The sequence below is a fragment of the Homalodisca vitripennis genome, unplaced genomic scaffold (assembly GCF_021130785.1).
Source record: "Homalodisca vitripennis isolate AUS2020 unplaced genomic scaffold, UT_GWSS_2.1 ScUCBcl_5656;HRSCAF=12485, whole genome shotgun sequence".
Lineage (NCBI taxonomy): Eukaryota > Metazoa > Arthropoda > Insecta > Hemiptera > Cicadellidae > Homalodisca > Homalodisca vitripennis.
The window spans coordinates 1-52,382 of NW_025781769.1; the positions used below are offsets into that span (position 1 = coordinate 1).

Sequence of the window (52,382 nt, forward strand, 5' to 3'; positions counted from 1 at the left end):
TGAAATTCTCACGCTAATAGGATAATACTTTTACCAGCACTACGCCCATCTAAACCGTGATTTCCAGTACTAAAGTCTTATTCATATAACAAACGTACGACTGTCCACTGACCTACAACTTTCCCAAATCGGATAGACATTATTGCATGTGTGATTATTATCAAAAAATTTCACTAATCGAATAAAATTTATCCTGCTCCTGTGGCCAAGAATATGCGCATTGTTTATTGATAGCAACATTCCTACGGGAAACAATGTGTCTCGCATGGTATACAATAATTTGTATTATTTAAAGTAGCAAGATGGCCACCGGCGTACCCTACGCGAGCAATGTGTCTCACATGTGTACAATAAATTTTGTATTATTTCAAGTAGGAAGATGGCCAACTACGTACCCTACGCGACCAATGTGTCTCTCATATGTGCAATAAGAGAAGTTATTTCAAGTGGGAAGATGGCCAACTGCGTACCCTACGCGAGCAATGTGTCTCGCATGTGTACAAAATTTGTATTATTTAAAGTAGCAAGATGGCCAACTGCGTACCCTACGCGAGCAATATGTCTAGTATGTGTACAATAATTTGTATTATTTAAAGTAGCAAGATGGCCACCGGCCGTACCCTACGCGAGCAATGTGTCTCGTCATGTGTACAATAATTTGCATTATTTAAAGTAGCAAGATGGCCACCGGTGTACCCTACGCGAGCAATGAGTCTCTCATATGTACAATAAGAGAAGTTATTTCAAGTAGCAAGATGGTAAAATATACACCTAATAAATAATTATTATTTTACTTTCCTTTTTGTATGCGATCACAATATCCTAAACTCTCAACTCTGAAATTATGTTTACTATTTAATAAACTAAATATACTTGAAATATATGTAGGCAAACAGCTGATTTACGTGTTTAACACTAGTCAACGTAATAACAAAGAAACAATAAATAACTATTTTAATTTATTCCATAAGCGTAATTTCATAAGGAAAATTCTGTGCATCGTTTGATGGCTTGTAATTTAATTATTTTTTAACTCTTCCATCTGACTAAATGTATAAAATTGATTAAATCGTCGAAATCAAATGAAACGTTGTTTTCTTAATTACCTTAGCTTTGAATCAGATTATAAATGTGTAACTGACAATTTACGTTTAGTTGTTGTAATCAATCTTTTTGTGGGTTTATCTTTTTGTTTCGCAGTCACAGCTCTTTAACCTGACTTCTCTGAATACAGGAAAAATGTAAATAATGCTTTTTGATTTTTCCGCAGGGAACTGTGGGTGTTTAATACATTGATTACGGCCGACATTAGGTATAGGGATTTTAGAAAGGACAACACCTTTCGGCTTCAAAAATCATCCTTCGTGGAATTTTAAACAAAGAAGCACGAGGTTCGATGGACATTTTAAAGATCACTCAGATAGACTCGTAGTGAAAATTCTCATATTACTACTTTTGGCCCCTTACAGTATAAATTAGTCTTACAGGAAAACCGGTATAGATAAAGTAATTAGGAGAAAGCAAATATAGATAAGAAAATATACTTTGTGCGTCAAGTTGGAGGGCTTACGCGTTCTTTGAAATGAAGCAAAAGATAAAAAAGTTATATTTTTTATAAATTTGAGATTTTTTATTTTGTGTGCGTGTTGTGTATGTGTGTATGTGTGATTTGTATTAGTTACTCCAAAAGAGTAGTTCTGATTTTATCCTGCAGGCCGCGTTGTAAATTTTCTTGTTCTTTCATTCCATAACATGAGGTTTTTTAATGACTATATCACTTAAATACAGAAGTACAATAGATTTTTACTTAGTACAGTATCTATTTATTTTATGTCTTTTTATTTACTCCCAAGGCAAGTTTTGTTCGGGTAAAGTGAAGTTTCCTTCTCTCCGAGAAAAAGGTAGAAGCATGTTGCTATCTATGGCGTAATCGCTAGTTTAAACTTACTGCGGTTATCTCATACTTCTGAGAACTGATAAAGTGTTGGACGTTTACATCAAGATAGGTTTGGATTAATAGAAACTGGAAAATCAAGTTCCATATAAATGTCGATCAGAGACAGCAAAAATCGAGAGAACTGCTGAACGTTTCCATCAGTAGGTCAACATCAACATCAACATCAATATCGCTCCGGCGACATTTGTCAGCACAATCGGTGCTGATTACTTCCAACTCGAGTCTATTAGGTTTCAGCACCTTTTCAGATCACTAATCGGATTAATTTCATTTCATTAACAGTTGGTAAAATGACAGTAATTTGTTACTTATCTAAAAATCAATCAAAACTTATAATTTTCTATGAAAACTTTTCTGCTGCTTTTTTTCGAAGTAAAAACAAAAACATTGGAAACAAGTTTGATTCGTTCCAAACTTACATTTACTCTAATCATTAAGCTTAAAAAAGTGGATTAAATATCATTACGAAGTTGATAAATATTTGAAAAATAAAGGTATGAAAGAATATCCCAGATTTTTAATATATTTTTGGATTTGGTGTGCAATATGGCATAAGAATCATCAACCGTATTTTAAACTACACATGTCACTCGAATAATAAGCGGTTATAGTATTATAGTAAAAGACGAAGATTAAACTGACACTTCTCTACTCGTAAGAGTGAATCTATTAGTAGTTAGTTACTAGACTACTATACATGGTGGTAGTCACGGTGAAAATTAGTGAGTAATTTTTTCAGATAAAACAAAAGAGTTTGACACAAATTTTAGTGGAACGGTGTTTTCAGTTCAAGTTTCTTTAGCAATTTTTAGTGAGCACCTAGCAGCTGGAGTCGTAAAATAAAACTCAGCTAGTACCAAAACTATGTCAAATCCGTTTTGAAAGTATGATCAAATATGATTTTGAAGAAATATTAAGCAATAAAACTTATCTAAGTACCCGATAGAACGTATAGTTTGAATTAAAAGTAAAACAAACCTGGTAACCGGGAAGGTGAAAAGCGGTGTTGTCAGGGTCCCGACTTGCCGCAGCCAATCAGCTCCTTCAAAATAGTTATTTTGCTATTTAATATACGTAACTGTCTCGTAATTGCAGTTTATAGTGTGTAGTCCACTTTATAAACATAAAACTATTTATAATACTTTTAATGTAAAAACACAGTTCTTTGTTTTTATTTTTTATTTATTACGACTTTTAAGACCATGTATTATTTTTAAACTAAGCCTCTTTTATTCATTTTTTCGGAGAAAATCCATTTTGCACTATCGTATTTATATAATACCGCATGTAAATATTACAACACTATTTGCAATTCCCTGGAAAAACTAACAGTCCGCGGTGGGGAACAAATATTTGACTGTATCAGACTACAAACTATCGAGTATACAGTAGGATATACGACCAGCGAGTGAAACATGTGTGTACGGCTCCAGGTGTTTGTAATAGGAGGACTGCAACAATTAATAATCCGGATTGGCCCGTACGATTAATCGATACTGTAATCAAGTACTTGGCACCAAACTGTATATTTAGGTATTATGTTAGTTAATATTCTTAATATTAAGTAAGCATTGATGGTTGAGGATACTCGGAGGATTATTTTTCGATTAGTCAACATAACCACTTGCCACCAAACTATGTAGTAGATTTTGTCTTAGTTGATATTCTTAAATATTAAGTAAGCATTGATGGTTGAGGATACTCGGAGGATTATTTTTCGATTAGTCAACATAACCACTTGCCACCAACTATGTAGTTAGATTTTTGTCTTAGTTGATATTCTTAATATTAAATTAAGCATTGATGGTTGAGGAAACTCGGAGGATTATTTTTTCGATTAGTCAACATAACCACTTGCCACCAACTATGTAGTAGATTTTGTCTTAGTTGATATTCTTAATATTAAGTAACCATTGATGGTTGAGGATACTCGGAGGATTATTTTTCGATTAGTCAACATAACCACTTGCCACCAACTATGTAGTAGATTTTGTCTTAGTTGATATTCTTAATATTAAGTAACCATTGATGGTTGAGGATACTCGGAGAATTATTTTTCGATTAGTCAACATAACCACTTGCCACCAACTATGTAGTAGATTTTGTCTTAGTTGATATTCTTAATATTAAGTAAGCATTGATGGTTGAGGATACTCGGAGGATTATTTTCGATTAGTCAACATAACCACTTGCCACCAACTATGTAGTAGATTTTGTCTTAGTTGATATTCTTAATATTAAGTAAGCATTGATAGTTGAGGATACTCGGAGGATTATTTTTCGATTAGTCAACATAACCACTTGCCACCAACTATGTAGTAGATTTTGTCTTAGTTGATATTCTTAATATTAAGTAACCATTGATGGTTGAGGATACTCGGAGGATTATTTTTCGATTAGTCAACATAACCAACTTGCCACCAACTATGTAGTAGATTTTGTCTTAGTTGATATTCTTAATATTAAGTAACCATTGATGGTTGAGGATACTCGGAGGATTATTTTTTCGATTAGTCAACATAACCACTTGCCACCAACTATGTAGTAGATTTTGTCTTAGTTGATATTCTTAATATTAAGTAACCATTGATGGTTGAGGATACTCGGAGGATTATTTTTTCGATCAGTCAACATAACCACTTGCCACCAACTATGTAGTAGATTTTGTCTTAGTTGATATTCTTAATATTAAGTAAGCATTGATGGTTGAGGATACTCGGAGGATTATTTTTCGATTAGTCAACATAACCACTTGCCACCAACTATGTAGTAGATTTTGTCTTAGTTGATATTCTTAATAATAAAGTAACCATTGATGGTTGAGGATACTCGGAGGATTATTTTTCGATTAGTCAACATAACCACTTGCCACCAACTATGTAGTAGATTTTGTCTTAGTTGATATTCTTAATATTAAGTAAGCATTGATGGTTGAGGATACTCGGAGGATTATTTTTCGATTAGTCAATATAACCACTTGCCACCAACTATGTAGTAGATTTTGTCTTAGTTGATATTCTTAATAATAAGTAACCATTGATGGTTGAGGATACTCGGAGGATTATTTTTCGATTAGTCAACATAACCACTTGCCACCAACTATGTAGTAGATTTTGTCTTAGTTGATATTCTTAATATTAAGTAAGCATTGATGGTTGAGGATACTCGGAGGATTATTTTTCGATTAGTCAACATAACCACTTGCCACCAACTATGTAGTAGATTTTGTCTTAGTTGATATTCTTAATATTAAGTAAGCATTGATGGTTGAGGATACTCGGAGGATTATTTTTCGATTAGTCAACATAACCACTTGCCACCAACTATGTAGTAGATTTTGTCTTAGTTGATATTCTTAATATTAAATAAGCATTGATGGTTGAGGAAACTCGGAGGATTATTTTTTCGATTAGTCCAACATAAACCACTTGCCACCAACTATGTAGTAGATTTTGTCTTAGTTGATATTCTTAATATTAAGTAACCATTGATGGTTGAGGATACTCGGAGGATTATTTTTCGATTAGTCAACATAACCACTTGCCACCAACTATGTAGTAGATTTTGTCTTAGTTGATATTCTTAATATTAAGTAACCATTGATGGTTGAGGATACTCGGAGGATTATTTTTCGATTAGTCAACATAACCACTTGCCACCCAACTATGTAGTAGATTTTGTCTTAGTTGATATTCTTAATATTAAGTAAGCATTGATGGTTGAGGATACTCGGAGGATTATTTTCGATTAGTCAACATAACCACTTGCCACCAACTATGTAGTAGATTTTGTCTTAGTTGATATTCTTAATATTAAGTAAGCATTGATAGTTGAGGATACTCGGAGGATTATTTTTCGATTAGTCAACATAACCACTTGCCACCAACTATGTAGTAGATTTTGTCTTAGTTGATATTCTTAATATTAAGTAACCATTGATGGTTGAGGATACTCGGAGGATTATTTTTTCGATTAGTCAACATAACCACTTGCCACCAACTATGTAGTAGATTTTGTCTTAGTTGATATTCTTAATATTAAGTAACCATTGATGGTTGAGGGATACTCGGAGGATTATTTTTCGATTAGTCAACATAACCACTTGCCACCAACTATGTAGTAGATTTTGTCTTAGTTGATATTCTTAATATTAAGTAACCATTGATGGTTGAGGATACTCGGAGGATTATTTTTCGATCAGTCAACATAACCACTTGCCACCAACTATGTAGTAGATTTTGTCTTAGTTGATATTCTTAATATTAAGTAAGCATTGATGGTTGAGGATACTCGGAGGATTATTTTTCGATTAGTCAACATAACCACTTGCCACCAACTATGTAGTAGATTTTGTCTTAGTTGATATTCTTAATATTAAGTAAGCATTGATGGTTGAGGATACTCGGAGGATTATTTTTCGATTAGTCAACATAACCACTTGCCACCAACTATGTAGTAGATTTTGTCTTAGTTGATATTCTTAATAATAAGTAACCATTGATGGTTGAGGATACTCGGAGGATTATTTTTCGATTAGTCAACATAACCACTTGCCACCAACTATGTAGTAGATTTTGTCTTAGTTGATATTCATAATATTAAGTAAGCATTGATGGTTGAGGATACTCGGAGGATTATTTTTCGATTAGTCAACATAACCACTTGCCACCAACTATGTAGTAGATTTTGTCTTAGTTGATATTCTTAATATTAAGTAACCATTGATGGTTGAGGATACTCGGAGGATTATTTTTCGATTAGTCAACATAACCACTTGCCACCAACTATGTAGTAGATTTTGTCTTAGTTGATATTCTTAATATTAAGTAACCATTGATGGTTGAGGATACTCGGAGGATTATTTTTCGATTAGTCAACATAACCACTTGCCACCAACTATGTAGTAGATTTTGTCTTAGTTGATATTCTTAATATTAAGTAACCATTGATGGTTGAGGATACTCGGAGGATTATTTTTCGATTAGTCAACATAACCACTTGCCACCAACTATGTAGTAGATTTTGTCTTAGTTGATATTCTTAATATTAAGTAACCATTGATGGATGAGGATACTCGGAGGATTATTTTTCGATTAGTCAACATAACCACTTGCCACCAACTATGTAGTAGATTTTGTCTTAGTTGATATTCTTAATATTAAGTAACCATTGATGGTTGAGGATACTCGGAGGATTATTTTTCGATGAGTCAACATAACCACTTGCCACCAACTATGTAGTAGATTTTGTCTTAGTTGATATTCTTAATATTAAGTAACCATTGATGGTTGAGGATACTCGGAGGATTATTTTTCGATCAGTCAACATAACCACTTGCCACCAACTATGTAGTAGATTTTGTCTTAGTTGATATTCTTAATATTAAGTAACCATTGATGGTTGAGGATACTCGGAGGATTATTTTTCGATTAGTCAACATAACCACTTGCCACCAACTATGTAGTAGATTTTGTCTTAGTTGATATTCTTAATATTAAGTAACCATTGATGGTTGAGGATACTCGGAGGATTATTTTTCGATTAGTCAACATAACCACTTGCCACCAACTATGTAGTAGATTTTGTCTTAGTTGATATTCTTAATATTAAGTAACCATTGATGGTTGAGGATACTCGGAGGATTATTTTTCGATTAGTCAACATAACCACTTGCCACCAACTATGTAGTAGATTTTGTCTTAGTTGATATTCTTAATATTAAGTAACCATTGATGGTTGAGGATACTCGGAGGATTATTTTTCGATTAGTCAACATAACCACTTGCCACCAACTATGTAGTAGATTTTGTCTTAGTTGATATTCTTAATATTAAGTAACCATTGATGGATGAGGATACTCGGAGGGTTATTTTTCGATTAGTCAACATAACCACTTGCCACCAACTATGTAGTAGATTTTGTCTTAGTTGATATTCTTAATATTAAGTAAGCATTGATGGTTAAGGATACGCGGAGGATTATTTTTTTATTACACATTATAACCATTTACCACCAACTATGTAGTAGATATTATATTAGTTGATATTCTTAATGTTAAGTAAGGATTGATGGTTAAGGACACGCCGAGGATGAATTGTTATGTGAATTTTTTTCAAATTCTGCGAGTGTAACCTACTTGACATCATCACTATAAAATATCAGATACCCCAGTTCTTAGGCTTACGGGGTAGGTGTCAATCCAAAGTGAAATTCTCGTGGTTGACATCATATTGGTACATTGCTTACGCATTTAACATCGTGACATATCTCTGTCTTGCTGTAGAGATCCATATCCTGTCAACAGACGTTAAACAGAAACACTGGACAAAGCTCTGTTCCAACCTAGTCCAGTCAAAGCGGGTAGGGGATGTACATCCGTCATGTTCAAGCTAGCAACAGACTAAGAGAACTCCACCCAACACGACAGTCATCCTTCGCTCTAGGCTAGACCTACTAATCTCCTGTTGATCCAATATCTTGACATTAAATCTGCTTTCAATAATGTGCCTCTTGTGGACATCCTTGGGGCTGCCAAGATATAAATCACAAATCGGTTTTTATTGAACCCCGCGTTTGTTGAACTGGAAGGTATAATTATTTCAGAAGTGAACACTCCCGTTGATTATTATAACTTTTAACCTATCCGATGTGATTTTTATAACTACAGCTGTCACATAAATGTAATGTATCACAGAAATAAAACAAAGCTCAAAATAAATATTTTAGTTTCGAAGTGGGATAATCTGATTTTTATTTTTTGAGTGAATTGAACATAATAAATTCGTAAATATTGGGTTGGTAAATATCTCAAATTATAAAAAAATATATACAAATTGCTGTTGAACGCTTAATATTAATCTTATTTATGGATAATTATCACTAATTGAAGAATATATTTTACAAAAAAGTTTAATTTTACAGGTACAGTACTTGAGAATTTCCAAGGATTAAAATCATTTTTGAGTTGACCTTCACCGTAGCGTAGGGTTAAAGATGTGGCTCTCTATGCTAGAGGTCACGGGTTCGATTCTCGGGGAGGTAAATAAATATTTGTAAGTTAGTTTTGACCCTTTTCTTCATAAACGTTCAGTGCTATAAATTAAAACACTATTGGCATTGCAAGACCTACGCTAAAAAATAAAAAACAAAGGCCATTGACAGAATAAATTATTAGGTCTATTTACATACTGATCTGTCTAAGTGCTGTACCTACTGATTAATATTCTCCCACTCAATTTCTAGCCGGTCAGTGAACTAGATGACTACCTCTCTCTCCACACACCAAAGAGTCTATGAAAATATAGAAAACATCTTCGGTTACAGGATTTTTTCCGGACATTGCCATCGTTCAGTGATACAAAACATCAGTAACACTACGTTACGAGATCTGCAATCTGATCTCTTCTTCAGGTACATACGTAACCTAACACATAGTTTACAATCTTGGTTAAAATAAATAAATCATACCGGAGCGTTGTGACACGCCTAAGTCAGGAATAACAACCACCATGTTATGTGTCAACTTCACTAACACTAAAACAAGCACTTAACACAACACTAATTATGAACTACGGAATGGAGGTCACAATATGTCTGCATGCGCCGACCAACCACCTACGACTTACCAGAGGCCAATATCGAATGGCAATCGTCACGGCAGAAAAAAGATGGCGGCAAAAATAGAAGGGAAAGAAAGGAGTAGGCCTTTATGTGATTCCTGACTTGTCACAACGCTCTGGTTTGTTTATTTTAATCTACTAGTTTCTAATTATGTGTTAGGTTAGTTATTTGCCTGAAGAAGATATCAGATTGCAGATTTCGAAACGTAGTGTTAATTATTTCTATAACTGAACGATGGCAAATGTCCGGAGAATCCTGTTTCCTTCATAATCCTTCAATCGTCAAAAACAAACTTAAAACAAAGAATAATTGGTTATACCTGTATTAATTTAGAGTGTTTAATTTCATTCGCAATTTTACGTTACATGAGAAATAAAAATCATCATGTTATAGCGAACATAAATTAGCCTTTAAATAGATTGAATCCAAGAGCACCGGCCTTGTACACAACAGAGGATTGAGATAGGTAGTAATTTGGCTCTTAGCCATGAGGGCGATGGCTCGCGGTCAGTCAGTCATTTGTGAGATGTCCTGGCTACTGGTGTCTCTGTTGTTCACCTCCTTGACCCTTACTTCAGCAGACAGCTCTCCTCAACCCTCCAATACCGGTAAGGAACTTCTTAATCGTGAGATATTTACTGGAGTCATGTTTGAGAAAATATTATTGGTAACGTATTTAACATATTTAAATCCTCTTGTAAAAATTTTTGTTACTCATTTAGATTTTCAATTTTATAGAATATAAATTATTTTAAAACTCCATACGTCCGTGTCTAATAACCTCGTTTTGAGACGATTTTTAACTCATCTCGCTCTCCTAGTACTGTAAGAATCGTGAATTATAAAAAACAACAAAAAACTGATTATTTTATTCTCCATTTATCTCACAGCGTTGTTATTTTTCTGGTGCAAGACAAAAAGTAACATTTTTTAGCATATTTGTTTTAATTCTTCCCGTACGATCACAATCTGAATTAAAGTATTATGGCATGTTGTATTTCCGAGAAATTAATATTTTTGCCAACTTGTTAGTTGCTTTAAATAATGGAAAACCAAACGCACAACAATATTTTATATATGTTTAAAATTAGTTGATAGTAAATAAGTAGAAAATATTGTCTAGTCCTTCTCTTGTCCTCTTGTTCAACATTATTGTAGTATTTTTCAGCTGACGTCAGTTAAAAGTGTATCGAGAAATCTATTTTTACTTCTGGATTACGATAACGATAAGATGAACTTCGCTTACGTGCACAATATGCATTAGCTGGTTTTGTTCGTCATTTTACTTCTTCCTGATCAATTAAACACTGGACATATATATATCTTGACTATTTTTGAGTCCAGATCCCAACGATTAATAACATAGTGATTCAAACAGTTTCAGTAATTATGTAAACATTTTTTTCTTGCATCTGAAAAAACAAAACAGCAAAGTTTTTATTAGTAGATTATACATTGAGTATGTTGTACTAAAACTGCTACGTCCCTGGAAGTAATTTTATAACAATATTTCACTTAACTTACTGAACATTCAAATTCTGACCAAAATGTTACTAACAGGAACGTATAACAATTATCGATTGTAATTCCACGTTGACGCTTATTCATCACAATGACTACACATATAAAATTACTGTGTAGTAATAGTACCTGTAACCTCAGCATTCAAAACTTCATACATGTTAGCCGAGAAAAATCTAATTTACAGGTACTTCCATAGGCCTGATCTACCTTTCGGAGAGTTTATGTTTTGATTTTTGATGTAACATGCAGAAGATCTGCAAAGTCACCTCTGATCGCAAGGTGACGCAAGTTATACCACTCATGTTGTTCTTACAAAAAATTCAATATTCTCGGCTTGATATATGGTGTTTACGAGTACCGCATTAATGTTGTTCTAACACCATAATATTTGTTAAATAATAGCTACATATTTCACTATCAGTACTGACCAGATAAATTCAAGGAATACACCTTGGAAACGTACTCCTAAGGTAATAAATTACCAAGCAAGGCTGGGTATAATTTCATCATACACGTACTTGAGGCCCTTTCAACATATTTTGTTTTCTACGATCTAACCAGCCAAAATTACTGTTATTTACATGAATACAAAATATCGGATGGAGCAATTGATTTTCGGTTGTGATAATAATTTTTTAAGACATAACTTTTTAAAATAAACTACATTGAAGATAGAAAAAATGTTATCACTCCATTAGTATTTAAATTAGGAAATCGAGGCATTTTCAGATCAAAAACCCAAATAAAAACTGATGAAGACAAGAATGTGAACTTTTAACATGATTTAAAAATTCAATAGGACATGCTTTTTTTTTAATGATTTATGAATTATGACAACGATTTGACGTAATTGAAGTAAATTATATGCATTTAAATTAAGTTTTTCATAAAAAAATATTTTTTTATGACAAATTTAATTCCCTTGTAATTTTTACCGTTTTATGGGCTTACTCAAAAAATGACTTTTGCCTAGAAAAAGGGTACCTATCTAAAGAGACAGTGATAAAACTTTTGTTTTAAAAAATTAAAAAATAATTATTCTAACCAAAAACGGAAAACATCACCTTAACTAATAGAGTATTTACTAACTACACTGCTTGGTATAAGTAAAATAGCAACCACACTTTCAGTATCTACATTAAGGACTTGGTATCAAGGGTTTATTAACACTTCTCTCATATACACTCGAGTATTATTTATATACATATACTAGATGTTTTAGTTGATCCGGATATAAATAATCACTGCTGTACTTTAATCTACACCTTAGGTGGTTTGTTTGGTCCCAACATAAATAAATAGCCACTGTTTTAATCTAATCTACGCATCAGGCGTTTTTGTTGATCCCTACATAAACAAACACTGCTGTAATCTAATCTGCGCCTTAGGTGTTTTGGTTGGTCCCGACATAAACAAACATTGCTACAGCCTAATCTACGCCTTAGGTGTTTTTGGTTGGTCCCGACATAAACAATCACTGCTGTAATCTAATCTACACCCCAGGTGTTTTGGTTGGTCCCGACATAAACAATCACAGCTGTAAATCTAATCTACGCCCTAGGTGTTTTGGTTGATCCCGACATAAACAATCACTGCTGCAGCCTAATCTACGCCCTAGGTGTTTTGGTTGATCCCGACATAAACAATCACTGCTGCAGCCTAATCTACGCCCTAGGTGTTTTGGTTGATCCCGACATAAACAAGCATTGCTGCAGCCTAATCTACGCCCTAGGTGTTTTGGTTGATCCCGACATAAACAAACATTGCTGCAGCCTAATCTACGCCTTAGGTGTTTTGGTTGGTCCCGACATAAACAATCACAGCTGTGATCCAATCTACACCCCAGGTGTTTTGGTTGATCCCGACATAAACGATCAGTGCTGTAATCCAATATACGCCCTAGGTGTTTTGGTTGGTCCCGACATAAACAATCACAGCTGTAATCCAATCTACACCCCAGGTGTTTTGGTTGATCCCGACATAAACAATCACTGCTGCAGCCTAATCTACGCCCTAGGTGTTTTGGTTGATCCCGACATTAACAATCACTGCTGCAGCCTAATCTACGCCCTAGGTGTTTTGGTTGATCCCGACATAAACAAACATTGCTGCAGCCTAATCTACGCCTTAGGTGTTTTGGTTGATCCCGACATAAACAAACATTGCTGCAGCCTAATCTACGCCTTAGGTGTTTTGGTTGGTCCCGACATAAACAATCACAGCTGTAATCCAATCTACACCCCAGGTGTTTTGGTTGATCCCGACATAAACGATCACTGCTGTAATCCAATATACGCCCTAGGTGTTTTGGTTGGTCCCGACATAAACAATCACAGCTGTAATCCAATCTACACCCCAGGTGTTTTGGTTGATCCCGACATAAACAATCACTGCTGTAATCTTCTCTACACCCCAGGTGTTTTGGTTGGTCCCAACATAAAGGATCACTGCTGTAATCCAATATACGCCCTAGGTGTTTTGGTTGGTCCCGACATAAACAATCACAGCTGTAATCCAATCTACACCCCAGGTGTTTTGGTTGATCCCGACATAAACGATCACTGCTGTAATCCAATCTACACCCGAGGTGTTTTGGTTGGTCCCGACATAAACAATCACTGCTGTAATCTAAGCCCTAGGTGTTTTGGTTTTTGTTTTAAACTATGAATATCAAATTAAACTGAGTGTTTTAATAGAACCACTAAGACTGGAAAATATTATATTATATAATTACAAACTACTATTATAAAGGGTTTAATTTTTCGATTGACCTCTAGAATTTTTAAAATCACTAAGGTAATGACTTCTAATTAAATTTATCCAACTATATGTTCTTTACGCTGATATCAATGACAAACCCATTATTTAGGCAGTAGCCACGTTAATACAACATATAAGTGTTACTATTTTACTATTAAAATCAATCAAATATCTTTAAATTCTAGTTTCCACAACTGAATTTATTTAAATCCAATAAATGTGTATTGTAGTTTTCAAACTTCACAAAAGCCAATTTTATGTAAACAACCCTCGCAGGTTTCTGACTATGTTCAATATCTGAAACTTTACTCTAACGGTACTATTACCGAACCTGAAATAATCTAAAATGCACCATATTAGCTCAAAATACAATCTGTTAAAGTCATCACAAAGCTGTCAGTATTATTTTTCTTTATTCGAAATCCACATTCCTTCCATTGTCTTGATCTCTAGATCGTGGCATACAATAATCTTAATAAAGGAATCTACCTTTTCACAACCGACCTTTTTTAAATCTGCTTAGCATTGTTGATTGAGCATGTTTGTTGAAACCTTACCTTTCTCTGGTCATAACGTTTTTTTTATTAATAATATGATCAACAATTGCAATCATTTTTTTATTCTTCCTTGGTAGATGATATGAGCCCGTAAATAGCTAAAGATACGAAATAGTACTATATAAGTTCCTTTTTTGTTGCAAAGTGGTCAACCACCTCTCCATATCTTTGATGTCTTGACAATCCTCCTATATATTCTACACCACCTGCAGAGGCTGCCTGAAGTTCCTACATAGTTAAGTATGGGGAGCAGTTTACTAACCTAATTGGGTCTCTGCTCCGGTTATTTACTACTCATAACTCTTCGTTTATTGACAATCTGCCCGTCTATTACCGCTTCCTGTCCCTGACCTCTTATTCGCCACCTTCAGTAGCTACCTTGAGTCCACATGTAGTATATTGCTTGCATTGAGCGACTTATTCGCGTGAAAGGATCATTAATATTAAAGGACAGAAACTATTAGGCATTGCCATTTACAGCGCCTTACCCAATGCTAGTGATTTTCCCAGGAAAAAAAAACAATTACTTTTTAGAAGATTGAGAAGTTTATTGTGTGTACTTTTTATTTCACAATAATTATTTATTTTTTTCGTTGTATAATATACTGTACATAAATTGCTTTATACATTGCCCATTGTTAATGTTTCGTAAAGAGTTATGACATCTGAAGAAGAGGGTGGCTTTAATCCTCAATGTCCTGTTATCTTTTCATGTTCTTTTGTTACTGTTATTGAATCTATAAATTCAAACATTAATCATCAGTGATGATGTTCTATGTACTAGTTTATTTCTTAAAATTTCTCACAACATTTTTAATACCAGCTCGGAACCTTATTTCTGGTCCAAGAACACCTTGTTGAAGCATTTTCAGGCATTTATTTCTTAGGACTTGAAGCTTAGAAAATTACACCTAGTGCTATAAGGACCTTTGCGCTGCTTCCGGAGGGACAGGGTATTTTGGATGGATAATGTTAAGAGTAGGGGCCGCCTCCTGTCGAGAATCGTGAATTTAGGGCACTAATCTCAAGCCATGTCCACTCGGAAGAAGGGACCAGCCTCTCCAGTCAAAACAGGGAGGGGGTGGCACACCTCCTTATGTTTAGGCTGGTAAGAACCTTTGACTCTTAGGGAACAAACCGCACCAACTCCAACAGTCATCTCGCGCAGTAAGCTATACCTATGGAATTACCGATACATCTGCAGTGATGTGTTTTTTACTGCAGAGCAGTCGTTCAAGGAAATTATTAACTCTCTCAATGATGACCTTCACCATAGAAAAAGAATCTCAGACACTTTCACCTAAAAAATATATAGGTGTCAGACTCCACTAGTACGATTAGTCAGAATATTACCACATATTGTGAAATGAACAACATTTAGAATTCTCGGATCCCACATTAAGTTTGTAAACGTCACTATTAAAAAATTCAGGTATCAATTTATGAAACATAAGAATTTAAGCTACTTCTGTTCGTTACAAAAACCTTTGACTGGAACCTTATCTTGTTCTTACATTCAAGGCAATACGTGACGATAAGTGATATCGTGTAACTTATAACATAAATAAAACAATTAATAAAGAGAAAAGCAGGTAAATTGTTCTAACAATAATAATATTAAAATACGCAGATTAAACACACCAGCTACGAAATACGAGCCACTAATCTGGTAACATTTATTCCAGGAAATAAATTTTGCCAGAGAAAGAACTACTCGTAAAAGCCGTATCTTATTTGCAGAGGCAAACTAAATATTTTCCAGCGATTTGAGAATAAGTTCAGTGCGATCGGTAAATTGGAGAGTTGCTGAAGTCTGAACGATGTTGAGATGGAAGTAATCAGCACCAATTGTGCTGGCAAATGTTCGCTACAGCAATGTTGATGTTGATGTTGACCTGATCTTCAACAGCTCTGAGATCAAGTGATGATTTGTAACCTGGAGGAAATTCATGTTTATATAAAATTGTTTCTAACCGCCTGAGTTTTTAAATTAGTTTCCTTAAATATAATGTTTTAAATAGCCACAATTTAAAATTTGTATTTTCTATTTTTAAGGATATTTTAATGACACCAAAAATAACAGATCTTCATAAGTGACGGTTTTAAACGTGAAACACGCGGATAAACCAGTTTTAGTAATTAGTTTGCACAAATAAGTAAAAACTGTAATAATTTGTCAAGTAACTAAACAAAATAAAAGTTGCTTTAAAAGTTACCTCAAATATGGAGAAACAATGCATTATAACTAGACACGTTACATGTCACAACAAACCTAGTACAATAACAATAACATTGTAGGTAGTACTATAATAAAGGATCCGACCGGGCGTTATTGACAATCGTGTTATTGCCCATCCGTCCATCCGTCCGTTATTGTAATAACTTGTGATAGAAATGTCGTAAAGACTTGCCATTTGTTATACAGGTTTCTATTGCTCCATGGAAAAAGTCTTTTTATTTTGAAGTGCCCACCTATGAGATAACGATTAATATAAAGGTCCTAAAGACTTAAATTTGGTACATAAAATGCTTTTGGTCCAAGGAATAACCCTAACCATATCTTTTGCTTAAGTTCAAAGGGCATTACGTACATATATTGGTCCGTCTGTGCGCTACTTCTCGTTATATTCTGTCAGGTTCCTCGATATTTTCTTGTATATAATAAGGTTCCTCCACTCTCTGTATAGGTTTATTTTTATAGTGTTAAAGAATATTGATCATTTTATAATAATAATAAAACAGCAAACATAATATGGAAGATATACTATTATAATATCTGGTTATTTTTACACTATTTTACTTGTAAAAAATCAGAATTATTAGTGTGTTAAATTCGTTTAAAAAATGTTCACAATTGTATGCACGTTCTTCCAGTATTATGACATAGCCTTGTTAACTTTATTAACATGTTGATGCCTAATACCAAATAAAGGGGTAATTTATTGGCTTATATATCATGTAATGTGTATAACAATTGTTTATCTGTCTTATTTTAGTGTTCAATTTTTATAGCAGTAGTATCATTATGTTTTAGGGGTTAAACCAGTTATCTGTTTCTCCAGGACATTCAAGTACATCAGTAACATATTTAAATAGTAAGAATCGATTAATGAGTGCAGTTTGTTGTGCATACTGTTTGCAGTTCCATTTATTTTCCTACATGTTTAATTTTGGTATAGTCTTTTTACTGTTTACTATATCTTCTCTTGTATGTTTTATGTATCTAATGTATATTTTGCATCCTACCTAAAATTACTCAGCGTCTAGGCACGCAAATATGGTTTTGGATAGGCTTTATGTTAGCACATAGTGAACTCACGCCTCGACCAATTAAAATTTATTTTGATCTTAAAAAAATCATACATTAGTTCAATAATGTGGAGTTCAAATTTCAAAATAAATATTGCAGCCAGACTTACGGTCTGGTATAACTAGTAGACCATACATTCTCAGATGCATGCAATGTGACAACTTACTAGCTTAAAATTACACCTGTATTTGTATCAACGCACTGTTAAAATTATGACTGAACACTCAACCACACACAGATTCCTACAGATCCACGCAATATCTTAAACCCCCGTATGTTCATAATTTTATCAATTTAAAGTTTAACAATTACTAACCAGTTAATATAGCATTCTTAACAGGGTGGATTACAATAGCCAAAACGTATGTTGTAATTTTAACATTAAGAATTGTAAATGACCGTAAACCGTTATCCTTTGAAATCGCTCATTGACAGTAATACAATTTTAAAAACAGAAAATGCTCTAAATGCTAAATGCTCAACTTTAAGCATAATATAACACGGGATTGTTATACACAATTTGATTTCGTACAACATTATACAAAAGATTGAACTGTGCAAATCTCCTAATGAGTTACCGTGTTCAGTGATTACACCTGGTGTACAAATTCGTTTATATGAGTGGGTCATCATAGATTACGAAACACATTATACTTTACAATTGCAGATATTCTTTTATAAACCAACCGTGGCGTGACAAAATCGCACAAATTTTAAAGTAGCTTACTAAAGGGCAAGAAGTCACTGAAATCGTGTCCAAGTTTCTCAGTGAAACAAGAGCTGCTAATGGACGGATTCAATCACGAAAATGGTTCTCTTTAAGCGAGAAAGTCCCGTTAAAAGTTGAGTTAAACTTGAATCGTTCTTCTGAAAGTTGACGTCGACCTTAATATCCATTTCCATTGAATATTACATCATTGTTTAATGAGTAAAGTGCACTCAACTTGGAATAGTTACCATTGTTGGTGGGTAACACACAAACTAAATAATCCACCATCCATTTGTCAAACAATTTCAGACTAAGAACAAGAACCAGACTAAGTAGTATTGTTGTGTACGCCAATCAAGATAAATTAACCCCGTTTTAATCATTCTTCACTACTCTTTTGTTGTTGAAACTCTCACACATTTTCCTAATTCAAATATCTTACGTCTAAAATTAATTAAGTTGCTTCAGAAATTAAACCTTGCTTTTAAGTTACTTTTTAATTTGTTAAGTTTTAGTGTAATATATATGATTGCTAACTTCCTGTGTTCTTATCTTCTATAATATTACGTTTAGTAATCTCACAGGTCTGATTAAATAGTATATGGCTAACTTAACACTTCAACCTACATAAAACTATTTAAAATGTGTCAAAGTTACTGTACTTTGGATATTTAATTTTGTTTTGTACTTCATAATTCATCAGGTCATATTATTTCGAAAATGCAACTCTCTTTTAACATGAGTTAATTCAACTGAAATTAATGTCCTTGGGGTTTCCTTGTACTTATGAATTCAACTAGCAGTTTCCCGCGGCTTCGCACGCAATTTCCCGTTGAAAACAGTACACTATATTCACTTATTCTTTTTCTATCACATTCTAAAACATTGCTGAGATAATTGACATTCGTTCCTTCGTGAGCCTCTTGGGCGCATTATGAAGGTATGTATCATATTCCTGCCTCTATCTTTCGTGGTTTTTGCTAGGTGTTGATAAGTTATTCAGAACAGTTACTGTATACGGATGAATCTCGGTAAACTAATTAGGTTATAAAGAATCACATTCGGTCTGTTAAAATTAATTTTCTGTCTAAGATATTTCCAGTATTATTTTAGGAGTGTTCCTTCAAGAAAATGTATCAAAGAAACCAAGTTTCGATCATAAAGTGTCTTCTTTAGGCTCTTTTCATTTACCTTCGATGTAACCAAATTCGATTAACTTATGTGCAAACATTCACGGATTTGTATAATGAGGTTGTTTACATAATAGCGTTTAATAGTATTTTCTTTGAATTAAATAGTTTATTGATCATTGATGCAATCTGAATTTAAAAACACTACTGATCAAGCAATTTACAATAAAAATGTTTTAAATTTTAAATGTAAACTAATGTTTCTGCCTCTGATGAACTTCAGCTGAAAGTAGGAGTATTATCAGCTGTTAAGTATCAGTTCGCTTTGTATTACGTGTCGTAGCGCAGTCTGTCGGATCCAATATAAAAACACACCAACATCAACAACAATTTATTATTAAAAAATTAATGAAATAAACTATTAAAATCTCTAAAAGTATGCCTATGTTACTTCCAGGAACGTGTAGAATCACTGTACAAAATTTCACGATGTTTCGTGCATTGGTTCCAGAGTTATAACGGAACATACAAACAAACATTCCGGGGGGGGGGCGGATGGCGGTGCTCGTGGCGTCCTTGTGGTCAGGCTGTGTGTTTGAGAGAATGAATGTAGCAGTAACAAGAAATTATTTAAAAAGTAAATTGTTAATTTAAGTTTTAATTTATCTTTGTTTGAAAATTTTCTACATATTCAGCTGATAAATTTGATTTTTAATTATTACATAGTAGTATATATTTTGGTTAAATTTAAATTTAAAATGGAATTTGTTATAGTTTTAAGGTCATTAAATTTAAATATGTATATATATATATATATATATATATATATATATATATATATATATATATATATATATATATATATATATATATATATCTGTATATTATGTGAGGTTGAGTGGTAGAGAGGGCTAAATAAGCCTAACTCCGCCTCTTGAATAAAGGCATATTTCATTTCATTTCATTTAATTTCAAACATTCGCATTTATATATATAGATAATGTGCTATGATAGCAGCTTCATAATATCCTAATACGGATTTAATAATTGTTAATTATACAAAAATATACCATTCTCTTCTTTTTTATATAAAAAATAGACTATCGGCAATTAAGATTTTGTAAAGACACATGTATGACACTCTCACATTCCTGTTTGTATGACTGCAACAGTGAGGAAATAAAGTTTTTTTATACGGTACTTTAAAATACCTGTTTATACTTGTACTTTTGGCTTCTGTTAGAGACTTATACTGACTATTTACTTAAAACATATTGGGAATATGGTATGTTTTGTTGGAGCGGTGCATTTGGAACTGCATTAAATTCATTATGTACGTCAAAAGATATTTTAAGGACATTATTGCGAGAAAATAAAGAACGAGCAATCACGACCCTTTTTGGGACAAAACATCTTCTTTAAAAATATATGTTTATCTCAAGGTATTAAAATTGAATTATTTATTTCATGTTAATGTACCTAAAAGAACACTAGTTTTACATTTTACACGAAATCTTTTGACTTTTTGGTCCAAAAGTGCATAATAAATAAACTTCCGGATAACATTGTAAATTTTAAAAGTGTATACCTTTTCATAAAAACATTTAAGGTGTGATTAACCGAATTTGAATGCATTGATTCAATTATTAAAATACGGGATTAATAAAATTGCAATTCAAAAATTTGTGTTTTAAAATTGTAATAATTTTATTTAGTTCTTGACACAGGTTTCGATTATTTAGTTTCTATATTTATTTTGTAGTTTTAAGTAAAAGCGGGTTTTAAGTTTAAGGGAGCACTACCACTAAAAACTGAATTTTTTTCGATTTTTAGTCTTATATATATTTGGATAGTCCATTTATTTCTCTTTACAATGTTATATAACACTATGAGATAAAATTTTTATTTGCGTGTTAAAAAATTATTGTTTAAAGGTCTGCTATCACTTTTGAACGCATGTATCAGCTCAGCTGTGAAACTGCATTTGATATAGTGTTTTATAATGTTTGGTGAAGAGTATCAACCAGGCACTGGTCTCAGTTGTCTGTTGTTATGAATAATTCTCGATTGTTTTCATCAACACAGGTTACTAAGGTTATATTCTTTGTTTACAATATTGAATTATTCTAAATTTAGTTATTATTATTGTATACTGAGTTTGAGTGAAATAGTGTTGTGCTTTTGTGAAACGTGATTCTATTGTGTTGTTCTTTTCATTATCACAGACTATAATGCCACGACCAAAACCGGCATATAAAAAGAGAAAAGTCTGTGGATGGCAAAATAAAAGTCGCACCACAGAGACAAGCCTTGGCCTAACTCCTTCAGAACCTGATACTGGCCCTGCAAATGAAGACAATATTCCATCAGTCAGCAAATCTCAAGAAAAACTTTCTAGTCATTCTGAATATAAACAGTTTTGAAACTGAATCCTTGAAATATGACATATTGGACCTAAATGTAGTAGAAAGGCTAATTTCTGAAATAGCTGTTTTTCGACATTGTTTTAGTCCGTTGAACCTCTCGGTTACAAAAAGGACAGGCCTAGCATTTAGTCTAAGTTTGGAGTGTACCAATGAAAACTGTAAAAAGGTTGTCAGTGAAAAGAATTGTAAGCAAGGTACAGTTAGGTTAGACCAACCTGAAAAAGTGAGTAAAGTGTATGATGTCAGTATCCGATTCGTTTATGCACTTCGCAGCATTGGCGTGGGTCAAGAAACGGGTGAGATGTTTGCTGGAGTTATGAACCTACATAGACCTTCCAAATTTTCCAAATACAACAAGATGCTGCTAACTTTTACAATGGTGGTGTGTGTAGAGACCTTTAAAGAGGCTGTTGAAAGAGCAGTAGTACATGATAAAAAACGATACATTGCATGCGCCTTCGATGGCACCTGGCAGCGGCGGGGGTTTTCAAGTCTGAACGGAGTCGTAACTGCTACAAGCACCACTACAGGACAGGTCATCGATGTTGAAATTATGTCAAAGTACTGTATATTTAAAAATAAACTTGAAAAGCTGCTAACCTCTATCTGCATTGCGAACTACTCAGGAACCAGTGGGGAGATGGAGGTTGAAGGCGTTACCAAAATTTTCAAGAGATCCGAGGAAAACTATAGTATCCGATACAAGCACTACTTGGGAGATGGGGATTGTAAAGGCTATGATACTGTTTGTGCCCAGCAGGTATATGGTCCAGACTTCCAAATTGAAAAAATGGAATGCGTGGGCCATGTACAAAAGCGAATAGGCTCACGCCTTCGAAATTATAAACAAAAAAACCCCCAAAAGATTCTTTCTCATGGAAAGAGAGTTGGAGGCCAAGGAAGACTTGCACGCCATAGAAACGATGCAAATATACTATGGCCTAGTAATAAGAAGAAATGCTAGAAAAGGAGTTCAAGCCATGAAATCAGCTATATGGGCGGAGTATTTTCACTTAGGCTCTACAAATGAAAACCCTGAACACAGCATATGCCCCGATGACAGTGACACATGACGTAAGTACCAAAAAGCGAAACTGGATAAATAGAATACAAACATTCAGAACACACCCATCTCCCTGCTGCTGTTATGAGTGAAATAAAACCCATTTTCAGGGGTCTATCAAATCCAGTTTTGCTAGCAAAGTGTGCGCATGGTGGTACGCAGAATGTTAGCGAATCCCTAAACAACATCATATGGAGCCGCCTTCCTAAGAAGGTTTTTATCAAATTAAGCACCTTACAGTTGGGGGTTTACGATGCAATAGCTGGCTATAATAAGGGAAATGTCACCAAGTGTCTAGTGTTTAAACTGATGCATCTGTCTGCTGGGGAGAATTGTGTGTCGGCGATGAAGCTATTGGACTCCCGACGTGTCAAGAAAGCGGAAAAGGCAATCCAGGAAATGTAGACAGAAAACCAGCCTTCAAAGGAGGAGACTAGAAGATGAATTTGAGCAGAATGAAGATCCAGATAACCCATCCTACTTTGCAGGACATTATTAAAAAGTATGTTTACCTTACTACAACTTTATCCTTCGTTTTCCGGAAGTTGCATTTTTAATCACTAAGGTAAATTTTTCTCAAGGACTACTAAAGGTACAGGTCTGAAATTTTGGCAAATATTTAGAATACATGTTTATACACCCTGGTATATATGTAGATTTAAAAAAATATTGATTAGTTTTTTTATATTAATCTTTATGTATTTTTTTTAACTGTTGAACTTTATAAACAAACTTTATATTACAAAAAATAAGCAAGATATTTAAAAAATCCACATATCACAACTTGTTTAAGGGTGTATTCTAAATGTCTGCTAAATTTCAGATTAATATGTTTATTAGTTCTTGAGAAACATGTACTTATGTTAACATAGTAAGGTAAAGGGATATTAAAAGTGGTCTGCTCCCCAGTTAAATTATATCTTACTCTTTAGCGCTTAAAAGTTAAATTCATTTTAAAAGGAACCTCAAAACGAGCTTTTGTCCTCTCAGACCCTATTATTTTTTAGAAGAAACATGTAAGTGAATTTTTATTTTATTTTAATTTACATATTAATTTCGTAAATTTACTTGTAAGACAGTATTAGTTTTAAGTTATTTATTTGCTAATTTTGTAAAAAATATAGTGCACAATATTGTTTAAATATTTCTTTCAGAAAATAAATTTGATCTTATTCTTATATTTTACTTCAATGGATACAAGGTATTTTACACGTTATGGTTTGAATGTACAGTAAAGTATGGACTTATCCACTCGGGAAGTACTTTTGATATTATTACAAAACCTATTGTTGAAGCACAAAACCTTGCTCTGTGCACGATATGTCGCAAGGGAAAATACGAGCATACAACCCCATTGTTTAAATATCATATTTTTTACCAGGTTTTTTCACCTGATGTTGAAAACTTTGGTTTCTACAGGCCTCGAAAAAATAAACCATATTGGAAAAGTATTGTTTTATTAATAGTTAGTACTATTTTAGTTGTAGTGTTGGTAATTATTTTAATATGATTGCATTAACATTTTTAAGTATTATTAATTTTACTGTTACTTTTGATATCTATTTATTTCATGCTTTTAAACTACACGCATTAAAATAAACACAAATAGAAAAAGATCGGCCACCCTGAAATTGTTACCATAAAATAGGAAATTTAGTTAAATAATAAGTATATATTTAAATACACACACATCTCTCTCTCTCTATATATATATATATATATATATATATATATATATATATATATATATATATAATTTCAATAAACATTGAATCGCAAAAAGTACTTGCTCCGCCGGGAGTCGAACCCGGATCTCTCACTTGCCGGTGTGTGACATATATATATATATATATATATATATATATATATATATATATATATATATATATATATATATATAATATATATATATTATAATAATATAATATATATATATTATATCCAAAATAATATATATATATTACTAATGGATGTGAACGGTGCAAAAAACCACGTTGCGGTTCTTGCTAAATTATGAAAAACTCTAGGGAATTCAAAAGTAACGTAACAGGTTTAACTTATCCTATCATTGGCAAAATAAACTGTGACTCTAAGAATGTAATTTACCAAATTAATTGTAAATTTTGTAACAAACAGTACATTGGACAAACATCTAACCACCTTAGAGTCAGAATAACAGGGCACAAATTTGATATTTTCCATAAAGACAAGGAGAAGCCATTGGCCAAACATGCTGCTGAGCACAAAAAAGACAAAATTGAAGAATGGTATAACCTTAAAGGAATTAATAAGGTCTCCCCTTGTCCTGAAGAAAATTTAAATAGATTAAAATTTAAAAAATCTGGAACAAGCACATCAATTACTTTTAAAATCAAAATACCCAAATGGTCTAAATTTAAGATAAATTTAACTTTTCCAAATTTCCATCTGTGCCATTAATGATATATCAGCTGGGTTTTTGAATGTTTTAGTTGCGTTTTTACATTTTTTTTATATTTGTTGTTTTTCTTGTTTCTTGTTTTCTTCATATTTATATTATGCTTCCTGAAGATGTGGGTATTAAATCCCACGAAATATATAGAAGCCTTATAATCTTTTTTTTTCATTTCAATAAGTGAAATAGTATATATATATACATATGTTCAACGTACAATAATTATTAATAAATTTCGCTAACCCCTAAATTACGAGTACTAATTAAATAATGCACAGGATTAACTATACTGTTAACAACGACTAAAATGGCACGTTTAAGTTGAATAAGGCAAATAAACACAGTGCGGATGAGTTTATACTGGGCTAGAGGGGTGGAGAAAGTATGACTGTATGTTTTTGGAATGGCTAGTTCGAGGAATTCGCTCGAATCAATCAATCAATCAATCAAAATGCCTTTATTTACAAGCGTTTCTCAGTACATACACTGTTTTGCAGAACAACTCAAGTCATTTAATGGCCTTAAATACTAAATAACAAAGACTTGTGATTAAAACTAAAAGGAACAACATTGGATTATACTAAATACTAAAACTTATACACTAACAACTTAAATATGTTATTTATCACCACATATGTAGTCCTTAAGTTTTAATTTAAAAGAATTGCAACTGTATTGCTTAAGGCTACGGGGGAGGTCATTGTACAATTTAGGGCCGAAATACGAAAAACTTTTCCTCCCGACTTCATGCCTGACTTTTCGAAAGTCAAGAAGGTAGACATGGCGGGTACTGCGTTGCGAGACCCCCTCCCGGAACAACAACCGCTCGCTCAGGTACTGCGGTTCCTGGTGTGATAGGACCTTGTGGACCAATGAGCAAGTCAACATCCTGCAGACGGACTCCTCTGGTAGCAAGCTGGCAACATCTCGAAAGGGGGACACGTGATCAAAACGTTTCAAGTTGAAAATGAAACGCACCGCAGAGTTTTGAAGTCTCTGAATACGTTTTACGTCCCCCCGCGAGATGCTGTTACCATAGGCTGGATAGCAGTAATAAATGACGGAAAAAAACCATCGAATGCATAAGCTGAAGCTTCGCAAATTCCGGCAGTAGAGATCTGAATCTGTATAGACCTCTTAATCTGCCAAGTGCACGTTGTATGACATAAGTGACGTGTTCAGAGAATGTTAAATCGCTATCAAGCATGATGCCGAGCGTTTTCACCCTGTCACTCAAGGTCAAAAACTCCCCATCAAGAGCAATCCCCACACCACTGTCTGTCAAGGCCTGTATTGTGTTGTGTTGTATAGTATGAAGGACAGTGCACTTGCCAACATTGAGCTTTAACCCATTGTCTACAGACCATTTACTGATGTTTTCAAGATCAGAGTTTATATGGGCAAAAGCCACCTGAACTGAGCTAGGGTCATAGGACAAATGCAACTGGCAGTCATCAGCATACATATGAGCCGTACAATGTTTAATACACTTTGGGAAGTCAGAGGTGTACAGGTTAAACAGTACAGGACCAAGACAACTTTCCTGAGCACACCTCGCTCCCTACTTAGAAAGGCAGATGTCTCGCCATCAACCCTTGTCACCTGGCTTCTTCCTCCAAGATAAGACTTCACCCACTCAATAGCGTTTTCTCCAAAGCTGTAATAGTGCATCTTGGCCAACAACATTTTGTGACTAATTGAGTCAAATGCCTGCGAATATTCCAACATAACAATAGAGTTGTATTTTCCACTGTCTTTAGAGTCAATCAAATCTGAAAATAAGTTCATCAGGGCAGTGCAAGTACTATGATTATGTCTGAAGCCAGATTGAGTTTTAGGAAGAATGTTCTTATCATCCATGTGCTTCATCAATTGCTTAGTAACAATTTTCTCCAATATTTTAGACATCGCTGGTAAAATCGATATTGGCCTAAGTTGATTAACACTATGAGGGGTGGGTACCTTAGGTAGGGGATGAACTATACTTTCTTTCCATCTTTATGGAAACATGCCTTCAAACAAGGACTCATTTATCAAATGTGTGATGGCACCTAGTGCATATGGACTCACGGCTTTAATCATCTGAATAGTAATTTCATCGCTGCCCGCTGCTCTGGTTTTTATTTCATTCATTGCTGATTTCACGTCCTTGTCAGTGACTGCATGGAAGTTAAAATTAACGGCATCATTATTTAACTTGTTCGAGTTCAAATAAATTACTTTTTCTTCGCTAACCTCATTTGCACTGCCCATCTCAACAAAGTATCTGTTAATATCATTTATATTCAAATTATGAGGCAAACAGTTATTGGTAGAATTTCCAACTACATTACATTTCTTGAGGCACGTCCAGAAATCTTTTGGGTTACTTGAAGATGATAATTTTTCAGTGAAATATGACTTTTTTGCTTTCCATATCATCAGGTTCAATTTATTTCGTGCCTCTTTGTACAGTTCCCAGTCTCCATTAGTTCTGGACTTCCAATATTTTCTATGCAGTTTATTTTTAATTTTTGTATTCTTAATTATTTCATCTACCCCCTCTACCGTGTCCCTCACTACACCACTCGTGAACTCCGTACAGTAGTGTCCGTGCCCGCCCGGCCGTGGTCATGTGTGCGCGGCAGGCCTACATTTCGTGATATACTTATTTTAGAGTACTTTAAGTTCTACAAAACTAAACACTTGAATTCTGTTCCAGCCAAGGGCAAGCCACCTCTATGGAATGCTACGTGGACGGATGAATTGAAACATGACCTGCTGTTGAAGTACGACAAGTTCGCTCGACCCGCGCAGCACACTAACGTCACAGAGGTCACCTTCAAAGTCACCATCTTACATATAGAAGTGGTAAGAACAGTTTTAGTCAAGTGATTTGGAGTGTACTATGGAAGGTTCGCACTTGACATATAGGAGAACGGTGATAATGTCGCTTTTCCTTATAAATTAATAGTTGTTTCCCTCAGTTTCGCACGCTTTTCGTAAGCTTTGTCCGTGCATGAGCACTTTTGGCTCACGTGAATTATATTTCCTATGCCAAGGTAGAGTTTGCCTTGTTGCCACGATCAAGAAAATCTTTCAAGAGTGTATGTTTATAGCTACTGCACACGTACATGTACTTTACTATTAAGTGGTCTAACTCTGAAGCTTTAACCAGAAATGTATTTTAAAGACAAATATAGATCATAACTTAGCGGCTTCAAATAGTGTTTGGCTAATTAATATACGTAACGGTCTCGTAATTGCAATTTATAAAGTGCAGGAACTTTGAAAACATATCTTTTGCAGCGCTGCCTGGTGACAAGTTGAAATAAAAAATGCCAAGAAGTAATTAAGAAATTTAAATTAGTAATTTGACTCTTCTTGAAATCAGGGTTATGGAAAATTCGTTGAAGATAAGATTTAAATATTTTAAAGTATCCATATAAAATATGATTGATGACAAAAAGGTGTTTTACACAAACAAAATTATTATCTCTAAGTCATATTCCGTTCAAAAATCTGCATAGAATGTATAAAATAAAAGGGACTACTTTAAGTGTCCCTTATTGCTCACTAAATTATCAAAAACATTGTTAGGTTAATGTAAAAAATACACTGATGAGCTTTTTGATTTTAACTTTACTAACCCAAAACTGTTTACAATTATTAAGTTGCAAACTCTAGCCACCTTTGAACGGCTGTCATTTTTTACTCGGTTATCCGTTTGATGTCGGGTTTGCGGCTCTGTACTCTACTAATACAGACCTTTTATTTGATATGCATATCAACCTATGCTTACATTTAAGATTTTCTTCATACTCATAGCGGGCCGCCCTCCTGAGGAAGTAGCGGATCACTGAATATGTTATAAAATAGATTTGTATGTCCAGTAACTTTGTGTAAGGTTTTTTAGCTCTATTTGAAATATTTTAAAAAATATTTAACCGACCCGGGACTTTTTGGACACCCTGTATATATATATATATATATATATATATATATATATATATATATAATATATATATATATATGTATATATACATCTCGTACATATATTCATTCATTATTATATTCATATGTCAAATTCAAATATTTGTGTGTGTGTGTGTGTGTGTGTGTGTGTGTGTTGAAGTTTTTAACTGATTTTAATTTGTTACTGAAGGTTTTATCATACATATCTTTATAATACTGTAAGATAACTGTAAAATAAGTTACCTCAATTGAAAATATTTGTTTCAGGATGAAGCCAAATCCATGATGATTATTAATGGCTGGACCCAACTTGTAAGTAAAAACTCTATAATAGTAGCATGTACTACAAAGTTGCTGTTTACTACTAGTAATATAAATTACACAATAACTTCTATTACAGTAATTTTTAATTATTCTTTAAGGTGAAAGTTTTGTGAATACGTCATCGGTTTTAGAACATTCCTCCAGTGATACAAAAACCGTAACATTGTGTTTCAAAATTTACAATATGATCTCTTTCTCAGGTGGATAAATTTCTCTAGACGAATATCAGATTGACTTTTTTATATTATTTATAAGGGCATGAAACACGGAGGTTATCAATGTCCGTAGGGTTAACGGACACCTACACTTTAACATATGGTGTCACGTTATCAGTGCAAGGAATAGACACCGGATCGCTGTGTCACAGAAAATTATCACATTAAGACAATAAGAAAAACAACAGCAGTGAACAGAGGACTAAAACTAAATAACAAAAATAGCCGAGAGGCTGTAAAGGGGCCCAATAGTTAAAATATGTCAGATAAATAATAGCGATAATAAATATAGCAAACATCTAATGCTAAAACCAGGTAAGTTAGTGAAGTTAGGTTGTAAAGGGACCCACCTTTATTAATAACAAATAAATAGAAGGACAAAAGTTTATATAACTTACCAGGTACTCGCTCAGATCAAATATTTGAGATAAGACTCGTTCTTTTTAAGAATTCAAAAAGTTTTACAATGACTGACTCATCATCCCCCAACAGATCGATTAGACTTGCTGGGAGCTGACAAGATCGTCTTAGCATTGCATAGTCACGGCATTCGACCAAAATATGCTCGACACTCAGAGCCACTCCACAACGCGCACACTCCGGGGGATCCCCGCGGCTCATGAGGTACCCGTGAGTCAGCAGCGTGTGACCGATTCGCAACCGACACAACACTACTTCCTCTCTGCGGTTCTCGCGGATGGCTGTCCCCCAGGGAGCTACTGTGTGTTTTATGACTCTTGTTGCACACCGTCCGAGACCAAGAGTCGCCCCAAACTCGTCTTAACTTCTCCTTCACCACTGGCTTTAGGTCTGACCCTGTCACCATGGCAGTAAAAGGAGGTAGCTCATTAGCACTCCCAGCAGCCCTGTCGGCAAGCCCATTTCCGGGAACTCCCGCGTGACCGGGACCCACACCAGAAAAACCAGTATATTTTGGACTTGAAGAATGGCACATCGGATGTCGCGCACAAGGACATGTTTTGGATACATGTCCTTGATTGCTTGCAGACTAGTAAGCGAGTCGGAGCAGATGAACAGCCTTCTGGTCCTGGGGCAGACGATGTTCAATGCTTTAAAAATGGCGGTCAGTTCTGCCGTGTAGACTGACGCTACAGAGGGCAGACAGAATCTATACTCACGACTCGCCGTTATGAACGCACATCCGGTGCCATCCTCAGACCTAGATCCATCAGTGTAAATTATATCGCAAGGTGCCCGAGCACTCAAGAGTTCACGGAAAGCCTGCGTGAACACTAAATTGGAAGTGTTTTCTTTCTTGTACTTGTGAAGTGACAGGACAACTTCGGGACTTAATACTAACCAGGGAGGAATATCACTCTGGTAGCATTGACTTACTTGGTACTCCTCGATACCAAGGTCCGAGAGGAGCGCTTTAGCCCTTACTCCAAAGGGAGCTGAAATGTTAAGGCGATTAGCATAGACGTCGAACAAGTCACTTTCAAATACGTGTTCATATGCTGGATTTTCGGGCTTGGCCTAAAGGAGTGAAAATAATTTATGGTAAGTTGCTTGCGTCTCAAATCCAGCAATGGTTCACTAGCCTCCGCTAATAAGCTTGGTGTAGGGCTTGAACGAAAAGCTCCAGTAGCCTACCTGATCGCAGAGTGGTGAATCGAGTCAAGCATTCCTAACGCGCTTGGCCGGGCAGACGAATAAACCTGAGAACCATAGTCAAGGTACGAACGGACAAATGATTTGTAGAAACGCAGCATAAATGTCCTGTCCGCGCCCAACTTGGTCTCAGTAAGAAGTCGAAGCATATTTAGCCTTCGTAAACATTTTGCCTTGAAGGATCCATGTAAGTCGGGAATCAAATGTAAGACCCAAGAATCTCACATTCCGACTTGATGTTATTCGGGATCTGTTCAAGGAAAGTGACGGTTCTAAATAGTTTCTTAGTCTGAAGAATGTTATACATTGGGTTTGGAAGTAGAGAACGAAAATCCCGTCCGCCTACTCCATTCCTCCAGTCGCTTTATGGGAACGCTCCACCGTAGCAAGTCTTCTTGCAGAGACGTAAACAGCGAAGTCGTCCACAAAAAAGAACAGCGCACAGGACGGCGAACACAAGCCGTTATGCCGTTTATGGCGACGGCGAGTAATGTGCAGCTCAAAACGCTTCCCTGTGGTACCCCGTTCTCCAGATTGGTTGTGCTTGATAGATTTGTCCCTAGTCTAACCTGAAATGTACGGTCAGACATGAACCCCTAAATGAAAGCCAGCATATAACTACTCACTCCCCATGCCTGGAAAGTGTTAATGATGTGTCTCCGCCACGCTGTGTCATATGCCCTTTTCAGGTCAAAAAAGACAGCGACTACTTGCTTTCGCTCAAGGAATGCGTCACGTATGGTTGTCTCTAGGGAAACCATGAGGTCCACCGTCGATCATCCTTGGCGAAAGCCGCATTGCTCTCTCGAAAGGAGATTGTTCTTTTCGAGGAACCAGATTATCCTACGATTTTCCATCCGTCTCAACACCTTAGAAAGGCAGCTGGTAAGCGAGATGGGCCGGTAGCTAGACGGAGATAGTTTGTCCTGTACCGGTTTGTATAAGGGGATGACGTGGGATTTACGCCATGCTAGTGGGAAAGTTTGTTCCTCAAACACTCTATTGTAGAGCGCTAAGAGGGCCCCCGTTACCCTCTGAAGGTAAATGTCTAAGCATGGCATAGTGCACGTCATCCGGACCAGGAGCAGAGTTGGAAGTACATGACAGTGCGGAGTCCAACTCCTGCATAGAAAAACTTATATTTAAGGGACATGGATTTGGATTGTTGAGTAGTATGTCTTTTCAGAATATTGCTTATATCTCAAAAACTCAGGACAGTAAGACGAACTTTTTGAGACCCTCCGATATGGAGGAGGTCAACAGGTCGGCAACATCCCGGGGATCAGTCACAACGTCTCCGCCCGACTTGAGTCCCAAAATTGGCAAAGGTTGGGGTTTGCCGCACACCGACCTTAACCTTCTCCATATTTCGGCCTTAGGAGTTGTTCGAGATACTGTGGTCACGAAATTTTGCCATGAGATTCTTCGGGAATTTCTGAAGTCTCGTCGCGTTTTTTGCCCTATGGAACCGGTAGCTTTCAAGATTTTCTAGGGTTGGGCGTTTTTTGAATCTTCGCAGGGCGCGTCTTCGCTCTCGCAATGCTCTCTAACACTCCTCTGTCCACCAAGGAACATTTTTCCCTCTTGGTTCGGGTGATGTCCTTGGAATGCTATCCTGAGCTGCAGTTATTATAGAGTTTGTAAAAAGTTCTACTACAGTATTTATGTCCAATGGAGTATTTATATCTAGTGATGTAAATTCTTTTTGGAATTTATCCCAGTCACCTTTGTCGAGGATCCATTTTGGTCTTCTAGTGATATTCAACGAAGAATCAGGTATTTTGATCTGAATTGGGAAGTAATCACTCCCGAATGTATCGGAGAGGACCTCCCAATCGAATCTATGAGCAAGTTCTGGACTGCATGTAGATAACTCTATAGCAGACCGACCTCCCGTCCTAGGACTCAGGTAAGTTGGGGATCCGTCATTAAGGACAAAGATATTTTGATCTCCGAGGACTCTTAAGACCAAGTTTCCCCTTGGTGTGGAATGGTCTGACCCGCAACTGTTGTGGTGCGCATTGAAGTCGCCTAGGAGAAGAAAATGCTTTGGTAAATGGCCGATCAATGCCTCGAGATCACCTTGACAGAGGGTGACTGGGATTGGTGAAAAGTATACGGTATTATATACAGTTTAATCGGGACTTGGATTGACACACAAACACATTGGAAATTGGAGTGGAGGAGCACCTCAGAGGCACTTAGGGATTCAACCACGAATAGAACAACGCCACCACAGGCATGCCCACCGTGAGGCCGTGAGGGAAATCTTCACGAAAGATTTCAAATCCCCTCAAGGGGGTTTGGCATCCCGGGTGGAGTTTAGTCTCTTGGATGCTAATTACATGAGGTTTTTTTGTTTTTAAAAGATGTTTTACACCTTCCAAATTTCCGCGATAATCATTAATATTCCATTGGATAATTTTAAATTCGTTCATGTTTTATTTAACTATATGTAATTTTCTGTCTGTTTTTATTTTTATTAAGTTTAAACGTACCTTGAGTTGTTTCAAATTCCGATCGAAGCAGAAGGTCATCTCCCATTTCATCTTCATCAACTACGGAAGGTTGAGAGGAGCAGAGAGTTGGGTGAAACAATGCCTCCCTTTGATCTCGCCTGAGCTTTCGATCGGATTTGGGTTTTAAGTCTCTCTTGGAGAGACTTCCTTTCCTCCACCGTTTTGTAATGGTTAGATGGTCGTCCTTTTCCTTTAGCGGGTGCCTCAGACACATAAACTGGCCTGGGAATGGGTTCCTTTTGCTACGGGGGCAGAAGTCGTATGACTACTCGCTTTTGTTTGCGGCAATGCCTTGGCACTCAACTGCTGCACCAAGGCAGCGACCTGTTGAGTGAGTTCTCGCATCATGCCCTCCAGAACAGAGCAGGAGGAGCACGGTGCGGGATGGGATGGAGGAGCAGAAGCGGCCTGAGAGTAGGAGATGTCTTTTCTTGGAGTTTGTCCAAGTCGTCTCCTATACTCCCTACGGGCGTCAACAAAGGACAGTTTTTCTAATGTAACTAACTTCAATATCTCTTTCTCCTCCAAATAAATCTTGCAACTGCGAGAGCTTGAAGAGTGCTTGCCCTTACAGTTCACCGAGTGCTGTTCTCCGCTTATGCAATCTTTGTCATTGTGGCCACTTTGACCACATCGGCTATATGTCTCTAAGCCGGTGCATGTTTTGTCCGAAACGCTGGCATCTGAAATATCTTTGGGGATTTGTGAAGTAAGGTTTAACTTGAAGAGAAAGGTATCCTGCTCTAATCGTGGCTGGTGGGTGAGGGAGGGCGAAGGTCAAAATGTGACCTGGTGTGGGTGTTGGCACACCATTCTCGACCCTCGTTATTCTCACCACATCAGTGACGAGAGAATCCTTTAACTCTTCCTTCAGTTCCGCTTCTGAGCAACACAGCACCTCGCGACTGAAAACTATTCCATTAATGCAATTTAGGGATTCATGAGGCTGTACAGTGATTTCTACCTGATCAAAAAAGTCTTCATGGAGAGGAACTTCTGAGCTTGTAGAGCGTCAACCAGGATAGTTCCATTACGAAGTTTTCTGACTGATGACGGCGAACCGCCTGCTCCGACTAATGCCTTGTTGATCACAAAAGGACTTACTTTGGACAGATTGTCGCTCTCGTTTTTGTGAAGGAATAGTGGTGTAGGAAGATATTGTTTGTTAGTGTTACTTGTATTACTTAGTCTTATCTGCTTACTTATTTCTTCGGATTCTGAAGTGTGGGGACGTTTTTTATCTAAATCATTAATTGATTCTCTTATTATAACTCGGTGTGCGTTTTGCCCATAGGTTTGGGGTCCATTGCCTACATCCATAATAGTAGTGTACCAGCGCATCGCGAGTAAAGGTGCAGGCCGAGACACCGGGAACGGGTATACTCTAGGGTACCTGTCAGCCGTAGCTTGGCAGGCAGTCCTACCCCAGTTCCCCGGGGCCCGGTGTTATCTCGTTTAACCGAGCCGGGAATTCACGCACGGCTCGGGCTCGCACCTGGCAAAAGAAATCTCCGACATATCTGTCCATTACTCACTTCCTGACCAGGGACCGAAGTGGCTGGCACGAGGATTCATGTATATTGTTATGCCTCGGCAGAGCTAGCTCACATCAGCCTTCTGCTACTACACAACCCCGAACACGGGCATGCTCGTGGATCTGTGTAGCAGTTCCGGCACTCCCAGTAAACAACAACACGACCCAGTCGGAGCAGGATTAGGAATTTTTCGGTTAGATAGGGTGAGGTGCCAGGTTCGTACAATAGTCTGGCATCAGCTCAGGGGTACGAAAGGTCGCCAATGTTAAAGCGTCCGGGCAGGGCGCTCCCCTACGGAGAAAAATGGAAAAAGAAGATAGAACGTGGATAGGAAGGAGGTAAGAAAAAACGAGGGCTGCACAAAGAAGTAAGAAATGCAGACCATAGAATAGAACCTAGTGTGAAGAGAGGGGACACAGGGTAGGCAGTGTAATGTTATGCCCAGAACATGGCTACTAATAAGACCCTGGGGGAGGACTTGGTAGGAGTTAGGGAAATGGTTTGGTGGGGGTAGGCAGTTTAACGTCATACCCAGGACGAATATCAGATTGAAGATCTCAAATGCATATGTTATTGTTATTTTTTATTGTACGATGGCAAATGTGTAATAAACGCTTGTTTCTTTAACAATTACAAATTTAAAGCATAACATATGGATTTTTCTATTCCCTGATATCCATAATGCTATATGATATGCTCACCTATAATAATTCCTGTAATATGTGCCTAAGATAGATTTGCTATAAGTTACAAAGAAGTCAATTATTTTCTTATCGTTAGGATTTTTACAAATCAATCCTAAAAAATTATGCTTTCATAATATAAATAATTTTATTACAATTATCCTCATTTTCTAGCACATATCAAGATTGCACTAGAGAGGAATATTAGATATAGAAAGTGCCTCTTGCGAATTGCGATAGAAAGCCTAAAGTTCCTATGTTTTAAGGTTCCTAAGGTTCCTTAAAAGTTTGTAGCCCATTTTTTTACCTAGATTATAATATATCTTGAACTGTTTACATCTTGCATTATTTAACACAAATGAATTAAAGTTCTCAATCTGTTAAACTACATTTCCTGTGGAAATGCAGGCAAAATTGTATCAAATTCTATTCTATCATTGGATTGTGATTTATAATTTTACAAACGGCAAATGCTTATCTAAAACGCTTAATATTATGGAAATTTCTGTACAGTATTTTAGTTATGATACTACATATATAATCATATCATATCATATAAACACGATTATGTCAAGTATTTCGTTCTGATTGCAGCAATGGTTGGACGAGAAGTTGAGGTGGAACCAGAGTGACTATGGCGGCATCTCGAAGATCCACGTGGCCGACCACGAAGTCTGGCAGCCAGATATTGTCCTGTATAACAAGTAATTATGTATTACCTTGTATTTCACAACTAGCAGAAAAATGTATCTACATTCAAAGTCAAAATAAAGATTACAGTAAGTTTGGTAATTAACGTTAGGTTAGCTGCCTCATGCAAACTGGAGCGAGGATTAGTAAACATACATTATGTATATGAGTGGCTCTTGGGTAGATTTAATGCATAATTCATGTATTGTCAGGAGACATAAATGCTCGAGGCCGTGAAGAGTTATGCGTTATACACAGAAGTATTTATAGACTATGAACGTAATCCCTTGTGTGGGATTTTCAAACAGGAGACAGATTTAAAGACTAAATCCATCATAAATATAAAATCTGTTAATATTAGTGGAATATGTGTTGAATAACGCTGTTGGAAACACTTGACGATAATCCACAGTAAAATTATGATTACGATGTGAACAATGATTTGAAAGGTCACAAAAAGAATTAGTTTTGTTCCCAAAAAGAGTGTGAAAGGACTACGCAATAGATGGAATGGGACGGAAATGTCACTCGGATTATGTCACATTCTGATCATTCTATATTTTATTTTCATAAATGGAAAATATTTTGCTGTCTGCAGAAATCATAGATGAAAGTATGCTCAATATACTGCTTCGATGAAAAAAATGTATTTTCACAATAACACAACTAATTGTTTTTTTTCCTTTTAACAACCATAACATTTTCTTGGAAATATGACATTTCATTGTTGATTAGCACTTCTAGTTTGTAGGTTTTCTTTTGAACTCATTTAAAGTTGCTCTAATCCCATTAAGGTCTCATAAGTATTAGTGTATTCAAGAATTGCTAAAAAACAAATGCAAATAATAATAAATGTCGATAGTAACATCTTGCCTTACTCCAAATATTTCAAATGTGTATCTCTTGTTTGTGACTATTTCATAGTAGCATAACTCGATACTCATCTGAATCGAATTTTCATATCCAGCGCACTGGGCAACAACATAGACCACTACGGGCATACGCACTGTATGGTTTACAGCAATGGCGAGGTCCTCTGGGTGCCGCCCTCACAGTTCTCTGTGTACTGTGACCTCGACCTCAGTAAATGGCCTTACGACAGACACACGTGCCGGCTCTTCTTCGGCTCCTGGGTACACGGCGGAGAGCAAATATACCTGAAGCGAAAGGGAAATTCATCGGTAAGCATGAACTTCTCAGTCCTCTCATTCATGTTTTATTATATCTGTTATCAATTATTTACACTATCAGATACTGGAATTTGTTTTCAGGATACGCTATTGTTTATTACAAGGTGGAAGAACGTAAAATAACATTTATTATGTAGTTCAGTTTTTACAATTATAGTTGTGTTTAGTTTTTGTTAAGTGCATGTTTTAGATTTAGTGAAGTTGACACACAACTTGGTGGTTGTAATTCCTGACTTAAACGTGTCACACAGCTCTGGTACGGTTTATTTATTTTAACCTAGTTTTTAATTATGTGCCTTTAAATATATATTAAAATTTTAGACTTCGTTTTTTATTTTACATCTGCTAGTAATTCCCGCTGTTACTGCAAGCAATTTAGTAAACGTTTCACATGTATGACCACTGCTGGTTAGAGGGAACTATATTTCCGACATTTTTACACAGAACAGTTGATTACATTTTACAAATTTCACAACTATAGAGACCAAGATGGGTTATTTGATGCATTAAACACCAGTGGGGCGTATCCCAGAGGGATTTTCGAAATAACAATAGGCTTACATTCATCCAAGGCATCGTAAGAATGTCTATGTAAAATTTCATTACGCTTGAATAGTTTACGAGTGAAATTAAAACAAACAAACAAGGGCATCTTCCCATTCATAATATTACTAGATGTTTCCCGCGGCTTCACACGCTTTTCGTAAACTTTGCCCGTGTACGAGCATTTCTGGTTGAAGTGAATTATATTTCCAACGCCGGTGTAGAGTTTTTTTTTTGCCACGATCAAGAAAACCTGTCAAAACGTATTTTTATAGCCACAGTACACGTACATGTACTTTATTATAAAGTGGTCTAACACTCAAGCTTTAAATTCAAACAGTAATTTGTTTGAATGACAAATAAACATCAAAACTTAGTGCCTTCAAATATTGTTTGGCAATTTATATACGTAATTGTCTCGTAATTGCAGTTTATAATGTGCAGGTGCTTTGATAACCTTTATATTTTGTAGCGCCGCCTGGTGGTGAGTTACATTAATGGACATAGCATATAAACCTTCTACACGGAAAAATACATACACATACAAATTTTCATAATGATTGGTCATATAGTTTTTTAGTATATATATATATATTTATTTATATTTATACCGGGTGAGTTTTTTAAAGTGATCGAATAGCTAACTTTTTAATTACACAACTTAGCACCACACTTTAAATTTGGAACTTGCTCAATTTTAAGTTTCACTCAGGAATACACTTTCAAATTTTTTGAATAAGGCCGCCATTTTCCAATATGGCAGCCAACTTTAAAATCTTTTACGGAACACCCTGTATTTTATGTTGTTTTTTTATCTTACTGGAAGTTTTCGGATATTTTCGGACTGATGATGAAAACTTCCAGTCCACGTAGCTCTTGGACCATTAGAGGTATAGAAAAACTCTGAAAAGCGAAAATGCCTTATTTTGTAGAGTAGAATCTAAAAACAACAAATGGCGGCCATCTTCAAAAAATTTGAAAGTGTATCCCTGAGTGAAACTTAAAATTGGGCAAGTTCCAAATTTAAAGTGTGGTTCTAAGTCGTGTAGTTAAAAAGTTAGCTATTGGATCACTTTAAAAAACTCACCCGGTATATAGTGCACAAAGACTCTGACATCACGGTAATCAGAGAGGCTTTGGTAATCTGTGTTGCAGGAGTCTGACTCGGAGGTGAAAGGGGAGCCCGGCAAGTGGGCACTTCTCTCCCTCATGGAGATCGAACACACAAAGTACTACTCTTGCTGCAGTGAACCTTACTACAATATCGAGATATTTCTCACAATTGAGCGGCGAAGTCCAGAATACTCCGCTGTAGTCTTCACTCCAGCATTAGGTAATGTATTCTCACCTAAGAATATGTCACATTTTTTTAAATTGTATACCACTACTCAAATAATTTAATCACCTGTTTCACTCGCAGTGTGTGTGATGCTGATACTTTCCGTCTTCTGGTTACAACCCTCTTGCTCGGAAAGGGTTGTTATATCAGGGGTGACTGCCGTTATCGACACGATCTTCTTGGTGTATTTCGCCTATCGACTGCCCGCAATGGGAACCAACATTCCTCTCATTGGTCAGTTCACCTCAGTCATGATAATTTTTAAACAATAAGCATCCTGTATTATTTCTTTGCCAATTTTAACTATATGAAACGTTACGAACTAGTCGTGTTACAAGATTATTTCGATTGACTCGGTTATAAGTCTAAGATTAGTTTTATTCGCTTTCTATGCTGATTCTAATACGTACTCAATTACACGCAGTTTTAATGCAACTCAAAAACTGAGCTCTTGGTTGTAATTTTTTCACAAATAACTCCGGATTCTTATTAGTACTTTTTCATTTAGCTTTAAGAAGTATAAAAAAGTTACTTTTTATTAATACTCTTGCGTTTTAATGTTTTAACTCTGCTTTTATTGTAAATAAAATAGTAAATGTAAGAGGTGTTAGTATTTATTTCAATATGGAATATGGATTACTTTATAAAAGAACTTTGGAATTTTAAGCACTGTCATTCACTCTGTATTTTTCACTTCATGCTTTTAAAAAATTACTAAATACAAGATACTTAAAAGTAAACATAAAATGCTATGCACAATTAGGTGTTATTTTTTAAATGTTTGTTATAAACAAACCAGTTATAACGTTAAAGTACAAAACACAATACAGTATTATATGTCCTATTATAGTATGTTATATGTACAGTACTAAAGATACTAAATAAACTTTATTATCGAACATTTAAAAACAATATAAATTCTGCGTTCAGTTTCAATACTATTTTCAATATAGACCATTTTCTTTAAAATATTATTTTTCCTTGCCCTAGGTCTCACGAAATATCTAACTATACATTTTTGAAAGGATAACAGGATTTCGGACATTTGGCATCGTTATAGCTTATAAAAAGTACAACACAACGTTTCGATGATTGGAATCTATCCTCTTCGTCAGGTTGGGGAGGTAATGAAATAAAATGAAATGATTTATGCCTTTATTTAAGAGGCGGAGTTAGGGCTATTTAGCCCTCTCTACCACTCAACCTCACATAATATACAGATATATGTACAGTGAAAGATCTTAACTAATAACAAATTTTAAATTAAAATAAATGCTTAAAAATTAACCAAAATATATACATACTATTTAATAATTAAAAATAAAATTTAATACATACAAAATAAATAAATTTAATAAATAAATTAAAATAAATAAATTAATTAAATTTATTTATTTGTATGTTTTAATAAATTTAGGTATTAATACATACAAAAATATCTATATAATTATAAACCTTTTAACACTTTTTAAACTTTTTATTTTCATACTATGTACATTTCGAATTCTGGTAATTGATCTTCAGGTACTAAGCTTAAGTTACATTGAATAAATAAATAAATAAAGACCAAATTGTCATGTGTGTTTTCACTACCTTGGTATGAATTCCCAGAATTCAAAATTTACATAGTATGAAAATAAAAAGTTTAAAAAGTGTTACAAAGTTCATAATTATATACATATTTATCAAACACTTTTCAAGGCTACATCTCTAATATACAAAAATAGTAAACAGAAAGAAGTAAAGAAGGGAAAGAAAAGAGTTCAAACATGCACAAAAGCTATTTGGAGTCTAGTCCAGGCTTTGTCACTGCACAAATCGTACGAGGATCACAATCACACATCACACTAGCACAGGCAACACTGCTATACTAACAAGAGTGGACCATTCTTTTCCTTTTCTTTCCCTTCTTTACTTCTTTCTGTTCACTATTTTTGTATGTATTAATACTTACCCCACCTGACGAGGAGGATAGATTCCAACCCTCGAAACGTTGTGTTTTACCTTTTATAACCTTTAACTATGGCAAATGTCCGAAATCCTGTTATCATTTCAAACCTTCCATCGTCAATAACAAATCTTGAACAAGGTATATATTTTTTACATATGACATTACCATCGCAATATTTATTATATGTTTTATCACTATGTAATGTCCTCAACAGTAAAGTTCTACTCGTACCACCTGTTGCTGGTCTGTTTATCATTGGTGGTGACAATCGCTCTACGGAATGTGCCCCGGTCCGTGCCTCTACCCTGGGCCATCCACAGGTTCCTGAACGGCCGCCTGCCAGCTCTTCTGGGCCTGAAGAGTACTCAGGTATCTAATCAATCTCATGACAGTTCACAATATGCGCTTGATCAGATTGGCAACAGTTCTTAATTGAAGCGCTGTCATATGTCATGGCTCATATTGTCTGAAATAATACTAGGATGTTTGTCTTTAAAGAATTGAGAGAGAAAACTTCGAAGCTATCCTAATATTAAACGAGTAGTTTTTGAAGATTCATTTATGTGAATATATGGAAGTAATTTATTAACTAAAATAATGTTTCCAAAATGTAGTATATTTATTTATTTCCAACGACAGCAGCCATTACTACAAATGATTACAATAAGTACATGCATAATACAATTTAGCAAAACGACAATACTTATATTAATTAACAAATACGCTAACGTATAAATGATTTAAATTTGCAAGTGTGAAGAAGACATGCAGTTGCTATTAAATTACTACATTGTACATCACAGTATAGAAATATAAAAAATTTTAACGATAACAACAATGCAACCCGACTGGAACAACAAATTTTAACTTGCATATAAAAATATAAGCGATTAACAAAAATAAATATCTAAAACGTAACATAGCATAAAACATAACAGAAACATAACCGAAAACAATAAGCGATAAATATAAGCGATTAACAAAAATAAATATATAAAACGTAACATAGCATAAAACATAACAGAAACATGACCGTGCATTCTAGCCAAGGAACTGACATGAAATATACTTAAACCCAAAGTACATGTACGTGTACAATGGATATAAACATACATTTTCGACAGATTTTCTTGATGATGGCAACAAAGGAAACTCTACATCGGCGTTGGAAATATGATTCACTTGAACCAGAAGTGCTCATACACGGGAAAATCTTACGAAAAGCGTGTGAAGCCGCGGGAACAGCTAGTTTTACATAACATTTTCCCCTATCATAGTCTCAACTATAGACCTCTCAGGTTCATGTCAGATATATATAGCCATTTCCAAATTAGCTTTTTGTCCATGATCTCGGTGCAGGACTCTGATGGGTAAACAAACCGCTCTTTGGTAAAGAAAGGATGGATATGGCATGTATTCGACGCTGCACCAGTCTCAGTTATAGGCTTCATCACGTCTACTAGCATTCTATACTGTTACAAAATGACTTTATGCTATCCGAGACCAGACATAGTGGTGTCCACGAGTAATCTGTCGTAAAATAAGGATGCACTGAGCATATACTCTTGATGTTGCAATATTCTTAATTTGTGGACCACGTTGATTCTTACGATGACTATCCTGTTAGAGAACAACTGTATGCTATCCAAGACAAGAAATAGGGGTTTACGCAAGTACTCTTTAGTGAAAGGAGGAGGCATTGAGCATGGATTTTTGATATTGCACTATTCTTAAAATTGTGGACCTCTTTGTTACGATGACTATCCTGTTACAGAACAACTGTACTCATATGCTATCTGAGACAAGACATAGATGTTTACACGAGTACTCTTTAGTGAAAGGAGGAGGCATTGAGCATGGATTTTTGATATTGCACTATTCTTAATAATTGTGGACCTCTTTGTTACGATGACTATCCTGTTACAGAACAACTGTACTCATATGCTATCTGAGACAAGACATAGATGTTTACACGAGTACTATTTAGTGAAAGGAGGAGGCATTGAGCATGGATTTTTGATATTGCACTATTCTTAATTGTGGACCTCTTTGTTACGATGACTATCCTGTTACAGAACAAGTTCATGTCGATGTACCCCAGACAAGACAGTGAAGAGTTACATGAACGCTCCCTGGTGGACCGAGGTCGCACCGAGTCTGTGGACACGACCTCGCAGCAGAGCCTCAACTTCACCCGGGAATGGTTACTATTTGCCACAGCTGTCGACAGAGTAATGTTTCTTCTTTACTGTTTCATATTTCTTTTTATTGGTCTAAAGTGTTATCTAACTTAACATGTGGTCTTTGAAATGTCAACAATATACATTTTTGGTTTGAAATTAGTAGTTTGGTCTCAAAAGAACGTATTTATTGTATAAGCCCCTGAGCCACATCTCTGGAATTATAAGTTTGTCAAGGAATCGGTAAAATTGCTCTGAAATATAAGCGCATTTTAAATTTTATTCATACCATAAGATTAAGAACACCTGAAAACACCTTGGCGGTTATTTTGTTTTCATTTTAAAAGACACAGTTGATTTATTAGAGTAAGTTGAATGGAATCTATTGAACTAGCTATCATGGAATTTACTGCAAACTCTAATGTGAACCATAGCAAATACTTTGGCTTACATGTACCCTGCTATTCGGAGGACCGAACTGTAGCAAAGCCGAAAAAGCCGAAGTATCCAGGACAATATATGAACTTGAAAATTGGTTAAAGTAAAAGTATTTATTACTCAATTTGGAACAGATCACTGTTATGCAATTTTTATGCCAAGATAAATAACATTGAAGAATGCATCAACGAGAAGTTGTAGTCATGATTGGTAGGAGGATATTCATTTATATAACATATGTATCAGACCAATTTGAGTTAGATTTGATCAGGACCGAGAAGCCTTGCTCACTTTGTATCACAGATGTTTCTTCTCTCTCGTGGTTTACATTATGGAGGTGTGAGAACTCTATCAATGTCCACAGAGCTTTCACTGAACAAATAGAGCTGTTCGAATTATAGAAGTCTACATCAACTCATTAAAAATAAACTTTGCGACCACCGAAAGTCTCAGGGTTATCTGAAAAATCAGGTAAGGCTATTTATTAAGGCCCCTTTGAGAATAACTTTCATAAAATTTAAGTATAGACTGTTGTTGAGATTATCTCAATTCTAGAATGAATACAACCAAGCACCAAGTAAGCTGCCGTGAAAACCGCAACCACTGCAGAAAACAACAGTACACAGTTTTGAGCAACAAAGTGTATTTTATTGAGAGCACTCAGTTTTGACGGGCGGCTTCATCTTAAAACGATCTTTTAATATCTTTGCTCACGCCTTTTCCTGCGCCTAAATTAACCGAAACAACGAGCATTTTCTTTTGTAGTTGTGCGTTTTATTTCTCAGAAATGTATAATGAAAGACACTGAAAGGTGAGGCAAAGAGTCTTTGTCAACAATATTTTTATCATTTTCGTGAGTATAAAATAACAAAAAAACAGTTTATTTCTCAATATAGCTGTTTAAGCTTACTCTTGTACAAATAGCACATCTCAATAAAGACAATAAATTATAAACAATATTTTAGCTTAAATTCGAGTAGAACCAAATAATATTGTAGAAAAAATACATTATAATAGCCCTAATGAAGTAAACTTCAAATCACCGTGAAATCTTGTTCACACACCTTTACTGGTATATTTTGGTTCAGCAAATCAATGCATATTGAACTTTTCCCAAAAGTTTTAGTACGATGCAAATATATTGTGTTTTTTTCTTTTCTCATGTAAATTTATAAATCATAATGATATATAAAAAATTATAAATAAAACAACTCCAAGAAAATAGTCTCATTTAGTAGTAAAATCAGTTTTAATATCATTTTTATAAATAAAACTATTGATTTGTGTAAAAGCACTCCAGTTTGACTCAAATCCCTTGGTCTTCCACTTCAAGCTCCACCTTCAGATTCCAGATGAACTCACACTTTTACCGGCCATGATGTGCTGAATGTGCGAGGTGGATGTGAAGGGAACCAATGGAATATTAAGTACATCACTGAAGAGAATCGAACTTTGAATTGGCAGCATCAGTCGGAACGTGGAAATTCCCTTATGCTTTTGAAGTTCGACTGCAAAATTGCAGTATCCAAAAACGGTATGAACACACGATCAAACCGCTCAGCAGCAGTGAAACAACTTGCTTATTTCGAATAACACATTCAGCACCTGAACTAGTTGAAAACCTTCCTTTATGTCTAGGGTCACAAACATCAATTAGATATTCCTTATCTTTTGAGCACAATATGAATATTTCATCTATGTTAATTTAAATATTACAGTCTAGTCTCGCAAAAAATTCAACTGTAAATTACTGATTCCAAGGACGTAGCCAGCGAGGGGATCCAAGGGGTCCGGATTCCCCCCAAATTTTCAAAATGTTCAATTAATTTTTTTAGTCAATAATTACTATTATTTAAATGATTCCGTATTACTAACATGTATTGCTGAAATATCGTTCTAAACGGATTAAGAACATTTTAAGGAACAAAATGGGGCCATACTCTCTGTCCACTGTGGGAAAATATCAGTTGTCTGGAACCTCCTCCCCTCAAAACCTTTTTCCTGGCTATGTTCTTGCTGATATCGTTTAACCTGGGGAGAAATAAAATACATAATTGGAAATATTAGTACAAATATACCGGTACATTTTAATACGAAAAATGTATTGATTAATACATTGACTGAAGAGGATGCACGTTAATATTATCCCGGACATCCTAATGATGGTACAGGACTATAGTCAGAGTGAAGATGTTATTAAAGCAACGCTTTCAAAGAACAATTGCAACTGCTTTTTATTACTTCTTACCACTTTAGCAAAAATCTGACGGAATTAAAACCTAGATTCTCATATGGTTGAAAAAGGTTTATTTTTCAATGATTCAGCATTATCTTCACTTCAATGTAATCAATATCAAACGATCTATCAAATCTTGATTGGAAGTATATTGAATCGCGCTTCAGTCGCCCTCTATGAGTCTTAATTGGAACTGTAGTCCGTATTTTATTGGATCACGCTAATCAAGTTTACATGTTGATATTGATGAACCCCGATTGCAATTCCTGTTTTAGTCAGTTTTATTGTTTTCCTTAGTGTGTTTTTTTTATATTCCACTCCTCGTTTAATAGAGTAAAATAATTCAACAAAGGTAATAAAATTACCAAGCATATTCAATTTATAATTTTGTTGATACAGTACACGTTCAATACCAACTGGATTTGTATTGTGTTACATTTAACTTGTATAATGCAGCTTATAATTTTAAACTCACAGTAATCCAATATTATACATATTTCGGGAGAGACATTTTAAAATAAACTTAAGATCTTTGAAAAAAAAGTACATTGGGACTTGAGCCCAGAATTCCCAATTTCCGTAAGTATAATATACCTGTTTTCACTTCGTTTGGTCTGTCGAATCAAAATAGACAAGAATTATACATTATTACGGGGTACAGCAAAATACGTAAGATATGTATGGCATGTTTTCACTATAAACTTAAGTTATGAAATTTAATTTGGTTAGGATTTAAAATAGTTAAAAATGTTTATGACTGAAACAAGATTCTATATAGTTGTATTTTATAATATATTCAATGAATGTTTTATTATTTAATAGGATCGTTTGCGTATCTGCTTAAACTTAGTTTTTCGGTTATAGTTCAGTGATATGATAAAATCACTCGAAGATAGATTGTAGTTAAGTGATATGTTAGTGTACATTAGGAAGAGATCGGGTTGTAGATATCGAATCCCCTGTGTCACTGAATTTTTATTACCGAACTATTTCAAATTTCAAGAAAAAAAACAATGTTACATTGACATTTTGTTTTCATCTGTTTTTCCACATTTATATAAATTTGTGATATTTGTTAGCTACATAATTAGCACGTATCTTAATTACGGTGCAGGTTTAATTACAATGCATATTATAAAATTTAGCTATTAACTTATTTTTATATCGAAAAGAAAATGGAGCGGGAATATGAACAATGGTGGAAAACCAAGTCATACTAAAGTTTACCGTAATGGAAGAAATCACTTAAGTAAATGGAAGCGAAGTGTTAAAGTTGCGCTCAGAAATAAACTTGTAAAGCTTTCACAACTAACAATGTCAAGCTTGGTGTGGTAGATTTATTAAAGGAATTGCTAAAGTTGTTTACTTTCGTATAGTACCATTGTAAGACCCAGCTGTAAGAACGCAGTTTATATTAGTGTAACTCTGGAGAACGAGTTTTAGTTAAATTATATACAGGGTACATTTTACCAGCTTCTTCTTATTGGAAACTAAATGCTTAATATATAATCAAACACTCCAATAAAATGAAAGATTTTTATTTTGTGAGGCCTTTCGTGCTCAAAGAACACATCGTCAGACCCACATAACTGACACAATTAATTTGATAGATTCCAGAAAAACTGTATATCATTAGATAGTAACCTTACTTTTTGTTTCAGTTGATTTAGTTTGTTGAGCTGAGAGGACTTGAGTGTCGATGAATACATTTTACCAGCTTCTTCTTATTGGAAACTAAATGCTTAATATATAATCAAACACTCCAATAAATGAAAGATTTTTATTTTGTGAGGCCTTTCGTGCTCAAAGAACACATCGTCAGACCCACATAACTGACACAATTAATTTGATAGATTCCAGAAAAACTGTATATCATTAGATAGTAACCTTACTTTTTGTTTCAGTTGATGTAGTTTGTTGAGCTGAGAGGACTTGAGTGTCGATGAATACATTTTACCAGCTTCTTCTTATTGGAAACTAAATGCTTAATATATAATCAAACACTCCAATAAATGAAAGATTTTTATTTTGTGAGGCCTTTCGTGCTCAAAGAACACATCGTCAGACCCACATAACTGACACAATTAATTTGATAGATTCCAGAAAAACTGTATATCATTAGATAGTAACCTTACTTTTTGTTTCAGTTGATGTAGTTTGTTGAGCTGAGAGGACTTGAGTGTCGATGAATACATTTTACCAGCTTCTTCTTATTGGAAACTAAATGCTTAATATATAATCAAACACTCCAATAAATGAAAGATTTTTATTTTGTGAGGCCTTTCGTGCTCAAAGAACACATCGTCAGACCCACATAACTGACACAATTAATTTGATAGATTCCAGAAAAACTGTATTATCATTAGATAGTAACCTTACTTTTTGTTTCAGTTGATGTAGTTTGTTGAGCTGAGAGGACTTGAGTGTCGATGAATACATTTTACCAGCTTCTTCTTATTGGAAACTAAATGCTTAATATATAATCAAACACTCCAATAAATGAAAGATTTTTATTTTTGTGAGGCCTTTCGTGCTCAAAGAACACATCGTCAGACCCACATAACTGACACAATTAATTTGATAGATTCCAGAAAAACTGTATATCATTAGATAGTAACCTTACTTTTTGTTTCAGTTGATGTAGTTTGTTGAGCTGAGAGGACTTGAGTGTCGATGAATACATTTTACCAGCTTCTTCTTATTGGAAACTAAATGCTTAATATATAATCAAACACTCCAATAAATGAAAGATTTTTATTTTGTGAGGCCTTTCGTGCTCAAAGAACACATCGTCAGACCCACATAACTGACACAATTAATTTGATAGATTCCAGAAAAACTGTATATCATTAGATAGTAACCTTACTTTTTGTTTCAGTTGATGTAGTTTGTTGAGCTGAGAGGACTTGAGTGTCGATGAATACATTTTACCAGCTTCTTCTTATTGGAAACTAAATGCTTAATATATAATCAAACACTCCAATAAATGAAAGATTTTTATTTTGTGAGGCCTTTCGTGCTCAAAGAACACATCGTCAGACCCACATAACTGACACAATTAATTTGATAGATTCCAGAAAAACTGTATATCATTAGATAGTAACCTTACTTTTTGTTTCAGTTGATGTAGTTTGTTGAGCTGAGAGGACTTGAGTGTCGATGAATACATTTTACCAGCTTCTTCTTATTGGAAACTAAATGCTTAATATATAATCAAACACTCCAATAAATGAAAGATTTTTATTTTGTGAGGCCTTTCGTGCTCAAAGAACACATCGTACAGACCCACAAACACCAAAAATCTTTCAATTTATTGGAGTGTTTGATTATAATATTAAGCATATATACAGGGTGTCCCAAAACTTTCTGGACAAAGCTATACCACGTTATTGCTCAGGTCAAAACAAACATAATTCAACATATGAACATAAAGTCTCCAATGCTTAGTTTCCCATCTCTCTGTGTATGTCTGTATATGTTTTTTATTAAAAAATTGATATATTAAAAAGTAATAAATTAAATTATACCAAATTTTACTCAAATTGTTATGAAAACAAGTTACTGGAAATAATATCCACGAAAATTATCTTTAGTATTTTCAAAATGGCGGCCATTAAAACTTTTAAACTTTGAATATTTTAAAAACTAGAATTTTTTTCTAGAATTGCAAGAATAACGGTTTTTTGAGGGGGTTTTCACAAATCTAAGGACAGTAAAATTATTTACATCGAATAATGAATAATCTTATTTAGAGCAGATTTTACTGTCATTAAATTAAATTAAATATTTATTTTATTTAATTAGGGCCTCATGGTCCCTTCTAACATTTAACCTCATACAGAAACAAGAAGAAAACATTCTTATTTTTTTATAAATAATAAAATTAAATATTTTACTGTGAACATTTTCAAATATAAACAACAAAAAGTGTAACTTTATTGAAAAAATAAAAAGTAAAAGAATTTATAAACGATAAAAAGGGCATATAAACATATTTATAAACACGTACCCACACATGAAAAAATAATAACATTAACTTGTATACACAAAACATGGCCCACATTGAGAGCTGCCTTTTATATTCAGTTTTTGTATTGTTTGGCTATTTGTTTGAGTACCTAATGCCTTTCTAATGATTTTCCAAATTTTCACCTGGAATGTTGAAATTTTCCATAAACTGGGAAATTCAAATTCAAATGCCATAGGAAAACTTGTGGTATATTTACAAACTCAAGGGTGACCCTCTATATAATACAACTTTGTAGTCAAAATCTATTAAACTACACATACAGACTAAATGAAAAATAATCAGGAGGACGGGAGGAATATCGAGCAACCACAGCCCGGAGCGGCCAACCACGATTCGCGTTTGTTTTCTTTTATGTCACTCCCAGTGTATCAAGGTGTGTCCTAGTATTGTGGTAGAAACTACCTCAGGATTTTCTATGGTGGCATTTTAACTTATGATATGCGTTCTATTTCCAGGCTTGTCATTAAATACATACGTATTGCTATAAATTAATGTTAATCAATCTTTGATATAGTAAAATGAAAATGAGATTACCATCGGAATGTCAGTAGTATGATTGACAGTTATATGGATAATGACCTTGGGATAAAAACTTACAACTTAGTGTAATTGAACTGTTTGTTGTCTCCTATCCTAATAATATTTTAAATGCGAAAAATGTATTTTTTTGTTACGCTTTCACGCGTAAACTGTTAAATCGATTGTACTAATAATTTTACATAGACATTCTTAGGGTCTCTGGCTAACATATAGGCCTATTCATGCTTCAAAAATTCTTTCGGAATACACCACTCTGTTCATTAAAATAGGAGAAATCCCTTCTTGGTTTTCTAAAGTTAACAAACCTATATTATAAATTGTGAAAGGCGTGTTAATTGTAATTCATCGATTTCTACAAACATTGTTTTATAACAGCACATACGTATGTTTTAATTAATTTAACCACTATTTTCAATTATTTTTTACATTCTTAGTCTTGAAACCATAGAGTAAGCTGGACAGTAACAACGCTTCTCATTTAAATCTTTATTGCACTCGCTGGTGCGCATAGAGTAAGAAAATATTCTGATAAGATATTTTACAATTTACAAAGTCTCGAGTAACTCCTAGTAACAAACATTAACATATTGCTGAACCAATGTAGATATTCCTCAAGGAGCTGTTCCAGTGTATGATATTCAGTTATCAGTTCCTGTGTTAGTGCAAAAAGACAGCAAATCCAACATACAGCTGACGGAGAGTGTGTGGCCTCATCGTTAAGCAACCAGACGTTGGGTTTGAATTAGAGATGGCTAAATCCAAATCCTGTCTGTGGAAGTAAAGTTTGCACTCTATCTGTAATGCCCACCTTAGTGTAACGACTCTGCTTATTCTGTTTTAATAAGATCCTCGTGCAGGTCTCTGATCCCTTAAGACGGGCATAATAAGGATAA

The 52,382-nt window shown here is 34.8% G+C and overlaps 1 protein-coding gene across 1 annotated transcript; it reads left to right on the forward strand.

Annotated features, from left to right (window-relative positions):
- Positions 1 to 10,055: 10,055 nt before the first annotated feature.
- Positions 10,056 to 44,410, forward strand: LOC124373469 (neuronal acetylcholine receptor subunit alpha-2-like). The gene is made up of 9 exons (XM_046831842.1): positions 10,056 to 10,185; positions 28,192 to 28,340; positions 29,712 to 29,756; positions 36,947 to 37,056; positions 38,010 to 38,223; positions 39,931 to 40,108; positions 40,196 to 40,348; positions 42,280 to 42,434; positions 44,141 to 44,410. Exons 1-9 carry the CDS (start codon positions 10,065 to 10,067, stop codon positions 44,357 to 44,359), a joined length of 1,344 nt encoding a protein of 447 aa, XP_046687798.1. The 5' UTR covers positions 10,056 to 10,064; the 3' UTR covers positions 44,360 to 44,410.
- Positions 44,411 to 52,382: the final 7,972 nt, after the last annotated feature.

Coding starts and splice junctions, on each gene's coding strand:
- LOC124373469 (XM_046831842.1), top strand. CDS start 10,065: ATGAGGGCGATGGCTCGCGGTCAGTCAGTCATTTGTGAGATGTCCTGG. Junction 38,224..39,930: donor AGCGAAAGGGAAATTCATCG/GTAAGCATGAAC, acceptor TCTGTGTTGCAG/GAGTCTGACTCGGAGGTGAA. Junction 40,349..42,279: donor AACCAACATTCCTCTCATTG/GTCAGTTCACCT, acceptor TGTCCTCAACAG/TAAAGTTCTACTCGTACCAC.